Consider the following 72,089-nt stretch of genomic DNA (forward strand, 5'->3'; position numbering starts at 1 on the left):
TTATTGCTCTTCCGATTAGATGTTCTATCCATTTTTTTTTTGATGTGGTGTATTAAAGTATCCTACTTTTAATACAGAAGCATTAGTTTCTTCCTTCAAATCAGGCAGTGTCTGATTCATATATTTGGGGGTTCTGTTGTTAGCTGCATATATATTCATAATTGCTACATCTTCTTGTTGAATTGTCCCCTTTATCCGTATATATTGACCATCTTAGTCCTTCATAACAGCTTTTCACTTAAGTCGATTTTATCTGATACCACAAAGTATATTATTGGATACCCCTGAATTCTTTTGGTTACTACCTACATGTTATTTTCCATCCCTTACTTGTAATCTACTTGTAACTTTGAATATAAGGTTTCATTGAGTCTTTGTCAGATATCATATAATTAGGTCATGCTTTATTATTCATTCTGTCAGTTTCTACCTTTTGACTGAAGAGTTTAATCCATTTACATGTAAAGTCACTGCTGATATTATAAGGTTTCCATATGCCATTTTCCTGTTTAGCCTTTCTGTCTGATACCTTTTTTATCCATCAATTCCTCAGGTAATGCCTACTTTTATATTTATATGTTTTTTTGTGTGTGTTGTATCATATTGAGTGCCTTCTTTTTTTCTATCTGTATACATTTTACACTATGTAACATGTGGTTAAAATTTAACTACACACACACACACACATATATATATCAGTAATATTTGGTTTGATACCAACTGTGCTTCAATAGCAAACACATATACTCTTACAAACTTCCATTCCCTCACCTTTATTTTTATATTTTTTGCCACTTATATCTTTCTACATTATATGTCCAAATCCATAGATTTATCATTAGTTTTTATGTGTTTACATTTTTGCAACCATGTGAAGTATGAAGTGGGGTTACATACCAAACAATACACCACAATAATACTGGTATTTATATTTACCCAAATGGTTACCTTTTCCACAGCTTGAATTTCATTATGTCACTTTGAATCACAGTTTTGTGTCTTTTCCTTTCAGTCTGAAGAATTTCTTTTATCATTGTCGTAGGGTAGACCTGGCAATGTTTTTATCTCTCCTTCAGTTTTTGAAAGAAAGTCTTGCCAGTTAGAAAGTTCTTGGCTGGCACTTATTTTCTTTTAGCATTTTCAGTATTTCAACTGACTGCCTTCTTGCCTCCATGTTGTCTGATGAGAAATGGGCACTATATCTAATTGGGACTCCTATTTATGTAACACATTGCTTTTCTCTTGCAGCTTTCAGAACTCTCAACTTGTCCTTTGCATTCAAAAGTGTAATCAATGTGTGATAGGAGTATTTTTCATATTTATTCTGTTTGGTGTTCTGCCCATTGGGCATATTCACTCTTTAGCTAAGCTTGGGGCCTTTTCTGTCATTATCACTTTGAATATTTCTTTGGTCCCTTACTCTCCTCCTATTACTTCTGGGATTCCCATAATGTGTATATTGGTATGCCTAATGGTAGTCCAGAGGTGTCTTAGGCTATTTTCACTTCTTAAAATTCTTTTTTCTTTTTATGTCCCAGCCTGACTTATTTCAAGTGTCTTGTATACAACTTCACTGATTTGTTCTTCTTCTAGCTCCAGCTGCTCTTGAAATCCTCTTGGACACTTTTCATTTCAGCTATTGTGGCTTTTAGCTCCAGCATTTCTGTTAGTTTCCCTTCTTAAAATTTATTTTTCTTTACTAAGATTGTCATATCACTAATTCTTGGTTTTCTGATATCCTTTACTTCTTTCTCTGTATTTTCCTTCATCTCCCTGAGCTATTTTAAGATCATATTATTAAAAGCTTCTTTTCAGTATGTCCACTTTCTGGTCTTCTTTGTTGTGATTTTTGGATTTATATCCTTTTCCTATAGATTAATCTTTTTCTCCTATTTCTTTGCTTTTCAGGTAATTTTTGTTGCATTTTAATACTGTATATTTTAGTATTTTAAAATGTTAGCTCTGGGATTTATTTCCTGAGATATTTATTTCTTGATTTTGTAATCACCTGGTGATAAGACAGAGATTTTCTTGAGCTTCATCCCTCCTATATAGAATGTCTGCTCATGGTGATGCACATGTGCAGGATTTTCTCTGTCTTTCTGAGCCCCTGTCTTTTGCTTGGCAGTTGATTTGGAGATCCCCTTTTTCACTAATTAGGCTGTTCTTCTGTTTCCCAGCATTCAGATTTCCTTTTTCTAGGCATTTGAAACCTGCAAGTCTTACCCAAGACTCTCTAGACCTTTAGTTTCTCACATTCTTTTTCTTGTGTCAAACTGCTTTTGCCTGGATGGCAGATTCTGGGCGTATGATGATCCTGGAGAGGACTTTTCCAAAACACTCTTTCCTACCCAAAGCAGGGCCAGAGGCCCACAAAAGTGTGCAGACCAGACACACAGTGCCCTGAAGAAGGAACAGGAAGGATGCCAAGTGCTTCTTGCATGGGTTTGCCCCAAAGCTAAGATTTCTTGGTTGGCCCAGCAACTGCTGCCCTTCCACTAACTGTTCCCCACAGTCCTGAGGAAGTTCAGCTTTCTTAGGTCTCCACCGCTGTCACCACTGTCTATTGTGGTTTAAACAATGGTTGCCTTCAGAGTCAGGCCCCCACAGTATGAAGTCACTAATCAAATGTTTGATCAGCATTGACCATTACCACACCTGGTCTTTTGGAAGAGGATTTTATGTCCCTTTCTGTAACCAGTAATAACCAGATGATGGACACCATGGTGTCCTGCATGAGAGTGAGGGATGGGCACCAGAAGCCACTTCTAAGAGAAAGCAAGTTACTGTTCTTTCCATAATTTATCAGCTTCTTCCTCCCGCTTCCCTTTATGTTGTACACTGTGCTTCTGTCTTCAGGAGCTTGAAACAGTTGTTTCAGACAGTTCTTGCCTGTGAAATAGTAGTTTTGATAGAAAGACTGAGTCTTGGAACTCCGTACTCTGTCATCTTCCCACACTCTCTCCCACACTTGGTTTTGTGAGAATACTATTTATCCATTCATGCTATTTATAGATCAAAATAATTGTAAAAGTTTTGCTAATCTTTTCCTTTATTAATGCTTATAGTTCTTTGTAAAGATAAAATTAATCAATGCATTAGTCAGGATAAGTTATGTAACAAATGAATCCTGAACTCTGCATGACCTAATTTTATCTTTTGTCAGGAAAATCAAATAAGGGTTGGGTGAACCTCTATAGCAATTGTCCTCTGGGTAATCCATTTTGCTTCCTTGTGTAATCTTACCATCCAAATGTGTGTCTTCCAGGCTTGGTGCAGGGAAAGAAAGAGCTGGATAATAGCATAGTTTCCTAAATTATTCAGCCTAAGTGAGACATGCATAATGTCTGCTAGCTTATATTTTGGTCCTGCTTAAATACTCTCTATGGTCACTTATTAGAGGATGATAAACAAGAAGCATGTATTACTAAATAAGGGCCAACACTCAATCTGGAAAGTAACACCAAGCGTCCATGAGGATTTACTGCTGTTCTTAAAATGCCTTTTTCTTGATTATGTACTTACCCAGTTACTGAAGTTCTTTTTTCTAGAACTCTGACAAAGAAGGTTCTTCTAGTTTATGCTAGTTGTTCAATATTCTGTGGGGACAATGACATGACACCATTTCATTTCTCTTTGTTGGATGGCCAGATGTGTTTCTAGGTTTAACTTTTCAGGGAACTTCCAAACTCTTTTCTTCAGTAGCTTCACCATTTTACATTCCTACCAGCATGTACAATGTTTGTAATTTCTCCAAATCCATGCCAACATTTGCTACTTTCCAATTGTCTTAAAATGTAACAATTTAATGGGTGTGAAGTGGGATCCTATGTCAGTTTTGACTTTCATTTCCCCATGACTAGAGAATTTGAAGCCCTTGTAATGTGCTGCAACCACTAGTGTTCCCAAGCCTTTACTGTCAATATTGTTCAGAGCCATGTACTGAGAGGTGTGCTGCATTGGGTCTTTTATATGGATCCCAGAAAATTATGTTCTTAAATTGAACCTATTGTAAACCTTTGATTAGATTAAATCCATTAAGGTCCATTTGATTAGGTTGATCCAGGAGGGCAGAGCCCATGATGTATCTTAATCCTCTTACTGGAGTCCTTTATAAATGGAAGAATAAAAGCTATAGGCAGTAAAATGTCAGTTATAAAGAGAAGTCTCCAGCTGTGAAAGTACATGAGAGACATGAAAAGCCACAGAGGGAGGAACCCAAACCAGAAGCAACAAGGCCCAGAGGAGAGGGCAGAGATGAGCCAACTCTGCTGTACGCCTAATGGCTCACAGGTAAGCTCAGGGGCAAATTGAGCCTGCAGGAGAAGACAGAGACCATCAGAGGTGTCATTGTGTCTTTCCACATGGCAGGAGTCCAGGATTGCCAGCAGCCAACCTTCAATGAGACAACATCTTTGATGATGTCTTGATTTGGACATTTTCACAGCCTCAGAATTGTAAGTTTTTAACCTAAAGAATTACAATTGTAAAATCCAACCCACGGATTTTCTGGTATTTTACTAACAGCAACTTTTAGCAAACTAAAACTGTAGGGACTATCCATCTCTGACTTCTTGTCCAAGGTGGGAGGTAAGTTTATGTTGTGGAGCTAATGCGGAAGAGTAGGCTAAGTCTGGTCAAGAAACCTAGGGATGGACCTCAGGGACTGTCAGAAACACAGCTAGTGGTCATTTCCCCAGCTTCACTTATACCCTCCAAACCCTCCACCATCCCCCCACCTTTCTATTGTGCCTATATGCCTCAATATGTGTTCATTTCACAGCCAGAGGGGAAGTTAGGCTTATTGGAATGACTTTGCTATACTTTAAACCCAGAAGCCAGGAGCAAGCAGCCCTAGTTGCTTGCCAGCACAACAATTCTGCAGAAAGATTGCCTGGGACATGCCTTATGCTCTGTGGTAGGCTCCCTTCCCTGGGGTACATAAATACCTAATTCTTGATTGCATGGGCATCATTCATCTCAGATGCAAACCTGTTGTGTTGAGCTGCCAATCACTGACCCTTATCTGAGCTGTTGACATCCCTAGAGAACTGGCTATATGGAATATCAATGTCTTCCCATGCTCTTTTGGACCATTTGTACTTTGTTAGTAATAAAGCAGTCATTTCCTGAAAACTCATCATGCAAGAGCGGATGGTCCCATGAGATTCCATATAGCAACTTGCATGTATGTCATTTGACCTTTTAATATTTGGCATTCCAAACTTGGTGATGTGAACCAGAAATAACAAATTGAACTTTAAGAGCATTTATTTGGCAACTTAGAATTATATCAGGGAACACAGTTTCAGATAGCTACCTAAATTTTGTCCCAAGTTGGAACTCTCAGGCAATAGTTTAAAAAGGAAAAAGGAAGAATCAAAAGGAAAAGTTTATTGGGCAGGGGTCTTAGAAATAGGTTTCTTTTCTTTGAAAGGGAATAGTTCTAGTAGCCGCTTCAATTTTGCTTGCAATAATGTATATTGTGGCATCAACTCCATTTTGAGTCTCTTAACCTTAGTTATACTGTATTTCTTTCACATTTCCCCATTTAAACAAGATCTTTCTCAGAAAGTATTGCTGATCACTACTTACATCTTGGTTATCCCATGGTATCTTTGAGGATCATCTATGAGAAATGTCCCAATTTGAGGGGGAAGTTCTAGATCTACAGAGCTTTGTGACTAAGAGCAGAGAGAATCTGAGTAACAAGAGAGCTGTCCATAGGAGCGTTCTTAGGCATCAGTAAGTTTTATGGAATTATAGACAGTTTAAAGGAAAAGCAAAAGGAATTTCTTCCAAAAGTAATTTTTTTTAAAAAAAGTAAGTATAAAAACAGCAATTTTTACAATAAATTCATAATCATTAATCAGTGAGCTGACAGATGAGGGAGTATTCTTGAGGGGGAGAAACAAAAATAAAATAAATAAAAAGCAAACTTAAAAAAAAAAAAACTATCCAAGGATTACATTCAACTTAAAACATAAAAGACAAGTAATGACTATTGTTAACATATTACTTCCATAAAGTTAGATTACTTAATGAGAGTTTATTATAAAATAATGCCATTGAGAAGGAAATTCGGTTGTTTTTGTGGCATGTAACATTTTTAAGAATAATTGAAATTATGTTTGATGACAGTATTCTGTTTTCTAATACAAGGCCAATCAGTAAAATGATACTTTATGGACAATGAAGGGATGGACAAATCTTTGGAAAATCATAAACAAATCTTTGGAAAGTCATATAATTTTTGGAATATATTAATAATATATTATTTATACAAGTTCAACTAACAAAGAATTTTTAAAATTTGATGTTTCCTATGTAATTTATAATATAAAATTTATATTATTTTAGCACCTTCTTTTTTTACATGGCTAAAGAGTAAATTTTTTATGGCTCTCCAGGTACCTTCTTAAGAACTCCAATGATAGTTTGAAATTAAAAAAAAAAAATTATTTAGCATTTAATTAAAAAAGGTCAAATATTAAAAGTTGTCCAAATGTTGAGTGCTTGGTTAAATAGGATCACAGGTAATAGTGAAATAATATCTACCCGTCATTTTAAATTAAATAATAATAAAATATTTTAATAGTAAATACAGGACATAACATGATTGTAAAACCTTTTATTTAAATTAAATACATGGGGGGGATCGGGCAAGATGGTGGCTGAGTGAGCTTACCTGATAATATCTCCTGCAAAGAAGCAGCTGGGCAGCGTTGGAGGTTCTTCGGGACCAGGCTGTTTCAGGATTTTTGCAGGACGGGAGGTGTCTGGACGCTGATTTGGTGGGAAGGTGCTGCAGGGAACACCTCACATTTGCTGGGTTTCCTCATCCTCCACTGCCTCACTTCTGTGTGAATAGATTTTGGCTATCTACACTATCCCCTTTCCCCTACATCTTGATATCCTCCATCATCTACTGTCTCTCCTATATTCCACCTCCCTTTCTTTGATCCACAAAGTGTCTAACTCTTAATTTCTAATACCTTTGTTTTGGATTCTGTCTGTTATCCACTCTTGAAACTACTGCCTTTCTTTTCTCTTTCCCCTCTCTCACGAAAACAATAGCTTTTTAATTCATACTATATTCCTCCCATATTCAGTCGACTACCTCATTATAGGTAATCTACCTGCTGCTATAACTCTACACAACTTACATGAATCTAACATCCATCCTCCCAGATCTCATATTGTTGCTCTGTTAACATGTATCACCAATACTACTTTACACTTTTTCCTTGCTTACACAATTGCCTTTCCCCGGCCCTAATACTTTCCTTTAAAGTGAACTCAACCAGCAATAAGAAATTAAAATAAGAAGAACAAAGTGACAAAGAGAAGATATAACACTTATGCAAAAACAAGAGCTAATTAATCTCCAAGACTAGACAAAGAAGATAAGGAACTGATTAAACCCATCAAGATAAAATGATGACCAGACAGCAACAAAAATCTACAAACCAAACCAGTAATCAGGAAAACATGGCTGAATCCAATGAACAAACTAAAAATCAGGAAGGGGAGCAGAACTTTGCACAAGTAATGAAAGATCTCAGAACATTTATCACCAACAAATTTAATGAAGTAAAGGAAGAGGTTAACAACATGAGAAACACTTGGAGGGGAACTTGCAGACATACGCAAAAAGACAACAGATATGATGGGAATGAACACCACAGTTCAAGAAATCAAAAATACACTTGCAGGAAATATAGCAGACTAGAAGAGGCAGAGCAGAGAATTAGTGATGAGGAAGACAGTACATCAAAAAACAAACAGATAGTAGAATTGGTCAATAAAAAGATAGAAAAAATCCAGCTAGGACTTAGGGACCTGAATGATAATGCAAAACGCTCAAACATACGTATTATAGGCATCCCAGAAGGAGAAGAGAAGGGAAAGGGGTCAGAAGGAGTGTTGCAGGAAATAATGGCTGAGAACTTCCCAATTCTACTAAAAGAGACAGATGTACATATCCAAGAAGCACAGCACACCCCACTCATCATAAACCCCACCAGGCCCACCCCAAGACATATACTTGTCAAATTATCCAACGCTCAAGACAAAGAGAAAACTCTAAAAGCAGCAAGAGAAAAGAAAATCATCACATACAAGGGAAGCTCCATAAGATTAAGTACTGATTTCTCATCTGAAACCATGGAGGCAAGAAGGAAGTGGTATGATATAGTCAAGGTACTAAAGGAAAAAAAATTTCCAACCAAGAATACTCTACCCAGCTAAGCTAGCATTCAAAAATGATGGAGAGTTCAAAATATTCACAGATAAACAGAAACTGAAAGAGTATGCCAACAAGAAACCTCCCCTTCAAGAAATTCTAAAGGGAGTTCTGCAGGAAGAAAGGAAAAAACAAGACAGGCAGAGTTGGAGGAGAGTGTAGGAGTAACAAAAAAGACAAAAAGAGAAGGAAAAAAAAAAGCAAACAAAATATGACAAACACAAGTCGAATAAAAATATGGCTAACACAAATAATTCCTTGAAAGTAATGACTCTGAATGTCAATGGATTAAACTCACCTATCAAAAGATTCAGACTGGGACATTGGATAAGGAAATATGACCCATCTATATGCTGTCTACAAGAGACACATCTTAGACCTAGAGACTCATGGAGGTTGAAAGTGAATGGCTGGAAAACAATCATACAAGCAAACAATAACCAAAAAAAGGCAGGAGTAGCTATATTAATATCAGACAAAATAGACTTTAAATACAAAACAATTGTGAGAGACAAAGAAGGATACTACATTTTAGTGAAAGGGACAATCTGTCAAGAAGATCAAACAATCATAAATATTTATGCCCCTAACAAGGGAGCCTCTAAATACATGAGGAAAATGCTGGAAAAACTAAGTGAAAGAATAGATGCATCTACAATTATAGTGGGGGATTTTAATACACCACTATCAACTCTGGACAGAACATCTCAAAAGAGAATCACTAAAGAAACAAAACATTTGAACAGTATATTAGAGGAGCTGGATCTAATAGACATATACAGATCATTACACCCAAACACAGCAGGATATACATTTTTCTCAAGCACACATGGATCATTCTCCAAGATAGACCATATGCTAGGCCACAAAGAAAGACTTAATGAATTCAGAAAGACCGAAATCATACAAAATAATATCTCTGACCACAGTGGAGTGAAGCTGGAAATTTGCAAGGGACAGAGGCCCAGATTTCACACCACGATTTGGAAATTAAACAGCACACTCTTAGAAAAACAGTGGGTCAAAGAGGAAATCTCAAAAGAAATCAATGACTACCTAGAAACAAATGATAATGATAACACAACATACCAAAATTTATGGGATGTGGCAAAAGCAGTACTGAGAGGGAAATTTATAGCCATAAATTCATATATCAAAAAAGAAGAAAGAGTGAAAATTGAAGAACTAACTGCACATTTGAAGGAATTAGAAAAAAAAAACAACAAAATAATCCAACAGGATAAGAAGGAAGGAAATAACAAAGATAAGAGCAGAACTAAATGAAATAGAAAATAAGAAAGCACTTGAAAAGATAAACAAGACCAAGAGCTAGTTTTCTGAGAAGATCAACAAAATTGACAAACCTTTAGCGAGACTAACAAAGAAAAAGAGAGAGAAGATGCAAATACACAAAATAAGAAATGAGAAAGGCGGTATCACCACTGACCCCTCAGAAATAAAGATATAAGAGGATACTTTGAAAAACTATATTCCAACAAAAATGACAATTCAGAGGAAATGGACAAATTCCTAGAAACACATAAGCAGCCCATATTGACAAAAGAAGAAATTGATGATCTTAACAAACCAATCACTAGTAAAGAGATAGAATCAGTCATTAAAAACCTCCCAACTAAGAAGAGCCCAGGGCCAGACAGCTTCACAGCTGAATTCTACAAAACATTCCAGAAAGAACTAACACTAATCCTGCTGAAACTATTCCAAAAAATTGAAACAGAAGGAACATTGCCTAACTCCTTCTATGATGCCAACATTACCCTAGTACCAAAGCCAAACAGAGACACCACAAGAAAGGAAAATTACAGACGAATTTCTCTAATGAACCTAGACGCAAAAGTACTTAACAAAATACTTGCTAATCGTATTCAACAACACATTAAACGAATTATACACCATGACCAAGTGGGATTTATTCCAGGTATGCAAGGATGGTTCAACATAAGAAAATCAATCAATGTAATACAACATATAAACAGATTGAAGGAAAAAAATCACATGATTATATCTACAGATGCAGAAAAGGCATTTGACAAAATACAGCACCCTTTATTGATAAAAACACTCCAAAAGATTGGAATACAAGGAAATTTTTTGAACATGATAAAGGGTATATATGAAAAACCTACAGCCAACATTGTTTACAATGGAGAAATCCTAGACTCCTTCCCTCTAAACTCAGGAACAAGACAAGGATGCCCATTGTCTCCGCTCCTATTTAACATTGTCTTAGAAGTACTTGCTCGAGCACTGAGGCAAGACCAGATATAAAAGACATTCAGATTGGAAAGGAAGAAGTCAAAATTTCATTATTTGCAGATGACATGATCCTATACATAGAAAACCCTGAGACATCTACAACAAAGCTTCTAGAACTCATAAATGAGTTTAGTAAAGTCGCAGGTTATAAGATCAATGCACAAAAATCAGTAGCATTTCTGTACACCAATATTGAGCAAGATCAGGAGGAAATCAAGAAACAAATACCATTCACAATAGTAAATAAAAAATCAAATATTTAGGAATAAATTTAACTAAAGTTGTAAAGAACTTATACACCGAGAACTATACAAGACTGTTCAAGGAAATCAAAGAAGACCTACATAAATGGAAGAATATTCCTTGTTCATGGATAGGAAGACTATATATTATTAAGATGTCTATCCTACCAAAGCTGATCTACACATTCAATGCAATCCCAATAAAAATCAACACAGCCTCTTTAAGGAAGTAGAAAAACTAACTATGTAATTTATTTGGAAAGGAAAGAGGCCCCGAATAGCCAAAGACATATTGAAAAAGAAAAACGAAATTGGAGGAATCACACTACCTCACTTCAAAACATATTACAAAGCTACAGCAGTGAAAACAGCATGGTATTGGCATAAGGAGAGACACACAGACCAATTGGTCAGAATCGAATTGAAAGTTCAGATATAGAACCTCATGTATATAGCCATATAATATTCGATAAAGCCACCAAACCCTCTCAACTGGGAGAGAATGGCCTATTCAACAAATGGTGCCTGGAGAACTGGATATCCATATGTAGAAGAATGAAAGAGGATTACCATCTCACACCTTATACAAAGATCAACTCAAGATGGATCAAAGACCTAAATATAAGAGCCAAGACCATAAAGACTTTGGAAAGCAGTGTAGGGAAACATCTACAGGACCTTGTAATAGGAAATGGCTTCATGAATATCACACCAAAAGCACGAGCAGCAAAAGAAGAAATAGATAAATGGGACTTCCTCAAAATTAAAGCCTTCTGCACCTCAAAGGAGTTTGTCAAGAAAGTGAAAAGGGAGCCCACACAATGGAAGAAAATATTTGGCAACCATATATCTGATAAGAGACTTACAACTTGCATATATAAAGAACTCCTATATCTTGAAAATAAAAAGATAAACAATCCATTTGAAAAATGGGAAAAAGATTTAAACAGACACTTCTCCAAAAAAGAAATACAAATGGCTAAAAAGCACATGAAAAAATGCTTCAAATCTCTAGCTATCAGGGAAATGCAAATCAAAACTACAATGAGATACCATCTTACTCCCATAAGATTGGCAGCTATGAAAAAAACAGAAGAATACAAATGCTGGAGAGGATGTGAAGAAAGGGGAACACTCATCCACTGCTGGTGAGAATGCAGGAGGATCCAACCATTCTGGAGGACAGTTTGGTGGTTTCTCAAAAAACTAACCATAGATTTGCCATATGACCCAGCAATACCATTGCTGGGTATATACCCAGCAGAACTGAAAACAAGGACACAAACCAATATATGTACACCAATGTTCATAGCAGCATTGTTCACTATCGCCAAAAGTTGGAATCAACCCAAATGCCCATCAACAGATGAGTGGATCAATAAAATGTGGTATATACATACAATGGAATACTACTCAGCTGTAAGAACAAATACACTACAAACACACGTGATAACATGGATCAATCTTGAGAACCTTATGTTGAGTGAAGCAACCCAGGCATTGAAGGACAAATACTACATGGCCTCAATGATATGAAATACACAAGCTGCCTCAGAGAGATAGAGACTGGAAGATAGGCTTACAGGAAATCGGTGGGTGGAGGAAGGATGTGAGTCGACATCTGCAGGGGTGGAATCATTGATGAGCTGGCAGTAAGTATGAGCACAAAGAAGAGATAAAATGGGGGCAAGGGGATGTCTTTGGGTGGGGCTTAGCGGGTTTGAGGGGGGCTGGGGATGGGCAGATGGGTAATATTGCCCAAAAAATTGGGGGTGGGAGAGGCAACATATGAACATAGGAGAGTGTCAGGTGTTGGTCAACAATAAAATGCTGAGAAAATCATATCAAAATATAATTAGGAGGGTTACCTATTTAGGATGCTCAGAGAGGATGGTCTGATGCAGGACAGACTCCTGGGGAATGTCTGCATGCTCATTTTGCCAGGGTGGGTTGTACCATTGGGTAGAGACCCAAGTAGTTAGAGTTGGGGTGGACCCACATCCTGGGGAGGACTAATGCCATCAAATAGAGGGAACTGTATCTCTCAAGAGAAAGGGTGGCTCCCAGGGCATTAGGACACTTGAGCAAGTTAGGCCCTGAACACTGTTGCAAGTATCTCTGGATGTGGTTCCTCAGGAAATGGAGATTGGCTGTCGCTGTGGGCCCCAATGGGAGGGGAAAATGGATGTTGAATGGATGGAACCAAGGTAAATGTGGGGTAAGAGAGGAGTTTCGTGAAAGTACACAAGGATGGATATAAAACATGTAATATTACACCTAAAACATATAGGGTATGACAGACTAATAATGTAAACCAAAATGTAAAACATAGGATAACTAAAAATTTAGAAAACTGTATATCCTAAAGTATGGACCACAATGTAAGCACAGATGTCGCCTTGTGAAAGCTATTGTCTCAGAGTCTGTATATCAGTTTAAGTAAATATGATATGAATAAGTTATAAGATTATCACTGTGGAAGGGAAAAGGTTTTATGGTGGATGTGTGGGAGTACTGTATATTGTATATATGAATTACTGTGATCTAAGGCTCTTGTGAAGAGAAGCTCAATAATTAGGAAAAAAGAAAAGAAAAAGATAGGATGTAGAATTTTTCCAAATCAATACGTATTCTAGATCTAACCTTTAAACTCATCGCTATATTCTATTTTACTAGTAAGGGAACCTGACATAATATTGGGCTTCACTTTTCAGGAAGTTTTGGATCACAGAGTGGTTCAGCAATGGCAGTGGAGGAATACTGGTATGGGATGTTATTGACAGGCGATATATGGTTGACAGGGAGTTATACAGGGCATATGTCCAGGGTGCATGGTTATGTTTGGATCTACTCATAGTGGAAACAATTAAAAACAACAGCTGGGGGGATACTGGGTTCCTAGCCGGGGGTGCTCTGTCGTGGTCCCTAGGGAAGCAGCGGCAGTCCCCCAGGGACAACAGTAAGAACCAGGAAGGAATGAGAGTCCAACAGTGAGCCCCTGATACTAATGACTATGCTTGTGAGCCTATATGCCTGAAATAAGAACAAGGCCTAAAGCAGCACTGTGCCTGGGAGTTTCCTCCTGACAGCCTTCATGTTACTCAAATGTGGCCACTCTCACAGCCAAACTCAGCATGTAGATGCAGTGCATTGCCCCCAGCGTGGGACATGACACCCAGGGATGAGCCTTCCTGGCACCGAGGGATCACTACCAAATACCAGCTGATGCTGCAACTAGCAAATGGCCTTGAATTAAAGGTTCAACGCAGACCAGCAGAATATCCCTGTCTACATATAATAACAGGACTTTAAAATGCTGTTTGACCTAATGTAAGAGGGAAATGGAAAGGAGAAATGAGTTTATATGGCTATGAGTCTCTAAAAAAGAGTCTGTAGTTTGTCAGAAGGATTGCCCTTATGCACACCTGAGCAGAGTCTCGGAGACAGATAAAGTAGATACAACCCCAGGTATTGGTTCTTTTGAGGGCTAAAGAGACCCACGGGTACTATGGTCATGGCAGATGGGGTTCAATGCCATGTCAGTTGGCCCTTCTTTGGAGCTGGTGTTTCTGCGTGATGGAACTGGACTCAGATGGGATTTCTTTTCACAAGACTTTCATGCTACTTTACTGGCATTGTAGTTGGTGCTGGGGTTTAAGATATATCTAGGGGATTTGAATCTCTGGACTGACAATATGATGACCACGCCTTGAACCTCAACAGACTTCAACTCCTACACTCTGATTTATTGGACTTACCCCACTCAGCTAACATGGAGTTGAAGAATGTCAACCACCACACCATGGAGCCTAGAGTGCCTACAACTGAAAGCAGGAGGATTGCATCCAGTATCCATGTGGAATCTAAGTCCCCTCTTGACATAGAAGTGCAATGGACACAACCAATCCAATGTTCACAGAGAAAATGCGGTATTGGTGTGGGAAAAGTGGCCATGGTGGCTGCTGGGTGCGAGGAATGGGAGGAAGAGATGAGATGTGGAGGCGTTTTTGGGACTTGGAGTTGTCCTTGGTGGTGCTTCATGGACAATTACGGGACACTGTAGATCCCCCCAGGGCCCACTGGATGGAAGGTGGGAGAGTATGGGCTATGATGTGGACCATTGACCATGAGGTGCAGCGATGCCCAGAGAGGTACTTACCAAATGCAATGGATGTGTCATGATGATGGGAGAGAGTGTTGCTGTGGGGGGAGTGGGGGGTGGGGGCGGTGGGGTTGAATGGGACTTCATATTTTTTGAATGCAATATTTTTTAAAAAATGAATAAAAAAAATAAAGTACATGATTATGTTAGCATAAAGTATAAGAAGTCATTTTGAAAAAATATAAACTCTTTTCTTTATATGCATTGATTATTTTGATTAAAAAATTATAATTTTTTACTAAGAACAGACTAATAGGCCAAGAAAAGTTTTGTTCTTTAACAAGAGAAAATCAAAATTTACTTTCACGTCAATATACTTTTTGATATTAAGGCTTTTAAAAATTTTATAGATAGACCCATAATATTTTTCCCAACTTTGACCACAAGAAATATAATTATTTTTCTTTGAACCATTTACAAATTCCCATATTTATTTTGGTTTTATGCTACATTTCCCTTCTTCATTCTGTAATAACCAGCTGTAACAGTTTGAAGCTTTTTGTGGATCTTGGAAACAATCAGGTCCTTAGAGCTAATCCATTCCTGTGCATGGAAACCTATTGCAGGTGGGAATTCTTGAATAAATTACTTCTGTTAAGGGCCTTTGATTAGATTGCTTGACTCAGGGTGGGTCTTAATCCACTTACTGGAGTCCTTCATAAATGGAGTACTAAAAGCAGCTGATACAAGGAAAAAAGAGGGCAGAGACACAGAGAGGCTCCAGAAGTTGGTAAGCCCAGAAGAGAGAAAAGCCACAGGCCTGGAGGAAAAAGGACAGATGAGCAGATAGATGTCTTGCTTGCCATGTTCTTGATTGCCCACAGCTACAGCTTGGTGAGACAGCATCTCTTGATGATGCCTTGATTTGGATACTTTCAAAGACTCAGAATTGTAAGCTTTTAATCTAATAAATTCCCATTATAAAAACCAAAACATTTCTGGTACATTGCTTCCAGCAGCCTTTAGCAAACTAAACCACCAGCCATTTCAATTTAGAACAAAATTACTATTTTTTCCCCTTAATAATACGCATCCTGTATACTTTACATACTTGATATCAAAATGGTTTTGGAAACTGCCTTCAAGCTGAAATTTTAAAAAATAAAATTAATATCAAAATAAAAATGGTCAGAATAATGGCTTGGTTTGGTTAAATGCAAATATATGTATTGGCTTATAGATTTTTGTACTTTCCATTGATAATTCAGAAGATGCAGTTGTTTTCTTTTAAATTTAAAATAGTAAATTAATATATAAAGTGCTTACAGCTTAAAACTTTCATCCATGAGTCAAGAAAAAAAAACAGAATTATAAAAAGACAATATATAGAGACATAAAACTCATTAGTGCATGTAAAAGCTGACTTCTTGGCTGCACTTTATATAATTTTTATTTTAAATATTAGTAGATATAGTATTAACTTATTTTATATGTTCAGGAAGAACATTTCTAAATATACCTATTTTTTTTCTTTAAAAATCCATAATTTTTTCCCACTGTTTCTGTTGCTTGCAGTATAGACAGTTAATTGTCCTTTCATTTTTTTTCCCTTGGATTTACACCTACTTGTATTGATTGTAAGTGACAATTGGGAACTCTTTAAAATTTTTTTATTCTACCCTTTTGGAGCTGATATAATTTTATTTGCCAATTTTAAATATTTAATCTGATCTAGAATTCTTTTAAAATATTCAGTTAGTTAAAAAAGTTTATTTAAGCTTGTTTTTGTTATAACTAACTTTTCAAGATTAGGTTTAAGTCCACTGACAAATAGTAACACGTTGGCAAAAGATGAAAGATCTGAATTAAAAAGAAAGGTCTGAAACAATTATTTTTGTTTAATCCCAGATCAATTTATCTTTTATTCCTTGGTATGTTTGCAAGTTTGGATAACTGACTAATTTTTTGAAGAAAAGCTTTTGGTATGGCATTTAATTTATCATTAATACTTTGGAGGATCCTTACCTGCAGCATTTGTAGTGTCCCTTATACAAGGTCTCTGTAAGGATTGTTTATAAGAAATTTTGCAATTAGTTCTTCTTTCTGACTGATTTGTCATGTAAATTAAAGCATGCATTCTCTTGTCTCTTGGGGTTTCTTTGCAGGATTGGAATTTCCTTGATTATGGTTTTTAGTTTAGCATTAGTTGGAGGATTGTAATTTACAGAGACAATTCTGAGACACTTTTATTAGATTTCACATTAAAAGAGGCTAAGAAGGTTAGGACTGAAGACGTTTCTTGTCCTTTATTATAAAACGACAACTTGCAAGGCTAGGATAAATAGGAGGAGGACATGGAGGTGCAGGAAAAAATGAGGCATCTTAGAAAATTTAGAGGATTTGACAGTTTTTCCAGTTTGGTTATGTGTTTAGATAAATCTTTATTATGTTAATTTGGTATTTTTTTCTTTGAAGAGAGGAAATTTTGGAGTTTGTATTGCTTTTTTTTTTTTTTTTAGACAGCCAGGAAGTCATTTATTGGAAGGCACAGGACAGGTGAGGTCAGTGCTGGCAAAGCCCTCAGGAGTGCAGGGACCGCCAAGACTTGTCCAAGGGGCCATGACTGGGGATGGATTTCACCCCTCAGCCATCTGGGATGAGGTGCTTCTCAGCCACCATGTCTTCGAATTCATGAGCATTGAACTTGATGGAGCCCCACTTCTTGGAGATGTGGATTTTCTGGCGGCCGGGGAGTTTGAAATTTGCCCCCAGTCACAGGCTCCTTGTTCTGAAGCCTGGTGCAGATGGACATGATGACTTGGCAGATGTGGACCCAGGCCATGGTCCTCTGAGCCTTTCCAAAGGCATCTTGAATACCTATCTGGAGCCTAGATTGGGGATGGCATGATGTCACAGACAGGACTAGCAATAGGCAAGGGCTGTCTCCCAGGTGCCTTAGGGCAGCCCGTAAAAGCAACAGGCCATGTACACTACCAAGAAGGCTGCTGTCCGCAGCCACTGCACACCAGGACCCATGGGGAGAGGGGGCTGGTCAGCTTAATTGACTACAGAAGACTTTGTATTGCATTTTGAAACTTCCAAGCATTAATTTACAAAGGTAACCCATTCAGGTTGTTTGTCTTAATAACTCCTATTTTCTAATTATGTTCACAAATATATTAATTTTTTACTATCAAAACAGCTTTATTATAGACATTGCAATTTAGTATTGTTTCTACCAGGCCAGATTCAGTTCAGAGACAAGGATTTATATGAGATAGGATCATGATGTTTGAACACTAAACCAACTGTTATGCTGGTAGACTGTGAATCTTAGAATTTTTAAAGCATTAGAACACATTATTTCTGACTGAAAGCAATCCTAAAGCCTGAAAACCTGACAGGATTTGTTTTAGGGTTGGGTTAATGAGATGCTTTACAGAGTATTTTATGTGGTATGATTAATTAACTTGGTGGATAGCCTGTGCTTTTAGTGGTCTGACTCACAACCAAGATTCCCCTGTTGCATTAAATTATGTTCAGGGTGACAGGCAAGCAATTATTAATTTTGCCCATCTATGACCACTTAAATGATTACTTGATTGCTCTCAGTCAGGACAAAAGTTATGAGGATGAAATTGGTCACTGAATATGAACACAGGAGAGAGGCAAATATATTGTAAGATGGGAATAAAATTATCATATTTAAATACCAATGGGAGAAATCTAAAAGCTAAGGAGTGAGAGACTGAAAGAATGAAAGACAGAGAGAGAGAGGAATGAAAAGGAAGAATGAAGAAGAGGAGGTGGAAGAGAAAGAAAGGGAGGGAAAGGGAAGGGAGGGAAGGGGAGAGAATGGGAGAGAGAGGAAAAGAGAGGAGATACAAAAATATAGGAGACCGGGGAATATAATATACATGGACATCTTATGAAGAATAATTTCTCATCTTCATTTGGGTCTATGTATTTGAAGAAATCTGGATTCATTCCAGACTATAGAGGTGAATATGGATTAGTCTAAACTAATATGTTATTAGTTTACAGAGATTGATCAAGGGATAGGTAAGCGACACAATTCTAGCCAATTGCAAATGAGAAAATCTGAATATACATCTCTGTTATTAAAAATAGTCATGTTTCTATCTTCTGTTAACCTATCATCAAGACTCTAGTTCTATGTGTCTGCTAAATTTACTTAATTCATATCAGTGAGTTCACGTAATATTTGTCCTTCAGTGCCTGGCTTGCTTCACTGTGGCAATGCTCCAAAATGTGTTCATCAATTGCAATGAATGTACAATACTAATAAAGGATGTTGGTAATGTGGGAAAATGGGGGAAGTGTATGGAGCAGAGCACATGGGAATCCCCTATATGTTTATGTAATATTCATGTAATCTAAGTATAATTTAAAAATTAAATTAAATTTAAAAAAGGGAATCATGAAGAATACTTTGTGAACAATGCTCTCTGCAAGGGATGCTAGCATTGTCACTAGCAGAGACCACTGAGCTTTTGAATGGAGAACTTTTGGACTGTCACAGCTAATAAAGTATAAAACATTTAAAAGGGTCTTGCTATCTTGTTACTGGATTTTATTTGGAACTTATTTTATTACTGAAGGACATGATATTATTTTGAGAACCAATATACCCACATATCCTAGCATATCCACACCATCCCAGCAGGTAGGGAAATTAACAGAAAATTCCCTTATTAAATAAAAATAATAAATCATGAACATTTGAAAGGGGGGAAACATTGCACTGTGAAACAGGGGGCTGCAATTCATTTGGACCCACTTATAGACTCTTCTGAGGAGTTTCCAAACCCTTAGCTAAAGGAGCAACTCCACATGATCAGTTCTTGGAAGATGCCTAACCAGCAGCATAGTTTACAGATGGTAGCTCAGGAGCACAGAGCCAGCACTGAATCTGGAAAGTAAAAGCAGAGAAACCTGTGGTTTGAAGAGAGAAGTGATAATCCATTTAATGAACAGAATTAAAAGCAGCGTTCCACATGGTATCACAGGAAATGAATGATATAGTGTAGATTTTACACATTGGTAGCAGCTTGAGATTATTTTATGAATCCCCAAAAGGAAATATTATGTTTGTAAACTAAACTATTCCTCTGTATGTGATACCCTTTGATTGTACTAAATTCAGTTGAGTGGTCTTTGATCAGATGATTGACAAGATTGCTGTAGGGTTTTTTATTGGACTATGTCAGGAGGCCTGACTCATGTTGAGTTCCCAAACCCTTGCTGTGTCTGGTATGAATGGAAACTCACTCAGACAGACACAGGAAGAGAGAGCTCTGCCATTTTCAATCTTGCCATATGACAAGGCTCAGACAGCTGAGGACCTCCAGAGAGATGAGCCACTTGCCTGATAGCTTACATCTGAGCTTGGAAAGAGCACTGAAGAGCTAAGACTGATATAGGAGGTCCAGAAAGAAATAAGTCCTATACCAGAAGAGAAAGGACTATAGGATTGCTTAAGCACAAAGCCCCAAGGGGTTGGGCATATGTAGCATCTCAAGAGTAAAGGGCTAGCTCAGAGCAGAAACCTGGGCAGATACTGGTAACCATCTTGCTTCATCATGTGGCAACATCCAGGATCAACAGCAGCTGACTTTGGTGAAAAGCGTATCTGATGATGCCTTAGTTTGGGCTTTGCATGGACTTGGAACTGAAAGCATTTACCCCAAATAAATCCCTTTTATAAAAGCCAACAAATTTCTGGTACTTTGTATCAGCAGCCCTTTGGCAGACTGAAACACCATCCTTGAGCAGTAGCCAATATGGATGTTGGGAAGATAAAAAGAATCCTGAGTGAAGCATTTGGTGAAGGATCTGGGTCAATAATAATTCAAATGATAAGAAGAAGTAGCTGTTGATAAATGAATAATGTAAAAGAAGAAGGTAGTATTACTGTGGTGCCTCACAAGAAGATATAGTGGTTTGAAACTCTGCATACCCTAGAAAATTGTCCTTAAATTGAATCCATTCCTGTGGATGTGGACCCATTGCAAGTAGGACTTTCAATGAGGCTAATTCAGCTAAGGTGTGACCCACCTCATTCAGGATGTATCTAAATTCTCTTAGCAAAATCCTTTGTAAATGGAATGAGTATAGACAGGGAAAGAGAAAGCCACAGAAGCAAGAACCTGAAATCAACAAAACCTGGAAGAGAAAGGAGAGACCAGCAGATGCTGCCATGTGCTTTGCCATGTGGTAGAGGAGTCAAGGATCTTCAGCAGCTGGTCTTCTGGATGAACGCACCACCTTGAGGATGTCTTGATTTGGACATTTTCTTGGCCTCAAGTGTTTTGTATCATTATGATGTATCTTAATGGTTCAAAAACGCCTTGTGGGTAAAGACATTGAATAATTCTATTTTGTCTTTTGGTTTTCATTTTACAATCTACTCCCATTATAGAAGACCTATTTTGGGAGATAGCATGTGGGCAATAGTATCTCCTGGATGCAAAGAATTTCATTTGACAACAGAGACCCAAGTCACTGTCCAATTATTAATCTAGGGAATGACCTGTTGATAAAGGGACCCAGATACTGTATACATCAATTGTCTCCTTCATGCCTGACTTGTTATATTATTTATGCATATTTATCTTTTTTTTTTTCCTTTTGAGGGCAATCACAAAAGTATAGAATGTATGGAAAGAGAAACCAATCTCACTTTAGTATTGACTTGGTGGGCTCATATACTTAGCTCCAATGTCTGCTATGGGTACCTGTAGAAAGTTCTTTGGCACACTCAAAATAAGTACCTGTGTTGATAAACCTACATGACGTTATCCTGGGCAATTCAACATATTTGGGTCCAAAATATATACCTGAATTGCACGTGATCAACACATATTCAGAGACAGTATGTTTGGGGATGAATTATCACTGACCAAAATACCCTATAACAATCATTGTATTGTGAGCACAGCTCTAGAAGTTCAAGCATAATTTGCTTTTCTGAGGAGAGTCATAGTGAAGAAAAGGACTTATTGAACCATACTGGCCACACAGAAGGATATTTGTTTTTTTCAGGAGGAAGTGAAAGACAGCAAGCAGCCTAGAAAAGTATAATATTTGTAGAAAAATGGATAAAGCAATCTCAATCTCAATGATAGTTATAAATCATACCAGGAAACAAAGATGGGAAAGGCCATGCACATTAATCCAAGAGGAGCTGTGAAGTATGCTGCTTAAATGGGTTCATAGGTAGCTTAAAGGCACCAGCCTCTGATCTTGTCAGGAGAAGCACAGGAATGAATTTATGGGAATCTTTGGTCCTGTAATTTGAAGGAATACATGCAAAGATGGTGTAAATTGTTTAGGTCCTCTCTACTTGCCAAGGCTCCACCATCAACTAAAACTATATGTACCTGATAGTACAGTTGGTCAGAACTGGAAATATATTAAATTTGACTAGGAATTTACTGGTTGATGGAAGATGACCATTATTTAAAAGTAAGACTAATTAGGGGATCCAAGTCAGCAGGTCTTTCAGTATTAAACAGGGCATATGGCAAGGCCACTGTATTAGTCAGCCAAAGGGGTATTGATGAAAATATCAGAAATTGGTTGATTTTTATAAAGGGTATTTATTTGAGGGAGAAGCTTACAGTTACCTGGCTATAAAGCACAAGTTACTTCCCTCACCAAAGTCTTTTACCATGTGTTGGAGCAAGATGGTTGCTGACATCTGCCAGGGTTCAGACTTCCTGGTTCGGTTCCTCTCTTCCCAGGGCTTGCTTCTCTCTGGATTGAGTATTCCTGTCTTCCCTGGGTTGCATTTCTTTCTGTGCTCAGCTGCTGTGCTCACTCCACAAGGCTAGCTGCAGACTAGTAGGCAAACGGCTCTGTCTCTCTCCCTGGGGCTTCTGCCATGTGTAAGGAGCTGTTTCTATTCCTCTGTGTTCATCTCTTGTGTGTTCACTTCCTAGGCTCCAGCTCAAAACTCCAGCAGCAAAAACTGTTCCTTGTCATGCCTTTTTTTTAAAAGATCTATTTTTATTTTATTTATCCCCCTCTTTGCAGCTGCTTGCTGTCTGTCCTCTGTGTCCATTCACTGCACATTCTTCTGTGTCTGCTTGACTCCATTTGTTGCATCATCTTGCTGTGCCAGATCTCCATAGGCATGGGCCATCAACTCTCCATGGGCACAAGCCAGCTTGCCTTCACAAAGAGGCCCTGGGACATGAATCCAGGATCTCTTATATGGTAGATGGGAGCCCAATTGATTGAGCCACAATTGCTTCCCTGCCATGCCTTTTGATTCCCCACCCACCAAGGAGCACGCACTCAATGCCCTACTGACATGGCCCAATCAAAGCCCAATTAATAATTTAATCATTAATCATTCCCAGGTGCAGACCAGTTTACAAACATAATCCAATATCTATTTTTGGAATTCAAACGATATCAAACTGCTACAGCTACCGAGAAACTCAGATCCAGAATTAATTGAGACTTGACCCTTGATTTATGATCCAATTCATGAGAATATTTGATAGATAGGTAAAGGCCAGTCTTGTTTGGAAGGACTAGGAAATAAGATCACAATTCTAAATAGATGATTTTGTAATAATCATAATGTATTTGACATAATACTGTTATAATTTATAGGATTAAGTTGGCTGATTTCAACAAAATATATAATACTGACATTGATTGACAGATGTATTTGGAAATTGAATTTAAACCTCCACATTATGATCATCCAATGAAATCAGAATGGACAAAGAAGGAGCAAGTGTTAGTTATCCATCAATTAATTGTTGCATTAAATCAATATATTCATATCTTCCATAAAGTTAAAATTACATTAGTCAGAGGAGACAAAAGAGTTTTAAAACTCATATATGATTAAGAACAAGTTTGTGCTGGAATATTTGGCAAACTGAAATTCTTCTTTAAAGCAATGTCTATATCTTATTTTATGGTACAAATTAATAGCATTTTTATAGTTATCTATTTGATTTTTATATTATATAAATGGTAAAATATGCAGGAGAAAGATGATCATTAGTGATTTAAAATTAGAAAGGCTTGACCATGGTTGGAGGGTGGTCTATATAGGATACAGTTATTTTACAACTTAAGGGGAAAACTCTATCCTTATCTCTGGGCAACCCTGGTTTTGACCCTAGGCCAGGAAAAAAATAGGTGGAGATTGGATGTTCCTTTAAAGACCAAATCTCGCTTGTAAACCCAAGGGTCAATTTTTTCACTGATGGTTTTTGTCTGACATAAGTGGCTTGACCAGAGGACAGAAATACCCCACTGGGAACATATGCCTTGAGCCCTCTTGTGATTAAGATTCATCATGCAGATCTTGGTGGTTTAACTAAAGATAAAGCTTGTCTGTATATAAATAAGAACCCCATAGTGGTTGTGCCCAGCTGTCTCTTAGCACTCTAGTGCTTGTCTGAACTCTGCTTCTCTTATTGCACAATTTCTTTTGCCTTAAAATAAAAGCCTTAACTGAGAATGCTCTTTGGAGGCTTGTGAGTCTTTTCAAATATCCAAATGATGAATTCTTTGCAAGTGATGGCTCCATTGAAATGATTTTTAAGATCAGTGGGTCACAATGAGGAGGTGAAAGAGACTGGAGTTACTCAACTTTATATCTTTATCACCTCACAAAATTTTCTTTTGCATTGCCTGATCCAGTGAGAACAGAAATGGGATTAAATTTACACACACCAAAGGAAGGTGTAACTGAAGCCTAAAACTCAATATCCATGCAATTAAATTTGACAATATGTATTCCCAAGACATTTTACTGTGGGCCGTACATTTACCTCATGTAGTCCATTTAAGGATAATCATTAATGTGGTCTACATACCAAATGACAAGGACAATCCTGAGATTTTTCCCATCAAATCATAGGATGTTTGTCTGAATGTGTACCCAGATATATGTTAACAAGATTGCTCTTTTATATGTTCCTGTGGGTACATAGTATGTTTAAGATGGAATATCCAAAGTTGGGTATAAAGTTATGGTCAAAAGTAGTAATAAAGGGAAACAGTGGATATTGCAGCAAAAAGAAAGGCACTCTTATGTGGGTGATCATAACAAGAAGAAAGGTAATCATGCTTTTTTCCATTAACAATTTATAATAAGTTGCAATACTTTTATCCCTCTCTTTCTCAGATATGGTACTGATTAAAGGCTCACTCTGAAAATAACCTGCAGACCTGTTTACCCCAGAAAAGGGAAGTTGTATCCCTGATGATTTCCAAGTTCAGCCTGGCTTATTTAGAGAAAGGTGATGACTCAGTTTACAGATAGACAAGTATAGTGTCATTTAGTTTTGGAGTTTATAGACTATGAGTTATTTTACAATCTGCTTATTTTTTTTTGGATGCCTTGTGATAACTACTAGAAAAACCATATAGGACATATAATGTTGAGAAACAAAGTGTCTCTGTTCCCACAAATCAGTATGATATGCTGCTATGCTGTCTGTATAATAGGAAATAGTCAATTACTAACTGCCAAGTATATCAGAGCTCCATTTGCTGTGTAGAATATGCCTTATGTAAAAGTAGAGAGAATGCAATTAAGGAAGTTAGAAATGGAACCAAGAGATAATCATGAGATAGATGAAATTGGGTATGATTTAGTACCCCAATATTACTAAAATTTCCCCTCTGGAGCTATAAAAATGGCATTTATGGGAAGCCTTATGGCATACTCAGATGGGGCTGTATTTAGGATACAACATGATCAATTGCCATGCTCATGGGACAAACATTATTTTTGGATGAAAACTTTTCTTCACATTTCACTAACCTTGGAGATACAACCACAACAAAATATCTTGTGGCTTAATCAGCACTGATTCTACTTTGCCAGACATTCTGCATAGATTTTAGTTAGTAATCATGGGGTACTAAGATGATCCAACATGATAATCCAGGAGGCTTATCCAGATGAAAAAACTTGTTCACCCAAACAAGAGTACTAGAGGAGACAGCAAGAATATTTACTCAAGTAGCATCAAACAACTATCTTACCCTGGAGTTCATAATTGTTGTTGGTACCTTCTAATATACTATTGTATAATTTTCTTCTTTATTGCATTACACTTTAGGCAAAGGGGATAGAAAAGGAATCTTGAAAACTCTGTGGCTTATCTCTTGCAATTTTATTTTCTGTACAGGCAAAATCCACAGAGGAATTGAGGATCATGTAAGGCATTTGTCATGGGCCTTCTTAAATACAAGTATTCTGAATATAGACATATGGAGGTTTGAGGATATGGATATTTGGTATGAGAAATGTTTTGGTCACAATTGAGAATACGTGATCTCCAATTCAGAATGAATTATTTACTGTTACATATCAATATGTATTCCATATATATATGTATTTGTGTGTGTGTGTGTGTGTGTATGTATATCATGAGCTATAGGCTAGCTGTGGTGTAATTTGGGTTAATTTAGTCTTACAAAGATAAAAATGAAACATCAAGTTCGGCAGGACACTTGCATCGGATCATCTGGATCCTCTTCTTTTATCCAGATTTGTTCTCTTAGTTAGAATTGCCCTGGAGTGACCACATCTCAAATGACTACCAATATAATTGGAATGAAATTGGTCTGTGATTTTTATTCAAATTTGAATGTGCAGATTTTCTGCTTAGATTACTCAGATAGCGTAAATTCTTCGTTTGGTACCAGTTATATTTTTTCCCATTAGCTACAGCTCTAATCTACTCAATAAAGGTATTTTGAAAGTGAGGTGTTCGGTGGATTTTTTTGATGGAAAGATCCTCCACGTATGATTCTGCTTCCAAATATCAAGTGCAAAGTTGCTTTATAGCTGTACCTGAAATAATTTAATATCCTTCTTGGCTTTAGGCAGAGAAAATAATTTGTCTGGGCGGAGCCCAATTTACTATGTTGTTTGTGCTTCTTGGCTTGTACAGATCAAGAGCATAAATTTTGGGATGACTCCTGCTTTAATGGCTCTTTTTCATACAAACCCATTGATTTCTGGATGATCCTTATCTCCTACAAAAATTCCTCTACCCTGACATCAGCAGTTGTGATTACAAAACTCATTTTTGACAAAATTCTAATGATAAAATTTTTAATGAATTTTTTGTTCTTGGGCAATTGGTTACATAAGCTATTCCTGAAGATTTGCAGATTTTTTTAATAGAATATATTATGCTGTGGATTTTCCAAACACTGTTAAAATTTCATGTCAATTAACCAAAATTCATTGAATATTAACTTGTATATGCAAGTAATTTTCTAATTGGATAGGACTTAAATCGCCATTTAAAATAAAGGAACCATTCAAGATTTTCAATAACAAGGTGATAATATTTACTTAATTCACATATTCTGACTGTAAGACCATTCCTTCTGAAATAGACACAAATGTTCTTAAAATGTGACTAGCATTTATTTTATTTTATTTCCCTGAATTGATATGTATCACTCTTTGGCTCCAGAGCTTTTTCATTGCATTTTTCACCTCTGCATTTCTGAGTGTGTAAATTAATGGGTTTAACATGGGTGTTATCATAGTGTAAAACACAGCCACCCCTTTATCAATGGGAAAAGTGCCCATGGGCCGAAGGTATATAAATATACAGGGTACAAAAAGTAAGATGACTACAGTAATATGTGAGGCACAGGTGGAGAGAGCCTTCCACCGTCCTTCAGAGCTGTGAGTTCTGAGGTTGCAAAGGATGAGGACATAGGAGGTCATAAGAATAGAAAAAACAAGCAGACACATGAACCCACTGTTGGCAGCAACAAAGAGTCCTAGGATGTGAGTATCAGTGCAGGAGAGCTTCAGCAGAGGGTAAAAATCACAGAAAAAATGGTCAATGACATTGGGGCCACAGAATTGTAGCCACATCATAAAAAGGATTTGAATTAGGGCATGAAGAAATCCTCCAGCCCAGCACACCGCAACCAGGAGGCCACACACCTGCCGGTTCATTGTGATCATGTAGTGCAGGGGCCTGCAGATGGCCACGTAGCGATCATAGGCCATCACTGTGAGCAATATGACCTCAACTCCACCGATGACATGCTCCACAAAGAGCTGAGTCATGCATCCATGGAAGGAGATAGTTTTCTTTGCAGTGAGTAAGTCAAATATCAATTTGGGGGCTGTGATAGATGAGAAGGTGCCATCTAGTAAGGACAAGAGAGAAAGAAAAAAATACATGGGTGATCGCAGAGTTGGACTGGTGGCAATAGTCACTACAATGAGTAGGTTACCGGCAATAGTAAGAAGGTAGATGAACGTAAACATGACAAACAAGAGTTTCTGCATGTCTGGGTTCTGTGTCAGGCCAAGCAAGATGAATTCTGTCACGTTATTCATTGCTCTGTGAATCCAGTTTTTCATTTCAGTAATTGATTTATCTGCAAATGGCACAAGGATTGTAATGGCATTAGATAAATTTTGATTAAGAGAGTAAATGCATCTTTTAGATAAAATGATTTCTGTGTAATTGATGGAAATGCAGAATAGTTACATCCTAAATTTAATATTGGGAAAATTTTGAGTCCCATACTGTATCCATAGGCCCCTTCTACACACAAACACAAATGTCGTTTTATGACGGTTGCCATGCAAGGCACCTTTACTGAAATAATATATGACTGAATCCTCTTCCAGTCAGTGTCATAATATGTTCTCCCATGCAAACTAGGAATAAAAAGGCACCTGTATCACAGAATAAAAATTAACAAAAGTAATTCCTCGAATGATACTACACAGTAAATGCTAAGTTACACCAAGGAGTATAGTTAATAGTACAATTATAAAAATGTGCTATCATCTATTATAACAAATATTGCACACCAGCAGGAGCTGTTAATAACAGGGTGCTATATGAGAATCCTGTATTTTGGGCATGATTGTTCTGTAAACTCACAATGCTCATACAGGAAAAAAATGTCCTATGAAGAGTAGAGGTTTGAATTTGTGAGATTCTATTCTCTTGTGTCTCTTCTCTAGTCACTCATGCTGCTGAGGCTAAATTGAAGAGTTTGGTTTACTTTATATTTTAAACTTGTTTCAGAATGTCTATAAAACATCTGGTGAGTTCAACTTGAAATTAGGGATGATGTGGTCATATTTCCAAAACAACTAAACTAAGTGAATATTTCAAGCTGCAGTAAGATATATCCTGGCAGATTTGTGAGCTTATGTGAAGCTTCACATAAACTCACAATACCCCGGCCAGGTAACAGGGAGGTGAAGGAGGTCAATCACCACACCAGGGAGCCAAGAGTGCCTGCAACTGCAAACAGGAGAATTGCATCCATCATCCATGTGGAATCTAAGTCCCCCCTCCATATAGAGTCTCCAAAAAAGAGTCAGGAGGTCATCAGAGGGATAATGCTTATGCACGCCTCAGCAGGATCCCAGAGACAGCCAAAGAAGATAGAAGCCCAGGTACTGGTTCTCCTGAGGACTACAGAGACCCAAAGGTTCTACAGTCATGGCAGATGGCTCTGGAGTTCAGTGCCATGTCAGTTGGCCCTACTTTGGAGTTTGTGTTCCTGAGTGTGATGGAGTTGGACTCAGATATGACCTTTCTACACATGCCTCTTCTGTTACTTTTACCAGACTTGGGGTTGGTTTATACTCAGGAGACCTGAATCTCTGGACTGTCCATGTGACCTTCAGGCCCTGAGCCTCAGCAGACTTGCAACTCCTTCCGTTTGGTTATTGATCTTACCCTGGCCAGGGTGAAGGTCAACCACCACACCAAGGAGTCAAGAATGCCTAAAACTGCAAGCAGGAGATTTGCATCCATCATCCATGTGGAATCTAAGCCCCCTCTTGATATAGAGGGGGAGTGGACATAACCATCCCAGGGTCCACAGGATGGAGCAATAGAGTATGGATTAGACTGGACTTACTGATATTCTACTATGGAACTATTGTGATTAGTAATGGAAGAAATTGTAGCATTGATGTGGAGAAAGTGGCCACAGTAGCTGCTGAGGGTAGGGAGAGGGAAGAAAAGTATGATATGGGAGCATTTTCAGGAATTGGACTTGTCCTGGGTGGTACTGCAGGAACAGATGCTGGACATTGTATGTCCTGCCATGGCACACTGGGTGGACTGGGAGAGAATGTAAATTACAATATAAACCATTATCCATGTGGTGCAGCAGTGCTCTAAAATGTATTCACCAAATGCAATGAATATTCCACGATGAGGAAAGATGTTATTGATGTGGGAGGAGTAAGGTGAAGGGGGTGGGGAGTATTGGGGGCATCATATTTTTTAATGTAACATTTAAAAAAAATAAAGAGAGAAAAAAAATTCTATGAGAATATCATAAACTCTTTATCAACCTCCTCTGGAAAAAGAATATCAAGGAGAGGATAAAACAGGCAGCATGATGCAATGAAATATTCCTTAAATATATTTGAAACTCTGGAATTCACTATTTGGGGAAGTTCTATCATATGTTAATTTCAGGTACTTTTGCAAATAAAAACTGAATTTAAGGAAATTATGAAACTTTCTCTGAATCTATTAAAAACGACAGGAACTTCTTAAGCAAGAAAACAAAAGCACCACAATTTAGTGGACATTTGTCTTATTTAGAATAGATAGACTATATTTTTGTGTTTTGTTTTTGCTGACTACTAATCTTATTGAGCCTAATATATATAATATATATATGTGTGTGTGTGTGTGTGTGTGTATATATGTATATATATATATATATGGAAAAAGAACAAAGGACAGAGAAGAATTGATGAATATTTTAACCTATGTCAAAATTTGTGACCTAAAGCTAAAAAGTATAGCTTTCCTCACACTTCCAAATTACTGGTAAAAGAGCAAAGGGAGTAACCACACACAATAATTTTACCCTTGAACTATTTCCTTGTATTAACATGAATTGAGCAAACAAATGAACTGAGAAACAAAATAAATGATCTAAGTATTCAATTCAAGAATCTAGAAAAACAGCCAGTAATATTAAGAACAGTTTGAACCAGAAATCAGTGCAACAGGCAAACAATATTAGACAATAAATAACTTCAAATGTATATTGATTTACAAAATACTAATAAAATGGATAAGCACAGATATGCTCAATAAGAAGCAAGTATGGCCAAATACTCAAAAAACTCTAATTTTAAATGTATTAAAAGAATATTAGGTATAGTTTAGTGGAGGCAACAAAAGTTTTTTCAATAACTGGTGTTTTTTCAGAAAAAATTAAGTCTTTTCCTCCAGCCAGCCTGAAAATGTAAATAAAATAAAAAAGGGAATCATGTGCATTAAAATATTAAAAATAAACCATAAGTTAATCAAAAATTTTAAAAAAACCATAGAGATTGATATGAAGTTGACCTCTCAGTGGAGTAGAACACCAATGGAGTTAAGCAAAAAAAAAAAAAAAAATAGCATAAAAAGACAAATATGGTAGTTTCAACTACATGAAGTCATGTAATACACTGGAAAAATAATTGCAACAAATGTCACAGACAATTATTATTATAACAGAAAAAATTGCTTTGAAAAATAATGAAAGGACTTTATACAAAATGACAAAATTCATGAGAAGGTAATTCTCAGGAAAAAATTAGACATCTAAAAGTGTGACATTTCATTTGACATCAATATATGCAATTTAAAAATAATTCATTTTAGTTGACAAATTAGCAAACATTAATGAGAGCTATATTATGCAGTGTTGGTGAGTTGTGTTGGTATAAATGTTTCAGGATTCCTTATTCTTAGAATCTACATAGTACAAAAGAAAATGGCTAAAGTTATGTATACAGTTGTGTTTCATATTTTTAAGTAACAGGGGAAAAGTATTAAGACAACCCAAACATCTACAGAAGGGTGTACATTTAAATGCATTGTGATGGTGGTTATGAAGTATTAGATGGATATTAAAGTGATTTGTAAGAAAGAGCTTTCAATGTAACACTTAGTAGAAAAGGTATGATATATAATCACATATATATATTCTGATCTTAAGTCTAAAAAGACATATATTTCTATGAATATATGTGTTCATATATTTGTAGAAACACACATAAAGAATATACACTAAAGAATAATAGTCCTTATCTGATATGTGGGCTTAAGGAGGATTGTTGTTTTCTTCATTTATTAATTTTTCTGATCTGATTTTTCTGTAAAGAGAATATATTAACTTTGTAATCAGTAAGATTATTTAATAAAATAATTCTTATTTGCTTGTCTCATATTTGAGTCCATAATGTCACAAGTGAATGCTATTCAAAGTACACTTAGTATGCCAGTCATTATTGATAAAGCACAGTGAGAGTAGAAACATATGTATAAATATAACTTACCTATAAATTGAACATATCATCTGGAGAGAAAAATACTAATTAAGAAGTCACTGGTTGTATCTATCTCTCTGAATATATTTGGAGAAGAAATAAGTTTATTCCATATTTGTAGAGAACACTTTCTATGGAGTTAGCAATCACTGACCCATCACTAACTGCTGCTTTGTACGTTCAGTCAGATTTGCTTTAAGTACAGTGCTTCTTTACCTCAATTAATGGCTTGAAAATGATTACTAAGGGAAACTTCCTAAGTAAATCTTAGTTTGTGGGGCATGGATATATTTGCTCTCTAGGTTGACACCAACTGGCAAATGTGGCCACAAGCATCCCAGCTTAGAAAAGAATTTCTTGATCCAGAACTTCCAAAACTTTAGGCTTCAAAAAACTTGATGAGGAGAAACATAAACATTGAAGAACAACACTTCCCATGCCTCCCTGCTGCACATTTGCTTGTCTTGTTTTCTTGGTGACTAGAAAAAGCATATTAAGTCTGTTGATTCTTGTTATAACATATTTAAAGGCCTGAAAATAGCAAACTACGTTAATGCAGAATAATTGAGGATTACAAGTAACATGAACTCAGCAGCAAATGACAGCTGTCCTGGAGTAGCAGTTCTCTGATGTCAGCTCTTGTAAGCCTTTTCTTATAGAAACCCTGTGCTGAGACTGGAGATAACTGCTTTGGTCTCTCAATGTCTGGGTGCAAATTGGATGTCAATTTAGAAATAATCAGGATCTGTAATCTGTGGCTCTTTATGTGGTTTTACAGGCTCAGTAATCCCCAAAGGCTGTCCTTATTAACATTTTCATGTATGATTGAAGGTATATATTTAAAAGGATATTGCACAAGCACAAGAAGGAGTTAGAGATGTTCTGAATTTTCTGTTCCCAGAAGGTTAGAATTAGCAGCTTCATCCAAGTTGGCAGCCAAACAAGTTTACCATGTCCTCTCTTGTGGCTATGGCATCAGTGACCATCGGAGGTAGGCAGAGAGCCACTGGAGTTAGGAAAGCATCGTCTTATGCCTGCGGTCTGGAAATCATCCTAGAGCCTGGGAAGTAGGGCATAGATTAATTTAGTCATAGAAGAAAGGATACAAGGTTTATCAGAGTATATAAAGCAATTCTATTACCCTCGCAAAACTTATATGGCGGATTAAAGAAAATAAAATGTGAAAACACCTAGGCCATTAAAACTTCCATTCCAACGTTGATGCCCTGAGGATAGATACATGCAGGCTAGAGAACCTGCTCTCTAATACTAAAATTCTGACATGCTTATGAGGAAGAACTTGGAATACAATCAACTGCACCTCCTAGGGCTGGCTCTTCTGCTTACTACTATGCAAACTTGGCAAGGTTCTCAGCTTCTTTATGCCTCGTTTTCACAATTGTACAAAGAGAATGAGAAGGAAACTATCTCAGCAATTAGTGTGAGGTTATAGGAGATCATGCATGTAATGCATCTGTTACAATGTCCACCCTTTGTTGTCTGTTGTCATCTTTTGAATAGACACAAAGAGCTCACGACATAACAGTGACTAGGCCTGGCAAAAATTTTCTCAACTCCTACATGTAGCTTGTCTTCATTTCTCTTGTGGATGGCAGGATTGCGGATAAATGCTGAAATTAACAGAAGAGAAAGGCCAAGTTTATAAATAGTCAATAATTATTATTAACAAGAAAAATAATTGTGAAATCTTTCTAGGGATGTTTAATCTCCACTCTCAAATATCTAACAGGGAAGTTGAGATTTCCAGATAAGATGTAGGAGATAAATAAAATGTGAATATCATTAGAACTAATATGTAATTAGCACTTTCATATATCAATGAATTTTCTAAGTATGGTGTCTCATCTGAGTCTCATATAATCACCATGATGAAGTTCTTGTTATATATTATATAACAATTAGGTCTATATAACATATTATTCATTGTTAAAACAAAAATAAACACCATCTAAATATCCTGGTGATAATGATTGACTGAAAAAACTTGGAAGACCAGATTCCAAAGATTTTCTCAGTTGAATGCATGGATATAAAAATTTCATTTCACATGATTAGTTAAGAGTTAGTATAACATAAAAGATATGGAGGAATAGAGCAGCCTTTCTTCTGCCCCAGAAATCGAAATTCATACACACTTAGACTGAAGGTCTTTGTTTATAAGAAAAAGTTATTGAAAAAAATCACTGCCAGCTAAGCTCCCCTTGTAAAACACATCTAGTGGATGAAGACAATAAACTCTGTAGGAAGGAGAGCTCCACTTCCATTTCCTCTCACTCAGCCTCAATGAGGACTTGGTTGCAGTCTTGCCAAGGATCATTTGTGTTGGTGTAATTCACTTGACATTTTGGGTTCAGGTAGTCCCTGAACTTAACAAGATGATATTGAATATGGATAGGCATCCTCCCCATCCACAGAAAGATCCACCATTAGGAAACTTCTTTAAGCAAGGAATGAGTGTTCTTGAGGATACAGTGAAAAACACTTATTCATTTATTTAAGGCATGGATTTTATTAACCAGATTACTTGGTCAGAGTTGTCCAAACAAGGGAATATCAGTAGAGACAGTATCAAAATATCCTCTAGTGAGAATTACTAGCATTGGCACAAAACAACTCCAACAACTTTAACTCTAATAACTCTAATAACTCTGTCATCCCTAACTCTATATTGAACTCCAACTCTAACTCTCGTTGTCATAGAGAGAAGAAGGTTACTGGATTTTGTATTCCCATCCATTGTTTTAATTCTGGAGCAAAATCCTTATTAAACCTTAACAGGAGTCATAAATATTTTGAGGGGGCTCTGGTTGTGGGAGTTAGAAGTAAAATTTCTAAGAAGACTAAAAGGAGCTGTATGTTGATCAAATTATTACACATTAAATTTTAATTGTAGCCCATGCACATATATTTTTCTCACGGGCAGGTAGGCATAAAGGTGAAGAGGGTTTTTAGATATCATATGGATGAGGAGGCTTGAGATTGAAGTAATGATTCTCTGATGGCCCCTATTTTCCTGACAGGTAGAAGGCATGAGATGAGAGGAGAATTTATGGGAGAAGAGTTGTAGGAAATAGGTGCAAAATTGAAATCTATGCTAAGAAGAATGTATAGAAGAGGAAACCATCAAGAACAGCCAGAAAATTTGCTCAGGAACATTCAAGGAGGTGTTCACATTGGAGTTCATAATTATTGTTGATACACCTGGAGGATGATTGTATAGTTTTCTAAAGCATTACCTTATGTCTTTGGCCAAGGAAGAAGAATCTGACATATAAATTTATAATTTAAATATTTCAGTTGCTGAAATGTGTTACACCAAAAAGAGAGAAGTACTAAGTTGACTTTGTTTTGTAAAGATTGCTATTTATTTATCCATTCTACACTATTTCGGAATCAGGACAAGTGCTGACTATTAATCTGTGTCTAAAATATATTTATCTATAGTATAAAGTTCATTGATTATGTGCTCAATAAAAGGGACAGTCCCTGGTCAGGCCAGTTGAAGTCCCACCATGGGAGAGGGTACTCTGCAGAGGGGTTGTTTTCAATCAGGACTCTGGTTTCGGCTGCTGATTTGGGGCTGCTTCCCAGCCATGAGCTACATGTTGGTGATATTGTATGTAAGACTGTTCTATTTTTCTGTCATTTTGCGACTCTATTCAATATTGATTTATTCTTCTGACCTGTTATGTTATTATTGTTTCTTGCTCTAATTGTCAGGATAGACTTATTAAACTATATATGCACATATATATTTATATTGCATCCAATTGGGACTCTGACCAGAGGTGAGTCAGGTATGTTGGTGTGTCCTTCAGTTTGGAAAGCATGGTGATGTATGTATGCATATCATGAGGGAATGGGATATAGCAGTTGTACCTCTGTGTATAGAAAATCCTTCACTTATTTGGTATTCTTTCAATTAACAAAGGTTCGCTAATTGTATAGATGTATTTTTACATTTATATATAATTTAAAATATATATATATATATATATATATATATATATATATATATTTTTTTTTTTTATTATATCCAATCAGGACTCTGGCTGGAGGTGTGCCAGGTATGTCAATGTGTCCCCCAGTTTGGTGAGCTTATATCTATAGTATATATATTGTAAATGATTATGATGCAGCAGTTGGACCCCTGTTTGTAGACAATCCTTTACTTATTTTATATTTGCCCAATTAGTAACAGAAGTTCAATAAAATAAATAAAAATTTAAAAAAAGACATGGTTTTTAAAGACAATTCAGTGATATTGCAGGGGCAGATGCAGGACATTATATATCCTGAATATAACATTATAGCATTATAACCCACTGAATGGACTTGGAGAGGGTGTAAACTACGATGTGAACTTTGGTCCACTCTCAGTGGCAATGCCCCAGGAAGCGTTTATCAATTGCAATGAATGTGCCACACTAATGAAGGATGTTGTTTATGAGGGAGGGTGTGGGAGGTGTGGGGAGTGTGGCATATGGCAATCCCTATATTTTTCATGTAACATTTATGTAATCTAAGTATCTTTTAAAGAATAAAGGAAAAATATTATTAAAAAAATAATGTGGACTTTTTATTGTGAGAGATAAGGATCAACCAGAGTTTGTGCTCCTGAGAGTGAAAGAGTTGGACTCAATTATGGCTTCCCTACACATGGCTCATCTGTCCCTTCTATTTGAACCTATAGTCAGTGCTGGAGTTTGTAGATGTACATCGAAGAAACTGGAATCTTTGGGCTGTCCATATGCCCGATGGACCTGGAACCTCAGCGGCGTTGCAACACCTATTCTCCAGTTCATTGGACTCACCCAAGGCAACTAACACCATAACTTTAGCAGTTGAAATTAGAAACATGAATTTTCAACAAAATAGTCATGCATTATCCCTTTTTGTTTAAGTATTTTAAGTATTTATACAATATCTACCTAGATATATGCAAAGAATTGTTTTACTGACTAAATAAAGCGATGGATTTTCCAAACATTTAACAGTTTTATGTCAATTAGAATGTCTCTTTTATTAATAGTTTGTAAATGTAAAGCAAGTTTCTGTTGGGAAGATACTTTGTCATTATTTAATCAAATATTAATATTTTATGAATTAGGGAACATTAAGGATTCCAAATAAGTAATGATAGAATATACTTAAACCTAAAAATTTATTCAAAAACCATCATCATTTGCATTAGACACATTTTATAACATGAATACATTTTCTTTCATCTTATTTATTCATATTAATTATTACCCAAGATCACTCTTTGGCTACAGAACTTCCTCATGGCATTTTTCACCTCTGCATTTCTGAGGTATAGACTAAAGTTTTTAACATGGGTGTTACTCTAGTATAAAACACATCCACTACTTTATCAGTGGAGAAGGTGACCATGGACTGAATGTACATAAATATAGAGGGCACAAGGAATAAGATCACCAGAGTGAAATGGGCGGCATAGGTTAAGAGAGCCTTCTGCTGTCCTTCAGAGCCATGAGTACTGAGGGAGCAAAAAATAGACATAGGAGGTGAAAGAAATAGACAAACCAGCATACAGCCACTGTTGGCAACAACAGGACTTCAAAGATGTGCTATGTCAGTGCAGGAGGGTTTCAGAGAGCATAAAGATCACAGATAAAATGGTCATTGACATTGGGGCCACAGAAGGGTAACCAGACCATAAAAAGGATTTGAATCAGGGCATGAAGAAAACCCCAGGCCAGGACACGACCACCAGAAAACCACACATTTAGTTCATTCTAACCATGTAGTTCAGGGGCCTGCAGATGGCCACATAGCAGTCATAGGTCATCACCATGAGCAGGATGATCTCAACTCCTCCAAGGAAATGTTCCACAAAGAAGTGAATCATACACCTACTGAAGGAGATAGTTTTCTTCTTATAGAGTATAACAAACATCATTTTGGAGGTCATATAAGATAATGAACAGATATTTATGAAAGATAAGAAAATCAGAAAAAAATATATGGGGCATCTTAGGGCTGGTCTGGTGGTGATTATCACTGCAATAAGTAGGTAGCCTCCCACAGTGATTAAATAAAGAGTGTAAACATGATCAATAAGAGTTTTTGCATGTTTGGGTCCTGTGTCAGGCCGAGCTGAATGAATTTCATCAGATTGTTCCTTACTCATGCATCTAATTTGCCATTTGGATAAAAAATTTATTTGCAAATAGCACAGGGTTTGCAATGGTGACAGATAAATTTTGATCAAGAAATTAATACAGCTGATAGAAACTCCCAAGCAGATAAATTCCAGCCTTAAAGTTGGGTCATATTAATAATTATATATTATATTAATAGCCCTTTTTAAAACACATACACAAACACACAGAACATGAGTTTTGTTCTTTTTTTTTTTGACTGTTGTAATGTCAAGGACATCTCCTGTAACTTTACATGGATGGATCTTTCCAATCACTGCCATTGTATTTTCTGCCATAGAAAAAACAGGATTAAAAAAAAAAAAAACCTTACAGGAGGAGACTAGACTTGAACTATCTATACCTAATACCCTGTGTTTCTCTTTCATCATGCAAGCTGATAAGGCTAAGCTGCAGAATTGGTTATCCTCAGAAATTTTAGCTTTTTAAAGGGTGAATAGAAAGCATCGAGTAATATCAAAGTGAAATTAGAGATGATGTAGTGATTGCAAAATCTACAGAAAAGAGAGAATATTTGAGGTTGCATTAAGACACACCTTTGGTTACATCTGTGAGTTTATGCTACATTGAAACAGAACTGCATAAGAATATAACCTCCTCTTTAGAGAAAACCTCTGCAGGAATGATATCTTGTGGAAAGTAAAAGGCAATGCGGGAGTGGATGTGGCTCAGTGGCAAAGTGCTGACTTCTCACATATGAATCCCAGCCTCAGATTAAACCTTTTTCCCCAGTACCTCAAAAAAAAAAAAAAAAAAAAGAGAGAGAGAGAGAGACAACGTGATGCATTGTATATAACCCTAAATTATAAGAAACTCCTGAATCTATTATTGTGGAACTCCAGTCATACTTACATTCTGCACGTCAACACTCATTTTGAGGAAGATTATGAAATGCTCCCTGAATATGTTCTGGAAAAATAATTTGAGGCAACAAAGGCACGATAATTTATTGGACAAGAGCATATTCTTTAGAATAGACAGGCTGTTTTTGTATTCTGTTTTCAGCCATGTGAAGTTTGTATGAACTTTTGTGTCACTGAGCCTTAAATTTTTCATATATAATATAGGTATAATAGCAAAGGGCATAGAAGAATTGAAGAACATCATTATACTTTTGTCAAAGTTTGTATCCTATGATAACAAAATAGTTTTCTACATTCTTCCAAATTATGTACTAAAAAACAAAAATTATATTATGCAAATTAATACATTTGATTATTTGCTCACTATACTATCAAAAGGAAGAATAAATGAAACAAGCAAGATTGTAAATCAACTAAGTAACTCACCTCAAAAAGTGATAGGAAAACTGCCAATTATATTAGAATAAAGTTGGAATGCAGAAATTGATATATCAGAAAATAGCAAAAATATACTTGATAAATAAATTTGATAACTTATTGGTAGTTAAAAATACTATGCAAGAAGATGAACACAAAGAAGCTGAATAAGAAACAAGTATGGTCAAATCCTAAAATGATATCAATTTAAAGAATACTGAAAAGAATATTAAGACTATAGTACTGGGAGCAATAAAACTTTTTAATAACTAATTGGCATTTGCCAAAGCAGAGTAAGTCCTTTCTTCATAATATCACACACAAAAAATGGGACAAAAATAAGAAAAATTTTTAAAAGTATTGCATGTTTTAAAACCCTTAAAGGCATAAATCTGTTTAAAAAATTTTTAAAAATGATATATCTGATATCCATGTGGGGAAGAGATTGTTAAACAACAGTATATAAAACATAAGACAGTATGTAGTTTCAAATACAAAAAGACATAAACGGCAGTTGAAAATAATTGCAAAAAGTATTACAACAACTATTTCTATAAAGATAGCATTTACAAAAATAGAGTTTATTCTAACCATTTACAAGGCAAATCTAATGAAAATGTAGTTTCAGGGGAAAATATGAGATATCAAGAATCTTCTATTTCTTAAAATTAAAGAAAGTATCATTAAAAATATGAAATGTTTTTAACTGGCAAATTAGCAAGGATATATAAGAGCTATATTATCCACTGCTTTTAAGTGTGTGTTGGTTTAAAATAATCTGCCAATAAATTTCCTCTACATAATAAAAGCTTCATAATTGTTCATGTCCCTAGGTATGCTATTCCTTACTCTAGGTAAAAAACTGGGCAAAAATTATACAAAGAGTTAGCGTTTCACAATATTTTTTATAATAGTGAAAAAGTGGGAAAAATTCAAATTTCTACTTAGAGGGAACTATTAAATGAATTAGTATATGCAATTATAAATATGGGGCAGAAGTTAAAGTGTTTTTTAAGAAGAATTAATGATGTGGAAAGTACTTTCAATAAAATACTGAATGGAAAATGTAAATTATAAAATGCCATATATTAGGCTATTAATTGTGTAAAATGACATATGTATTAGAAAAATATTTAAATAGAGTATACTAAGATAATAGTGCCAACTAAATTATGCTTTTGGGGCAAATTTTATGGATGTCTTTCACAAATTTTTGAGTATTTTTCTATATAGAGAATATATTGCTTTTATTATGAATTAAATGATTTAACAAAAGAAGTTTTATTTTCTTATCTTAGATCTGTGCCCTTACATCTCAATTGACTGCTTTTCTAAATTAAGGGGTATTCTGACCCTTATTCATAAAAGTCTGAGGGAGTAGAAACACATGTTTACATGTAACTTACCTATAAAGTGAACCCTAGTGTCTTCTAGAGATAAAAATAACACCAATGTATATGAGGTGCAGAGGTGCCCAAAGATGTACTTACCAAATCCAATGGATGTGTCATGATGATGGGAACGAGTGTTGTTGGGGGGGCGGAGAGGGGGGGTGGGGGGGTGGGGTTGAATGGGACCTCACATATATATTTTTAATGTAATATTATTACAAAGTCAATAAAAAATAAAAAAATTAAAAAAAAAAAAAATAACAATAAAGTCCCACTGGCTGTACCGACCTCTCTGAATGCATTTGGAGATGTAGCAGGCATTTTATTTTCAGTGAACATGTTGTCTGGACTTAACAACCACTGATCCATTATTAACTACTGCTCTGCAGTTCATTCATTTTCACCTTAATGATAGTATTTTTTTATTCATTTGGTGACTTGAAAATATTGCTAAGAGAGACTTTCCAAATAAATCTGAGTTCAAGTGCTGAGTTTATTTTTGCCCTTTGCCATCCTGTGAATGTGGGACACAAGCATACCAGCTCAGATATGAATTTCTTTAGTCAGAACTCCCAAATCCCTAGGCTTCAAAATAAATTGGTGGGGCAACCTTATCATTGGAGGCCATTTCTCTTAGGTATTCTACCTATACTTTTTTTTTTTCTTCTTTTTTTTTTTATTGACTTTGTAATAATATTACATTAAAAATATATATATGAGGTCCCATTCAACCCCACCCCCCCACCCCACCTCTCCCCCCCCCCCCCCAGCAACACTCGTTCCCATCATCATGACACATACATTGCATTTGGTAAGTACATCTTTGGGCACCTCTGCACCTCATGGTCAATGGTCCACATCATGGCCCATACTCTCCCCCATTCCATCCAGTGGGCCCTGTGAGGATTTACAATGTCTGGTGATTGCCCCTGAAGCACCATCCAGGGCAGCTCCATGTCCCAAAGACGCCTCCACCTCTCATCTCTTCCTGCCTTTCCCCATACCCATCAGCCACCATGTCCACTTTTCCCAATCCAATGCCACCTCTTCTATGTGGACATTGGATTAGTTATGTCCATTGCACCTCTATGTCAAGAGGAGGCTCAGATTCCACATGGATGCTGGATGCAATCCTCCCACTTTCAGTTGTAATCACTCTAGGCTCCATGGTGTGGTGGTTGTCCTTCTTCAACTCCATCTTAGCTGAGTGTGGTAAGTCCAATAAATCAGACTGTAGGTGCTGGAGTCTGTTGAGGCTCAGGACCTGGCTATCACATTGCCAGACTAGAGAGTCAAATCCCCTAAATATATCTTAAACCCCAACACTAACTGCACCTCCAGCACATTAGCATGAAAGTCTTATGAAGAGGGATCCCATCTGAGTCCAGATTCATCACACATAAACACCAGTTCCAAAGAGGGGCCATCTGACCTGGTAGTTAACCCCATCAGCCATGACCATAACTCCCATGGGTCTCTTTAGCCCTCAAAGGAACCAATATCTGGGGGTTGTATCTGCTTTATCTGTCTCTCAGACCCTGCTCAGTTGTGCATAAGGGCAATCCTTCTGACAGCCTCCAGACTCTTTTTTAGAGACTCGTAGCCATATAAACTCATTTCTCCTTTCCATTTCCCCCTTACATTAGGTCAAACAGCATTTTAAAGTCATGTTATTTTATGTAGACAGGGATATTCTGCTGATCCACATTGAACCTTCCGTATAAGGTCATTTTCCAGTTGCATCATCAGTTGGTAGTTGATAGTGGTCCCTCGGTGCCAGGGAGGCTCATCCCCGGGTGTCATGTCCCACACTGGGGGGAAGGCATTGCATTTACATGCTGAGTTTGGCTTCGAGACTTCTACCTATACTTTTGTCATTCTTGGATTCTTGGTGACAAGGTGACTTATACTATTCAAGTCACCTGATCAAAACTAACCTGATTTAGAACCCTGAATATAGTAAACTATGTAAAGCAGAAAAATTAGTGATTGCAGGTACCATGCTTAGCACTAAAGTAAAGTTATCCACAAGTAGTAGGTCCTTAAATTCAGTGCTTTACACCTTTTTCTTAGAAACCCAATGTTCATCCTGGAGATAGCTCCTTTGACCACTGTGTCTGGATCCAAATACTTCGGAAACTTAGAACCAAACAATATCTGTAATCTGTGATTGGTTATGTCATGTGATCTTGAGGCTCATATATCCAGTGTCTGTCCTTATCAGTACTTCCTTGCACGATTATAGGGGATATTTAAATGAGTATTGCTTAAGTCAAGGAGTTAAGGATGCTCTGAACTTCCAGCCCCTGGAGGATTAGAATTAGACTTCAGCCAAATGGCAGCACAACTAGTTCATCCTGCTGCCTCTTGTGACTGTGGCATCTTTGGCAAGAAGGGTAAGGGTGGAAGGGGAGAGAGAGCTGGGGTGAGTTAACAGTCTCTCTATGGCTGTGATTAGGAAGTGACCTTAGAGTCTAGGAGGTAAGGCATAGAAAGTTTTAGTGATGGAAGTAAAGCTACAGGAAATTTATCATCCTGGGAGGTTCTGGAGTGGGTAAGACATCAGTCATGAACCAGTATACGAACAAGAAATCCAGTAATCAAAGCCACAGTAGGGCAAAATTTCTGACAAAGGAGGTGATGGTGAATGACAGACTAGTTACAGTGCAGATCTGGGACACAGCAGGACAGGAATGGTTCCTATAAAGGAGCAGACTGCCGCTTTCTGGTATTTGATGTGACTGCCACCAATACATTCAAAACCCTTGATAACTGGAGGGATGAGTTTCTCATCCAGGCCAGTCCCCGGGATCCTGAAATTTTCTCCTTTGTTGTTTTGGGAAACAAGATTGATGACGAAAACAGACAAATCACCACAAAGTGAGCAGCAGCCTAGTGCTACAGAAAAAAAAAACTCCCTACTTAAAAACCAGTGCCAAGGAGGCCAACAACATGGAGCTGGCATCCCATGCTTCCAGAGACTGTTGTGCTGAACAGTCAATTCCCTGAGCCCATCAAATTGGACAAGAATGACTTGACAAGAATGACCAGGCCAAGACCCAGCAGAAAACTATGGTTGCTGACAGGCAACCAATCAAAACTGTATAAATTAATGTAGGGAATTCTCAGATTATGTGTTTAAGACCTGTAATTCAGGTGTGTAAGATGGAAGGTTGAACCATGTCTGGATTGCAGAGTGTTAGCAACCCAGAATTTGGAAATTCAGCTAGAAGCAGCATTCTGTACAGTAGACACAAGAATTATGTACACCGTTTATCAAAGACTTAAGAGCCAAAAAGCTTCTCATCACTCTGGGAGGGAAACTGTCTAGTTCCCTTCAGTGTCTAAATTTTTCCAAGAAGTCAATTTGCATAATACAGTGGTGTGTGCATTGGATAAATAGCTTATGTTTCAGAAATTAAAGATCTTATTTCTCTTTTTTTCCCTGCTCCACACTTCAACATTCCCTGTTAGATCAATATCCTATCCAGAGAGAGAAAGGAAATCCTAACTGGTCTGTCCTGGTGATTTTATCTTTGTTTTAGAAGATGCACATTTCATAGTTACCATATCCTTAGGTTAGCAAAACTTTTTCTCCTTTTCCCCACCGAACTGCCCAGTACAGTATTGTCCACCATTAATTCTTTGGTATGGAACCTGGCAGTTCTGCTTCCTGCCTAGGATTTGTCCCTGCTTTGGTAGCTCACTTAACAGAGCTCTTCCTTTTACCAAATGTCTACCTTCTGGGTTATGGACTGAATTCTTCTGAAAGAAATGACCATGTTACCAATAAAATTTAACCAGAACAGAGATTTTTAAAAAACATATTAGCTAAACAAACCCATGCCAAATATTAAAAAGGTAAATCATGCTTATGACCACGAGCTTTGGTGTACAATAAACTGCAACTCTGGGACTGATTTATTCATTTATTATCTATGCAACCATGGGCATGTTTCTCAGCTTCTTTATGCCTCTTTTCTGGTATGTGCAAAGGGCATGAAAAGGAACTATTCTTATAGGAGGGTTATTTGAGATGATGTATATAATGTTCAAATGGTATCTGGCATGGAGGAAGTTCTTTATTGCTTTTTGTCATCTTGTGTACAGGACAAGAGAGCTCATGCTGTAAATGACCCAGGTTCTGGCAAGAAATGTCTCAACACATGTATGGAGCTTGTATTCTTTTATCATACTAATGTTAGGATTTTGGTCAAATGTAGATAATTGGAAAGAAAAATGGCTAAGTTATAAAGTACTCAACATACTTTCACAAATCCTTACAAGTCTCATATCTTTTATGTATGTTTGATATCTTCACTAAAATATCTGACAGTGAAATCGAGAATTCCTGAAAAGATTATAGGAGATAAAGGGAATGTGAATGCCATGAGAACTAATAAATATCATGTATCAGTCATTCTACTAAGTTTAGTAAGTCATCTGCATTTAATATAATCATTTCATTTCATAGCAATGACAACCTGGCTTAGGATAAAAGCTAATAATTAGCATTGATGAGATTTAAGCACAAAGTGACCTGATTTTTATTCCAAAGCTCTGTTCATGATGTCATTGTACTTCATCAGACAAGGGTGTTCTGAGCTGTCATATCCTTTGGATGTTGTGGGACAGAAAGTGCTGACTCAGACCAGCTCAGGATTGTTTAGGATCTTTGGTTTCACCGTCAGGAGGAGGCAGGTCTTACTCCTCAGACAGATCCCATTTGCATCTGCTTGACCAGGAAAAAGAGGGTGGAGAAAAGAACTTCTTCTAACTTCCTTTCTTTCCCATACTAGTTTGATATTGTTTATGAATTCCAAAAATATTGCTATGAAATGAAATGACAACCTGGCTTAGGATAAAAGCTAATAATTAGCATTGATGAGATTTAAGCCTTTGTGGGCGGGGACTCAGAGAACACAAAAAGGCAGAGGAGACAGCTGGAGTTTTGATCCTGAGCCTGGGAAGTAAGCACACAGAGATGCAGATACTTGAGGAAACAGAGAAGACGCCATTAGAAATTGCAGAGGCCCTGGGAAGAGAGACAAGCTGTTCAACTGACAGTTTATAGCCAGCCTTGTGGAGAGAGCAGAGAAGTTAAGCCCAGAGAGGAATGAATGAGTCCTGGGAGAGAGACAAGATGTATCCCAGCTTACAGCTGATATTGGAAGAAGCTGGGGCCATGGAGCATGAAGAGAAGAAGAATAATTCTTGGCATACAGGCCCAACCCTTTCAGAGCAAGGAGTTGGTGACTTGGCCTTCCCTAATTTTGGGGGAATGTGCTCCACCCTCTCAATTCCCAGTGCTGGCCAAACTCTCCCTGAACATCAGGTGGGAACATCCACCCTCTTCAACTGCTAGGGCAAACTCGCCTTCTCTGTACACATGGGTGGAATTCCTCTCTTGACCCGAGGAGATGTCTTAATTCCAGATCTCAGCTTCTATGGTTTTCCTCTTAAAGTTGTTTTCCCTTCCATATATCCCATTGATATCCCTTTTCACCCAGCATAACAGTGGTTTTGTTCATACAACTCTCTCAAAAAGCTTATTGTTTTAGCATGGAAGATGCAGGGATCCAAGCCATCAGATGGTAAGACTTTCCATAAGTCTTTCATAGATAACTGTATGTTCAATCCTGATTTACAAGTTCCAAGTTTAGTTAAGTCCTCAAATGGGGCACTATCAACTGGGGGCTTGATTTCTAGAGGTTCGGAATTTCTGGAATCAGTTTCTGTTTTCATTGTGCTGAACAATTCAATTTTCAATTTATTTTTTTTGTCTAGCATTTTACTATAAGCTGCAAGGAGAAACCAAGCTCCATTCTCCAAGTTTACTTTGGAAAGTTCTTTGGCTAAATGTCCAGGCTTGCCATTTTCAAATTCTTCCTTTCATAAAACATTAGAAGTTAATCTTGCTAAGTTCTCTGCAACTTTAAAACACAGATTGCCTTTCCTCCAGTTCCCAATAATAGTTTCATCATTTACTTCCAAGTCCTCTCAAAAAGTTTCTTTAGAGTCCCTATTACTATCAACAGTTTCTTCAAAGAACTATAAGTCTTTTCCACCAAGCATTTCACATTTCCTCAAAAAAATACCCCTTACCCATTTATAAAACCATTCTAGCATTTTGGTAATTGCAAAAGCACACCCTCACTCTCCGTTACCAAATTCTGTATTAGTCAGCCAAAGGGGTGCTGATGCAAAGTACCAGAAATATGTTGGCTTTCATAAAGGATAAATATTTGGGGTAGAAGCCTATAGTTACCAGGCTCCCTTGCTACAACATGTGGCAACAGACTTCGATGAGGAAAGTAACTTCTGCTTTATGGTCTGGTAACTGTAAGCTTCTACCCCAAATAAATATCCTTTGTAAAAACCAACCAATTTCTGGTACTTTGCATCAGCACCCCTTTGGCTATAAATTATCAGGTGAACAGCTTGTCTCTCTTCCCAGGGCCTCTGCAATTTCTAATGGAGTCTTCTCTGTTTCCTCAAGTATCTGCATCTCTGTGTGCTTTATGTTCTGGTAACTGTAAGCTTCTACCCCAAATAAATACCCTTTATAAAAACCAACCAATTTCTGGTACTTTGCATCAGCACCCCTTTGGCTGACCTAAATACTCACTACCTTTGGCCCCCATCTTATTGACCTCCCTAAGGACATTGCAGTAACTTTGATTTTAGAATTTCTTAATGGCTGAGGAGTAGAAAGGAAGCCTATGCTGAAACTTAGATATAGGAACATGAACATTTCCTACATGACTGGGTCATACTAGCATCCTAGATTATTTATACCCAAAAGACATGAGCTGCATTTATTCCTCAATTCTTCTACTACTAATTGTATGATTCTATGAATGTCACTTAACTTAGCTGAGCCAGTAAAACAGCCTTAAAGAAATAAGGTTATTGGGAAAAATACCCAAAATCAGCTTGTGAAACCATTATGCATGGGTAATGCATGGAAAATATTTTCTGATTTAAATTGAAGGAAATGTTTGCATGGCAGACATACTCATTAATATAGAGCTTTGGGTATCATTTAATGAATCCTGGCTAACCTTATAATATTTGGGAAATTATGCAACAACTCTATGTCTCTCTTTCCTTTTCAGCAAAGTAGAAGTTTGCAAAAATACAGTTGTATACAGGAAGAAGACAAGCATGAATTCATTTTCATTGTGGGAACCAATGCAAGCAATGAAGTGGAAGAGAATCTTGTGAAAGAACAAATTTTAAAGAAATTTGTGAAGCTATAATTCTATACACAGCAAAAAGTTATTTTAAAACAAACCCAGTCAAAGATGTTTTCATGCATACAGAAGCTAAAAGAATTTATCAGCTTTCAGACTGCCATTACAAAAAGTAATAAAGGAAGTCCTTCAGGTAGAAGGAAAGTGGTACAGTTCCTGTCCTTAAGAAAATGCTGATGAGTCGGGATAGGCATCCTCCCCACCCACAGAAATAACTCACCATTAGAAAGCTTCTTTGAGCAAAAACAATCCTTGAGGATCCAGCAAAACCCTTATTCACTTATGACTTTGGTCAACCTGATTTCTTGGCCAGAGTTCTGTCCCTAAAAGAGCATGTTAGCAGAGAAAGATTATACTAACCCCTATCAAGAAATTCCTAGCAATGACACAGAAGAGTTCTCACAATTCTTATTCTAACTGCAACTTCAAGTCCAATTCCAAGACCATCTCAAATTATAACTCCATCTCCAACTTTAACTGTGACTGTCAAGTGCACAAGTTCATAGTGGAGTTCATAAATGTTGGCACAACATAGTCTGTGATATACAATTTTCTTCATATTTCCTTATTTCTTACGTAATGGGAAAAACTGTGCTGTGTAAATATATGGGTTAATTCTTCAGCTTTTGTTTATGTTACACTGATGCAGAGAGGCTCTAATCATACTTATTTTTTTGTTTATTTCAGTTTTATGTCTTCCTTTTTAGTTTTATTTTTCTTTACTAGAAAATCTGTGGGTTTACAAAATAATCAAGAACAAAATACAGTATTGCCATATACCACCCATTTATTAGCACCTTACGTTAGTATTGAATGCTTGTCACAATTGATGATAGCACATTTTTATAACACATTTTATAGTCCACAGTTTAATTTAGGGTTCACTGTTTGTGCAGAGTATTTCCATGGGTTTTTTTAAATTTTTTTATTCTGTTATCATATATACAATCTAGTATTTCCCCTTTTAATCATATTCAGATATATGTTTCAGTGTTGTTAATTCTTTTCTCAACATTGTGCTACCATCATCAACATTCATTACCAAAACAATTCCATCATTACAAATAGGAGTCCCATTTATTTTAGGTCTTAATGTCCTACATGTATAAGGACATCCCCTTTTTACAACTGAATAATACTCCAGTGTACAAATATACCATATTATATTTATCTATTTATTTATTTATAGGTTGATGGACACAGATTGTTTCCATCTTTTGGCAACACAGTTTGAACAGTATGTGTATTACGTGCAAATCTCTTTTGAGTCCTTGCTTTCAGTTCTTTTGAGTATACTCTTAGTATTGGGATTTCTAATTTTATATATAGCTTTCCAAGGAACCACCAAATGGTCTTCCATCACACATGCACCATTTCACATTGCCACCAAGCATGAATGAGTATTCCTATTTCTCCACAACTTCTCCAAAATGTGATGTTTTATGTTTATTTTAATAGAAATCATTCTAATGAATGTGTAATGATATTTCATTGTGGTTCTGATTTGCACTTTCCTTATGACAAAAGATGTTAAGTATATTTTTATGTACTTCCTGGCTATTTGTATATCTTCTTTGAAGAGATGTCTATTCATTTGTTTTGCCCATTTTTAAATTTGATTGTTTTCTTTTTGTTCTTGAGCTTAAGGATTATTTTATATATTCTGGAAATTAACTTTTATCAGATATGCAGCTTCCAAATATTTTGGCACAATGTGTAGGTTGTTGTTATTCATGGTATCCTCTTGCTATTTTTATTTCAGTGGGATTTGTAATAAAGTCCCTCTTTAATTTCTGATTTATGTTGTTTTTATCCTCTTTTTTTTCTTTCATCAATCTAAATGGTTGTGAGTTTTTTTTAACTTTTCAAAGAACCAAATTTTGGTTTTGTGGTTCTATTGTTTTCTTTGTATGTTTGTTTTCTAGTCCATTTATCTCCACTCTAATTTTCTTCCCTTCTTTCTGCTTGTTTTGGCTTTAGTTTGCTCTTCTCTTCTAGCTCTTCTATATTTAAGGTTAGGTCTATGATATGAAGTCTTTTTCTTTTGTTTATTAAGCAGTTTTATTGAGATATATTCACATACTATATGATTTATTCAAAATGTATAATCAATAGATTGTAGTGTAATCACAATGTTGTATGTTTATGTCAAAAATTTTAGAACAGTTTCATTACTCCAAAAAGAAATACTCCACACTCCTTAGCATAATATAAGGATTTAGAGCTATAAATTTCCTTCTCAGCACTGCCTTTGTTAAATCCCATAAGTTTTGGTATGTTGTATTTTCATTTTCATTTGCCTCAAGATATTTCCTAATTTTGCTTGTGATTTCCTCTTTAACCCATTCGTTGTTTTTTTATTTTATTTTCCACAAATTTTTGAGATTTTCACTAATCCCTCTGTTATTGGTTTCTAGCTTCATTCTTTTGTGGTCAGACAATACACATTATATGAGTTAATATTTTAGATTTTATTGAAAATTTTCTTGTTACCTAACATATAGTCTCTCTTGGAGAATGATCCATGTGAACTCAAGAATGTTCAGTCTGATCTTGTTGGGTGAAGTGTTTTATATGTGTCTTTTAGGTGTAGCTGGTTTAGAGAATCATTCAAATCTTATATTTCCTTTTTGATCATCTGACTAGGTGTTCTATCTATCCATTACTGAAAGTGATGTATTAAAATATCCTACTTTTGGGAAGCGGATTTGGCTCAACTGTTCGAGCATCTGCCTACCACATGGAAGGTACAGGGTTCAAAACCAGGGCCTCCTGACCCATGTGATGAGCTGGCCCACACATGAAGCTGATGTGCGCAAGGAGTGCCGTGCCACACAGGGGTATCCCCCATGTAGGGGAGCCCCATGCAAGGAGTGCGCCCTGTAAGAAGAGCCACCCAGCACACACACACAAAAAAAGGGCAACCTGCCCAGGAGTGGCACTGTACACACAGAAAGCTGATGCAGCAACATGATGCAACAAAAAGAGACGTGGATTCACAGTGTCACTGACAAGAATACAAGTGGACACAGAAGAACACACAGCTAATGGACATAGAGAGAAGACACCTGCAGGGGTGGGGCGGGCAAGGGGAGAGTATTAAATAAAAAATAAATCTTTAAAAAAATAAAAATAAATAAAATATCCTACTTTTAATATGGAACCTTAACTTTCCCCCTTCAGATCTGTCAGTACTTGTTTCATATATTTTGGGATTATGCAGTTCTGTCACATATATATATATATATATATATATATGTATATGTATATAATTGTTGCATCTTCTGATGAAATTGTCCCCTTTAACTGTATGTATTTACAATTGTTGTCCCTCATAACATTATGGTACTTAAAGTCTCTTTTATCTGATATTAGTATATCTACCCCAGCACTCCTTTAGTTACTAAATGCATGGTATATATTTTTTTCACTTACAACTTACTTATACCTTTGAATTTAAGGTGAGTCTCTTACAGATAGTAAATAATTGCATCATTATCCATTCTTCCAATCTCTGACTTTTGACTGGAAAGTTAATCCATTTACATTTAAAGTCACTATTGCTATATAGAGTTATTGTTACCGTAAACATGACTATTTCCAATATATAAGGGCCTACTTGATCCAGTACCACAAAGGAGAAACATGGCTGTCAGTGAGAAGGTGATTATTCTGAGTGCACACGCAGGAACTGGGGAAACCTTCCCAAAACCAGTTCAAAGTGAAAATGGGATCTAGGGTTTTATAGACAAAAGAGAAAGGTAGGGAATAAGAAAAGCATGTGATGCCAGGGGTCTTGTGAGGAGTATATGTTCAATTTTTCAGTCCTGCATTTTCTCAAGTGCATTCAACTTTGTTTTGTTCTCAGCAGCTAATAAACATTGTTAGATATTGTTGCACAGGTGCAAGATCTTTATGTCTCCTTTCATTGCTGAACACTCAAGGATATCAAGCTTTTTGTCTCTGAGCAAAGTTATAGATTTCCTGGGCCATAAGTTGCTCCTGACATCATTCTGTCTGGTTTTGCTTGAGACATTATCTATTCCTGTGAGCAAAACTGAGAAATTCTGGTTAATATCCTTCAGGGAACTAAGTGCAAAGAGTAAACTTATAAAATTAGATTAATAGAAAACCAGCTCAATTAATTTTAGAATTTTCAGAGCTGCTTAAGTGAAGAAATTTTTAGTAAGCACATTTTCCGGCTATCACTATCTTCTTCCATTTTACTCTTTAATCTTTGTATGGTTTATACCTTTTGTTCCTCACTTCTTGTATTAATGCCTACATTTATATAGGCACATTGAGTGCCTTCTATTTTTCTCTGTATTTTGTCTCTATATTCCTTGTGGTTACCACAATTTTTTATTATTTTTATTATTTTTTTATTATTTAGCTTAATAAATATGTAACAGTCACATTTGGTTTGATAACAATTTAACTTCAATAACAAACACATAATTTTCCTATACCCCTTTTCCCCCCACTTTTATTTTTATACCTTTTACCACTTAAAACTTTCACATTATAAATTTATGAATTCATTCATTATTACTTTGTATGCATTTGTATTTTAACACCTGTAGGAAGTAAGAAGTTGAGTTACATACCAAAAAATACAGTGCCATAATACTGGCTTTTATATATACCGAATGGTTACATTTACCACAGGATTATTTCGTTATGCTACTTTGAACCACTGTCTTGTATCTTTTCCTTTCAGTTTGAAGAACTCTCTTTAGTGTTGCTGTAGGGCAGAAGTAGTGATGAATTTTTCCTCAGCTTTGTTTATTTGGGAATGTCTTTATCTTGCAGATGTTCACAATAGGATCACAACCACAGGAATGGACTAATATAAGAATATAATTTAAAAGACAAAAACTACCACACTTAGGTTGTGCAACAGAGTAGCATTAGTTTTTTGATGCCTTTAGCTCTCATGACTTTGTCTCATTTCTTCAAAACCATTCATTTCTGGTATTCCTCTGTCAACATATATATTCTTTCCTGGTTTCAGCAGTTGGGATTAAAAGAATGAATTTTCAACAAAACATGTACCCAGCATACCATTAGCTTTATTATTTTTAATAAATAATGTTCTATGGGCTATATAAAGCATACTTGAAGTTTTGCAAAGAATTATTCTATTGAACATAGAAAGCCGAAGTCCAAATGTTGTGACAATTTTATGTCAATTAGCATTATTCCTTTGATCATTCACTGGTAAATGTTCAGAAGTTTCTGATAGGAAGATTTAATTATTTCATCAAATACTGATATTTTGTGAAAGAGAAAACTTCAAAGGTTCCAGATACAAAGGGATGAAATATACTTAAAATCACACATTCTTATTATAAGACCATTATCTTTGTATTAGCCAAATTTGATGTTAAAATAAGAATATATATATTTTTATATTATCTATTGGTATTAATTGTTACCATAGATCACCCTTTGGCACCAGAGCTCCTGAAGGCATTTCATTTTTTACCTCTTCTTTCTGAAGGTGTATATTAAAGGGTTTAACATGGGTGTTACCATAGCATGAAATATAACCATGCTTTATTAAGGGGAAGGTGGTCATGGGTGAAAGATATAGAGATATACAGAGTTCAAAGAACAAGATGAACACAGTATTGTGGAGGAGAGAGACGAGAAACCCTTATGCTTTTCATAGCTGTGAATGCTGAGGGAACAAAGATTAGGACATAGGAAGTGACAAGTATTGGAAAAGTGGGTTTACCCACAGTTGGGGACAACCATGATTCTAAATATGTGGGTGTTGTGACTACTGAATCATTATACAGATTCTTGTTTTTCCTAATATAGAATATATAAAAATTAATACCTGAAATTACTGAAACTCCCCAAACTAATCTCACCCTTTGTTCATCGTAACTATTGTGACGGTTACTCTACACTGCTCTCACCTTTGTTTAGACTTGCTATTGTAAAGGTAATCACCTACCTTCTCCTGTTAGAATCCATAAACCCTAAATTCCACAGACTGAAAGAGACAGATTTTAGGCCAATAGGCCATCTGAGCTCCTTGCTTTGCCACTTAGAAATAAACTCTTGTACTCTTTGAAATGCTGATGTATCAGGAATTGGTCATTGGAACATATTGGCAGAAAAGAAACACTTTTGCTCACTAACAATTTGGTGGCTCTGGTATGATTATGGTTCCTTTAGCAATACGGAATCCAATTGCCTGAGGTTCTGAAACACCAACAAGACAGGTAAGCATTATAATTGAGACTTTTGCAGCTGCTAGAGCCTGTAGTCTAGAAACTCAGCAATCAGATTTTTCCTACCACCCTTGCACTCCAGGTTTCTTGGCACCTTAAGGTTTCAAAGAGAGAAACAGTTTCCACTGCCAGATTGGTACATCTGACTAAGTAAGTGGATCACCAAGGTAGAATTAGAGTAAGAAGCTCATTCAGAGGTCCAAGTCCCCTGGACCTGTGTTTTGAGGCCCTGGGTCCCACTTTCAGTACCATCCCCCTTGCTCTGAACTCCACATCTTTCTAGTTTCTGAGCACAATTCTGTCTAGGGTTTGAGACCCTGATCTGAATCTGTCTGCTTAGTATACTCCTGAAATATAAGTAATCTATCAATTGATAGTGAGTAAAATTAAGTGTTTAATGTCTGATTGTCAATTGGTGGGTTACTTTAATGTAGTAGGTGTTGTGTCTGTTCAATTGTCAATTGGTAAATTATTTTAATATAGGAAATATTGTGTCTCTGTAAATTGTTAATTTGGTGTGTTACCGCATTTGTATTGTTCAAGTATTCCTAATCAGTTAACAATTACTAAAACTCTTGAAAATGTGAAATTCTAATTCTAGTAGTACTTTGGGCTGTGGAATAATTTAATGGTGAGCTTATGAAAAAACAGGAAGTGGTTGGTTTCTATAGCAGAGCTTGGCTTCAATATGATTTGGAATCAGGAGTGAAATGGCCAGAGTACAGTTTCATTGAAAAGAACACTTTATTACAATTAAGTGTGTCCTGCAGAGGAAAGGAGAAATGGGATGAGATAAATATATTCAACCCTTTGTCTTTCTCAAAAGCCAATCTTAGTGAAGAAACATAAATCTGTAAAGAATAGCAAAGAAAAATGTCCTCCCTGATTTAAATCCAGAGGGCCCAACAAAGCCTGTATTAACTCTTTTATTTCTCTCTTTTTTTTTAATGTTACATTAAAAAAATATGAGGTCCCCATATACTCCCCATCCCCTTCACCTCACTCCTCCCACATCAACAACCTCTTTCACCATCATGGGACATTCATTGCATTTGGTGAATACATTTTGGAGCACTGCTGCACCACATGGATAACGGTTTACATTGTAGTTTACACTCTCCCCCAGTCTACCCAGTGTGCCATGGCAGGACATACAATGTCCAGCACCTGTCCCTGCAGTACCACCCAGGACAAGTCCTGAAAATGCCCCCACATCATATCTCTTCTTCCCTTTCCTGACCCTCAGCAGCTACTGTGGCCACTTTCTCCACATCAGTGTTACAATTTCTTCCATTGCTAGTCACAATAGTTGAATATCAGTAAGTCCACTCTAATCCATACTCTATTCCTCCATCCTGTGGACCCTGGGATGGTTATGTCCACTCCACCTCTATATTGAGAGGGGGCTTAGATTCCACATGGATGATGGGTGCAATTCTCCTGCTTGCAGTTGTGGGCCCTCTTGGCTCCCTGGTGTGGTGTAATATCAGGTGTATTAACTCTTTCACCTGCTCCACCTTCATCCAATATCCAAGGAGCCATTAGATTAGGGAAGGAGAAAGCTCTCCTACTTCCACCTCCTCCTCTGTATCTGCCTTTACCGAAGCAAAAAAACCTGAGATAAAATGATCTTCCCCTCCCCCTGCCATACACAATTCAGCCAGGACTGCTCTTTATATGTAAAAATAGATAAACAGGGAGCCCCCAAAGAATTATTAGGTGCACATATTCCATTCCCCATGTAAGAATTATATAACTGGGAAATTAATACACCACTCTATAGAGAGGACCCAGAGAAATAGAAGGTGTAATTGCTTCCATTTTTAATTGGGGTAGTAGCCAAGCCTTACTAAATACTTTAATAATAGGAGGTGAATGGAGAATGGTAATTGAAAGAGCAGTGCAACCCAAAGTATGTATAAATAGAAGTGTCTCCAGAACAATTTGTACATTGCAAAACCACACTGCTCTTTGCTAAGACAAATAAGCTAATCAACCCTGTCCCAGAGGAAATCTTTAAAGCTATAAAAACCAAAGATGTGAGCTGGTGAAAAACCAAGAAACAAGACAAACCAGAAAAGAATGAAAAACTATGATACAAATTAGTGAGTTTTTATATTTCTGTGTGTCTGTTTTTTATGTGTCTAACTTTGTTCATTTCTGTTTGTCCAATGAATATATTCATATGTTTAAATGGTAATACCAAATTAACAAAAGAAAATTCTTAAGAGAGTCCAATCTAATTACTTATTTATTATTTATTCTATTCGGATATGTTCTTATTAGGTTTTTACAGTAATGATAAAATAAGTTAGCATTATGTTTATTAGATCTTTATAAAATAAGGAATGTAAATTTGTGTTTAGTGAAATAAAGTTATTATTTTGAAAAACACTATTTTAAAAATAAGTTGTTTTGTAGGATGTGAAGGCAGTTCAATGATTTTTTGGTAACTTGAATTATACAGTTACGTAAAGTATGTCAAGTATGCTTTCTTAAAGAAGAGAGAGTAGTTTTACCCTAAGGTGAAATGGCAGGATTTTTAAAGACAAGGATGCCCACTTTCACCACTCTTATTTGACACTGTGTTTGAAGTACTTGCTCAAGCAAGTACTTTCTTGTTTTCTTAAACAAGAAAAAGACATTAAGGGCATCCAAATTTGAATAGAAGAATTAAAAATTTCACTATTTGCAGATGACATGATCCTACACATAGAAACACCTGATAAATCTACAACAGGGCTTCTACAACTTTTATAAATGAGTTCGGTAAAGTGGCAGGTTATAAAATCAATGCGTAAAAATAGGTAGCATTTCTGTGCACCAATAATGATTCCCATGTGTGAGCCTTGCTGGCATTGAGGGATTACTACCAAACACCAACTAGCAATGCAATCAGAAAAAAATCTTGACCAAAGGGGGGAAAGGTGAAGACAAATGAGTTTGTATGGCTCATTTCAAACTGAGTTGGGAGATCATTCCAGAAATTATGCTAATGCACATCTCAGCAGGATTTCATTGGCTGCAAAAGTAAATATTGCCTCACAGAACAGGGCTCCTGAGGCTCTGGAGACATCCAGACACTATACACAGGGCAGAGAGTTCAGGAGTTGGCACCCTGCCAGTGGGAACTACTTTGGAATTTATGTTCCCCATTGTGACAGAGTTTGACTCAGTTGTGGTTGCCCTACAAATGGTTCTTCTGCCCCTTCCATTTGAATTTATAGTTAGTATTAGAGTTGATATGTGTATGTCCAAGAGACTTAAATCTTTGGTCCATCTATGTGCCAGTTGTGCCCCGAATTTCAGCAGAGTTGCAACAACTCCAGTTCATTGGACTCACCTAGGAACACTAACAAGGTGATGATGATGGACAATTCCCATCCCATGGAACAGAGAGAGTCTGCAAGTGCAAGCATGGAGCAGATAGTCCCATTCATCTGCCCCATGAAATCTAAGCTCCCTCTCAGAGTTAGAGATGGAATCACCATCCTAGAATCCTCAGGATTGGGGAATGAATGATGAACAAGAGTAGACTTATTGGTATTCTATTACAGACTTACTGCAGTTTCAGCAATAGAAGAACTTATATCGATGACATAGAGGCATTGGCCACTGGAGGTTCTGAAGGGAGGGAGAGGGAAAAACAGGTGTAATATGGGAGCATTTTTGGGACTAGGGAATTTTCCTGAATGACGTTGCAATGACAGATACAGGCCATTATGTATTTTGTCATAACTTACAAAATAGTGCAGGAAAGAGTGAAAACTACGATGTGAACTATAATCCACACTTGCTGGCTATGTCCCAAAAAGTGTTCATCAACACTAATGAAGGATGTTATTAATGTGGGAAAACATGGGAAAGGTGGGGAGCAAAGCATATGGGAATCTCCTATATTTTTTATGTAACATTTATGTAATATAAGTAACTTTAAAACAATTTTAAAGATGTATTTTAAAAAAACACAAGCTGACCAAAAAGCTAATAAAACTTAACCTTGTCAAAGCAAAGAAGAAAAAAAGAAAACAACCCAAACATCTAATAGTATTACTGTCAAGGTAGTACTTACATAGATCTTTATTTTTTTTAGGTTTATATATGTCATATTTTGTTTTTATTTTCTCTTTATTCTTTTCATTATACTTAATCATTTTATGGTTAAGAGATCTCAAAGTGAGTCAGGAGATTATTCTAGAGGTTAATTTTTGCATGTCTCAAGATGATCTCACTGACAGCCACAGTTAACAGTGCCTCAAGCAGAGGTGCTTATTACCTTTACCTCTCAAGTAGAATGGAAACTCCATGAAAGTAGAAGAATTGCCACTTTGTTTTGCTGTTGCATCTGCAGCACATAAAACAAAGCTTGGAACATCTTAAAGGCTTAATAGGAATTTTCTGAATTAATGGCCATCATCTCCATTTAAAACTTAGGAAAAACTGCATGTATTAAAGTATTCTTATTAACTGGAATGCATCTGAAATTGATGGCATTCTGATCTTCGTGATATTGAAAAGGATAATTTTAGTTCAGTTTTTTATATCACCCCATGTTCTAGTATCTGAAGACAGAACTCATCTCTGCCTCATTTCATTAGAAAGGATTTATTATATGCATTTACGTAGCTTAAAGAATCTTTGGAAGGACTGGAGTCACAGTCTCTCTTTATCCATCAGAAATCACATGCAGACACACCCCTGCACACGTCTGGCCTTTAAGGTTGCTGCTGCTGCTAACAGGGCCTTGATGCCACTGGCTAAACAGGAAAGTTATTACCTCTGCTCCTGACTTCAGAACCACTTCGGTTCTGTGAGTCCTCATCAGCATCCAGCCTCATATAACTAATTTCCAGTGCAAAGACTTGTACAGAAGCACCTTTGACAGAAGCCAAGTAACTTATCTGCATTCTAGTGGCAAGGAAGGCAGGAAAAGTAGTTCTTTGGATTTTCTGTTGAGAAAGGGGATTCATACACGGGAAACCAAAAATATGTACCAAGCGTATTGAAAAGATTTTTGGCGCAACCACACATCACTAATGTTCATTTCAGTTGAGGATGTGATCTCATACATTGGATTCTGTTTTGTTGTATTCATATTTACTCTTCCAAAATTTAAGGGGGTCCCTGTCTTTATTTGCCCCATACATAGGAAACAGAGCAGACACAAAACACAAAGAGGAAATTAGAAAGCAGGAAAATGATCTTTGTTGATACCATAGACAATTATATACATATATTCATTGAAATTTGACCTCTTGTGCAAGGTATTGTGTTTAGTGCCAAAGTAGAAAGATAAATGATTAGTAAGTTTTAATCATCTTGCAGTAGTGGGCAATATTCTGTGTAACATATGATCTGGTGACAATCTCACATCCACCTCAATTTTCACATATTTCATTAGAAGGTCAATTTCCCAATTAAAATTGGTTGTCTAAATTTATTGACTCTTATTCTAAGAATATATTAAATAAAATTCTAACTCCTTACCATAGTGTTTACTACCCTCCAGCATTTGGTTCCTGTTCCTCTCTTCAACCTCAGTTTATTTTATTCTGTCCCTTTCCTATAAACCTTCTGCCACACTTTTCAGTGTCTGAAATTATCAAGCCATTTTCAAAGTTGGGTCCCTCCACATGTAACAGCACTTGCCAAGGAAGCAATATCTCATCAATGAATATTAGCTTACACATCACCTTTAGAAAAGGCCTTCTTGCTGAAGAAGTCACAGACATGCTCAGCAACATCTCCCAGACCTTTTCTAGCCCCTTCTTTTCTCCTCTTGCTGTATGCTTGAATGTGCTTGATATGTTCTCATTTTTGTTTGTATGCATCCGGGGGTTCAGTATCCTTCCATTTTTGTTTGTTTACATGCAGATATTTGGTATATTCCCATTATGTAGGAGACCACAGCAGCCTGGGGGAGATGTTATGTCTCAACCAGCCCCCACTGTTTGCTAGGAAACAAGGTTGCTTGATGAATGCTTTCTGCTCATTGGCAAGGTCCCCTCATCCTGGTAGGTATAAAAAACAACACTGGCAGCACACATCCCTCATCTCCAACAGGAAGGGAGGTCTGCAGATTTGCAGACCCAATCCTGAGCAGTCTGCTTCTCTGGGGACCAGCCATGGTGGGATCTCTTCCCCTGATCTTTTTGGACCCTTTGTGCTGTGTAAGAAATAAAGTGGTAACTTGTTAAAAAGTGTCTGTGTGCCTGAGCCTGTCTGTCCATGATGAACCATACAGCAACTTCTCCCCAACTGTGTCCTTCCCCATATAGCAGCATTTCCTATAATTTAGAGCTCAGCTTAAATGTGACCTTTAAGAAAGGCCTTTTCTGACTACGTCATCTACAGAATTCCTACTCTTATTTTCTCTTCCTTTCTTAATTACTGTCTTAAAAGCACTTATCACAGACTATGATTACTTTATTAATCAGTTCCCTGATTTATTACCTGACTCTATTATAGGATTATAAGGTAAATCCTGGAAAGTCCCTTTTCTTGTGTTTTTTTTTTTTTTGGTTGTTGTTGTTGTTCTGTTTTAGTATTTCATTCCTAGCTCATAACATAGTACCTGATACAAAACTGTTCTTTAATAAAATTTTTAAAATAATAAATGACAATTAATAACTACACCTAAATTGGAAAGAAAATTTCTAACATACATAACAAGACTTCAAGGAAAAATAAATTGTGTATTAAATAAAAGGAAAGAAAATGTTTCAATGGCAAAGGAAAGAAATAGGTATAAATTATCACCTTTGTTGATACAAAGTGACTAGTTTGATATTTTATTTTAGACTGGCAAATATCCCACAATAATTTTGTGGCTCCTTTATTCTCCATATTACATTTTCCTGACACAAATGATGTGATTATTGGAGTAGAACTTTGCATATAGAAATGGTCTTTCTCACTTTGTGGAAAATCCCAGCAAATTTAATAAAATAAGAAAGTGTCTTGGACACACTCCATTTGCAAAGGTCAAGGTAAATATTCGTCTTTGAAGGAATATAAATGTCTCCTGACCTTTGGCCTTATCAGGAAAAATTGATAACCTTTTAAGTGCTGACGTAACTATTTCAGGGGATGCTTTACAGGCTTAAAATATGATATAAAGAAGGTATAAGAATGCCCTCTCAAAATCTCAAGTTTAGCTAATTTGGTAGGAACAACACAGTAACTGAGATGGGCAAAAAATCTGAATGGTAGTTTTTCTTTTCTGAAGTTCCTAGAAAAGAACTTGGAAAAAAAATTTTTCCTAGAAAATTGCTAGCTGCTATACGTAGATAATGTGCATCTTTGGTAAATCATTCTAACAGTGGGAAAGTTTTGTTTTTCTGTTTAGATCATAGAATTCCTTTAAAATAGATCTTCAATGCAAACAGTTTTCTGACCTATTAAGAAAAGTCAGTAAGGAAATTGACATACATATCAGCTAGTAAATAAGAGCAACAGCTACCATGAAGAAATTCATTTTTCTTTAGGGTACATTTCCTTGGGTCCAGAAGTCACTTTGAGTCTTTTCCACCCTTCCCTTTCCTTCAAAGTGTTTAACACAACTATAGGTAAAGAACTAAAAAACTTTTTGATAAGGTCATTAATAACAGCATTCAAGCTAGTTAGTGCTATCACTACAATGGAAATGTTTTGTTACCACTACGACTGGAAAGGTATACTGCATGTGTAGCTGTGAGATCAATGAATAGTAAGCAATGACTTAATGAATTAAAGTCCTAATGTATTACGCTGAATTTAATGACCTTTGCATCTTTATTATTTTTCTCTAAAGATTTATTTATTTTTCTGCTTTCTGTATCCATTCATTCACTCTGTGTTTTTCTGTGTCTGCTTTTATTCTTATTAGGCAGCTCCAGGAACCAATCCTGGGACCATCCAGAGTGGGAGAGAGGTGATCATTCTCTTGCACCATTTCAGCTGCCTGATCTGCTGCATCTCTTATCTCCTCTGTGTCTCTTTTTGTTGCATCGTCTTGCTGCACCAGCTATCCACATGGGCCAGCACTCCTGTGCAGGGCGGCACTCCTGCATGGGGCAGTACTCTGTGCCATGCAGAACTCCACGTGGGCCAGCTTGCCTTCACCAAGAGGCACTAGGCATCAAACTGTAGACCTCCTGTATGGTAGATGGGATCCCAATTGCTTGAGCCATATCCGGTTCCCCAAAACATTTTTTAGTATGTAAACTTCTACTTTACAAAAGAAAACAATCTAATCATAGTAATATGCAAATCATGCAAAATGGTATTGATTGAAAAACAAATCCCCAGTATACCCTTCTTAAAAGTTCCCCAGTGGTCCTCCCTATAGGCAACCGCTATTCTCTGTTTCTTAAGATCCTTCAAGTACTAATCTTTGCAAAGACAAGCATATTTATATATTGTGTAAGCATTTGTGCTTGTGTCTTTGTGTTGGTTACTTTGCATTTTACTGTTTAAGATCATGATGATGGTTCCATACCATTCCACATAGATCTAACATATTCACAGTTATTTTCTTATTGTATAATACTCCTTCATTAAGATGAACTAAAATTAGTGGATCCAGTTCTCTTCATGTTGTTTCTAATTTTATCTATGACAAGTCATTCCGGAATAAACATAGGTCTTTAAAAATATGTGCCATGGGAAGCGGAGTTGGCCCAATGAATTGGGCATCTGCCTACCATATGGGAGGTCCAAGGTTCAAACCCAGGGCCTCCTGACCTGTATGATGAGCTGGCCCATGCGCAGTGCTGATGCACGTAAGGAGTGCTGTGCCACACAGGGGTGTCCCCCACGTAGGGGAACCCCACACACAAGGAGTGTGCCCCGTAAGAAGAGCTGCCCGGCACAAAAAAAGTGCAGCCTGCACAGGAATGGCGCCTCACACACATAGAGCTGTCGCAGCAAGATGACCCAACAAAAATGCAACACAGATTCTGGGTGCTGCTGACAAGAATACAAAGGGAACACAAAAGAACACACAGTGAATGGACACAGAGAGCAGACAAATGGGGTGGGGTAGGTTGAGAAAGGGAGAGAAATAAATAAAAAATAAATCTTAAAAAATGTATGTTTAAGAGTCCCCAGAAATGAAACCATTGGGTCAAATAATACATGCATGTAAAATATTTTTGCCAAAATTCCATCTTTGAGGTTGTACCAACTACATTCTTACCCATAGTCTGAGAATAATTGGTTGACCACATTTTCAAAATCCATTGTTTGCTTTATGGTATCTGGTAATATGATAGTTATGGAAATAGCATTTCAGTAAGATACCTTAATTGAAATTCTTTAAATATAATTAAAATTCTTTAAATATAATTGAGATTAAGCACTTTTCACATTTTTAAATTATTTTTATTTCTTTACCTGTTAATAGTCTAATATTGTTTTTACCTCTTTTCCTTGATTATTGAATTTTTCCATACTTATTTTTGTGAATAACGTATGTACTAAGGTAATATTTCTTTTATGATTATATATATGATTGTTATTTTAACATCTTATGATTATTTTGACTTTTTTATTCTATCCAGATTTTTTCTATATTTGACATGTGTTATATTAACATGGTCAGATGATTCAGTATTTTTTTAGGAGGTACCCAGGGTTGAACCCAGGACCTCATACATGGGAAGCAGGTGCTCAATCATGAACTACATCCTTTCTTCAATGAGAGTTGGTTTTTTCATTTGTTTTTGGAAGGTAACAGGGATCAAATCCGAGGCATCATGCATGAGAAGCAGGTTTCAACCACTTGAGCTACATCTGCTCCCCATTCAGTAGTTTTTTTTAATAGCTTGCTTAGAAAGACTTTCCTGGCTTCACACTTACCAAAATATTCTTCCACATTTTTAACACTTAATTTTAAAAATTTATTTTGGTTTTAAATTTCATATTTTAAATTTTTGATCCAGTTTGTAATTTATTTTGAAATAAGCAGTTAAATAGAGAATAATTTTAGTAGTTTTTCCTGATGTTTGAAATTTAAAAGTTGTTATTACTTACTTTTTACGATTTCTGAAATTAGAACTCTAATGTATTTTAAACTCCCACATGTTTGGGTAGATTTCAATATTCTATTCTATTTCATTGCTCTCTTTATACTTTTTTTCTTTTTTCTTTTTGGTTTTTCACATTTGCTTGTTTTTTTTTAGCAAAATTTTAATTGTCTTTCTTAAAAAGATATATATATCTCAAAAAAATGTTACATTAAAAAATATAAGAGGTTCCCATATACCCCATGCACACCCCCACTCCTCCAACATCAACAACCGCTTTGATCATTGTGGGACATTCGTTGCATTTGGTGAATACATTTTGGAGCACTGCGGCACCAAATGGATAATAGTTTACATTGTAGCTTGTGCTCTCCCCCAGTACATCCAGTGGGTTATGGCAGGATATAAAATGTCCAGCATCTGTCCCTGCAATATCATTTAGGACAACTCCAAGTCTGGAAAATTACCCCACATTACATTTCTTCTTCTCTCTCCCTGCCCTCAGCAACTACCGTGACCACTGTCTCCACATCAATGACACAACTTCTTCCATTACTAGTCACAATAGTTCTATAGTAGAATATCAGTAAGTCCATTCTAATCCACATTTTATTTCTCCATCCTGTGGACCCTGGGATGATGATGTCCGCTCCACCTCAGTATAGAGTGTGTGCTTAGATCACACATGAATGATGGAAGCAATTGTCCTGCTTACAGTTGTAGGCACTCTCAGTTCCCTGTGGTGGTTAACTGTCTTCACCTCCCTGTTAGCTGACCTGGGTAGGTCCAATGAACCTGAGAGTAAGAGTCCCAATTCTGCTGAGGCTCAGGGCCCAACTGGCACACGGGTAGTCCAGAGATTCAAGCCTCCTGAGTATACACAAACCCTAGGGCCAACCATAGGTTTAATAAAAGTCACTCTTTATTCTCATGTCATTTAACACAGGATGCAATTGCATTTTATCTATAATACTATTTGATATCTGATAAACTAAATATTCCCTCATTACTATTCTGTTTTAGAATTAGGCCTCTTCCTGCATATTTATTTTTCACATTAAATTTAAAATAAGCTAGTCTAGGCACAAAACAAACTCCACTTAGTGATTGCAATGAAATTGATTTAAGGTTAATTTAGGAAGAGTTCATATTTTTAGAGAATTGAGAATTCTATTCATGAACAAGAAAGTTCTCTTTTATTCAATTAATGAAGTCCTCTTTTATATTTATACCCTTAGGAGTGCATTGCAATTTATTCATATAGATTTAGCACTTTTCTCAGTAAATTTAGTGTTTTGAATTTTGTTGTTGCTCTTGCTACTGTAAATATATTTTCTATTATATTTTCAAAGATCTGTATATGGAAAGTAGGGAATCTATAAGCTTAAAAGTTTTAAATAAGATAACATTTACACTATAAAAACTAATCCTGGAGGTGAATGTGGCTCAGGTGATTGGGTGCTCATCTACCATATGGGAAGACCCCAGTTCCTAGGGCTCCTGGTGAAGGCAAGCCAGTCCCCACCACCATGGAAAGCTGACAGCAGTATTGACACAGTGAGCTGATGACCTGCGCCAATGCAGTGAGCTGATGGCCCCACCTCAGTGTATAGCTGATTGCAGACAGTGAATGCAAACAACAAGATGGGGGAAGAATAAATAAATAAAACTTTAAAAAATAAATCTCTTAATTTATTTTTTAATTATACAGTTTTGTGATTTTTGCAAATACATAATTTGTATAACCATCACCACAATCCTGATACAGACTGATTTATTACCTGAAAATATTCCCATGCCTTTTGTAGTCAACTGCTCCCCTATATCAAGGCCTTTTCTACCCTTTATCACTTTTTATCCCTATATTTTGCCTTTTTCAAAATGAAATATAAATTGAATTTATTAGTCCTTTAAGCCTTGATCTTTTCATTTTGCATAACATACTTGAAGTTTGTCCATGTTGTAGTGTGAATCAGCAGCTCATTCTTTTTCAATGCTTAGCAGTGCTCCAATTTATGGATGTATTACATTTGCTTATCCATTTTTCCAACTGAGAGGTATTTAGGTTGTTTCTAACAGAAATTTTGCAGAAGGGCTATCTTTAAAAACAAAACATGAAGTAACAATGTTCCAAAGCTAATGAAGAGACGATGTTTATTTTGTGCAGGATTTATAATTAGGTTGATTGCAATGGCTTAGAAATGAACAGAGTTAAGGGTAGTGCAACAGTGTAAGTATAATTAATAGAGCTGAGGTATATCTGTGAACAAGGTTGAAAGGGAAAGCATTGCATTGTATATGTTGCTAGAAGGAAAACCAGAGGATAAAATGTGGAATTGTATAATACAGTGAACCCTGTGGTGGCTGAGGATTGGGTTTAATAATACAAATATAAGAATGTTCTCTCAGAACCTATAACAAAAATTTGTCACTTATACAGGTGTTGAAAGGGGGGTAGTATATGGTGGGAAAATGCACCTAAAGTAAAATATGAACGATAGTTACAAATCAATAGTTTAACATACTTGCCTCAATTGTAATACAGTAAGCATACCAAAGTTAACTGTCAAAAATAGAGGGCGGAAGATTATGGGTTATGGGAACATTGTATATTTTATTGCTAAAAAAATGTTATATGCCACAGAAACAACCAAACAACCAAATCTCCTAGTCTGTTATACTGTTTTATTTTGAGGCTTCTCTGAAAATATATGTGAAGAACTTTGCATGAAAACCAAGGCATGTATATAATTTATGTTTTACCTATCAATAAACATAATCCTGATTAGAAGGTAAAGATGGGACATGGTCAGGTGTCCGATAGACAGGGTCTTTTATACATCTTAAAACTTTTATAGCTAGATACTTCTATAGGATATAAAGGTATTCTGATTGCCATACATATGTTTTCTTTATAGATAGAAGCCCACACAGTAGGTAACAAAATATTAAACTTTTCTCCTGGGGAAGTCCTGCCACTTTCTTAAATAAGATGGTAGAAAGCTCTGGATTATATAAGCCTTGCCTAATAAGAGAAAACAGGACAATAAGTCAAGCCCTTGATCTTAAAGCTTACAGTTATGAATCTTATTCCTGGAATAATGAAATGAAGCCAAAGAATAATGAATGCCTAAGAGTTGCCATCTGAAAACCTGTTACTCAAATGTGTCCTCTCTCTAAGCCAAGCTCTGCAAAGAAACTTACATTACCTTCCCCCTGATGTGAGACATGGCTCCCAGGGATAACCCTCCATGGTACCAAGGGAATATCAACACAGTTAATCAGCAATGCATTTGGAAAAAGAACTTGACCAAAAGTGGAAAATACTAAATAAAATGCACTCTTTATGGCTAACATGTTTCAAAGTGAGTTGGGAGTCATTTTGGAGGTTAGGTTTATGCAGATCCCAGCCAGAATTCATAAATTGCATAGTAAACAAAGCCTCAAACAACAGTGCTCTTCTGACACTTGAGAGGGCCCTTGGAACATCCTGACACCATAGACAAGCCAGACAACCTAATAAGATGAACACTGCCTCAGTAGGCCCTAAATGGAAATATATGTAAATCTATTTCTCCAATATAACAAAGGCATAGTCATTTATAAATTCCCTAAACTCAATTCTCCTCCTTTTATCTGAACCTATAATTTTCAATTTTTTTGTTAAGTATTGCTCTCAGACACTGAAAGTCTTTGGATTGTTCCTATGCTGGTTGAGCCCTGAAACTTAGCATATATGCTATATTAGTCAGCCAAAGGGGTGCTGATGCAAAATACCAGAAATCTGCTGGGCATTATAAAGAGTATTTATTTGGGTAGGAGCTTACAGATACCAGGCCACAAAGCAGAATTTACTTCCCTCACCAAAGTCTATTTGGAGCAAAATGGCTGACCACATCTGTGAGGGTTCAGACTTCCTGGGTTCCTACATTCCTGGCACTTGCTTTTCTCTGGGTTCAAGGTCCCTTACTTCCTGGGGCTGACTTCGCTTTCCTCTGCAAGCTTACTTCCTGGAGCTCCAGCTCAACTCTTCAGCATCAAACTCCAACATTAAAACTTCAACATCAGAAACCCTTGCATCAAAAGCTCCAACTCTGTCCTTTGCCATGCCTTTTATCTGTGAGTTTCCACCCACCAAGGGGTGGGGACCGGGTGGAGACACCATGCCCTAATGGTAACTCAGTCATGCCCAGGTACAGATTAGATTACAAACATAATCCAATATTTCTTTTTGGAATTCATCAATTATGTCAAACTGCTACATATGCTATCAACACCTACTCCATAGTTCTTCAGGCCTGCCCTGAATAACCAACAAAACCATCGTCATGAACCAGCCCCACCCCAAAAACAAGGATAATTTTCAACTTCAAGCAAAATAATTCCATTCCTTTACCCATAATATCTACTTACCTTCTCAGCCTGAAGCAGCCAGAGCAGACATCATCCCAAACCACTCAAGACTGAGGAATGAACAAAAATGGGGGTAATATAGCCATTTAACAAGCAAATCTATTGCTATATGTAGTTGTTAATTAAATAACTTGTAATATTGGTACAAGTAATATATTTTAAGTTTAAAAAATATTATATCAGCAGAAAACTCAAAGAACAACATGTAATAAAGGAAGTCCTTCAAGTACAGGAAAGTAGTACTAGATGGACATATGGATCTATGAAAGGGAATGTAGATTACCAAAAATAATACCTACAAGTATAAATATATAAGATCTCTCACATATTACGTAAATTTATATTTTCACTGTTGAAACTTAAATAAACAACACCAATATAATCTGACAGAATGTCAATTTAATGATTACCTTGGAGAAATAAGAAGATAGATTTCCAGCACCTCTCATAATCTGAGTGAGTGATTTAGAAGGGATGAATAGGATATTTTCAAATGAGTATCTGGGAGTCAGAATATCAGAATCTATTTGAGGGAATAGAACATGCTTGTCTTATACCATAAGAAGGAGAATCTTGCAGACTTAGAGTTAGAAACAATGCTTATATAAGAAGGCACTGAGAAAATCCTTCTTAGTCCTGCTTCCTTGTAAAAGACAGCTAGAGGATGAAGAGGAAGAACTCTGCAACAAGGAGGGCCCCACTGCTATTTCCTCTCCATCAACTTCTGATGTTGAGCTGGATGCAAATTTGCTAGGTTGGTACAATTCCATTGGCACTTTGATTTCAGGTTTATTCTGTACCTAAATAGATGATGAGTGCTAGGGATGACATCCTCTACACCCATTGAGGATTTCTTTCAGGCAAAGGCAATAGCCCTTGGGGATCCAGTGAAACACTATTCATGTCTGTAGGACATGGCTTCCATCAGTCTAGTTGCTTGGCTGGAGTCAGTCCCTGTAAGAGAATGTCAGAGAGACAGGGTAGGACTGATCCCTGGTGTGAATTTCCTGGAATGACAGGGAATAATCCCAGCACATTGACCATTAATTTCACACTGACAAGAAGGGAACTAAATTTTATTATTACTTGTCATGTGGGTTTTTTTCCTTCTAGAACCAAAACGTCAGTAGGTTTTTCTACCAGGATGCATGGACAGTTTTGGGATGCATTATAATGAGAGTTAGAACTAATATTACTCAGAAGACAGGTAGTGGTTTTATGAAGAACAAATGTGGCATAGGAAAATTAAATCAGAGGCTTTATACTTGTTTTCATCATTTGTTCAGGAAGGCATAAAGATGACAAGTTTTCTAGGTATAATCATTAATGAAGATGCTTGACATTGAGATAGTTCCTATTTACTTGACAAGTACATATTATAGGCTTCTTCTGAGTTGAGAAGAACATCTGTGAGATAAAGATAATAGGAATTTGGTACAAATTGGAACTTGTGCTAAGAAGAATGTATCATGTAGTGCAGGGGCTTGAGTTGGCCACAGAGCAGTCATAGGCCATCACCGTGAGTAGGAGGGTCTCAACTCCCCCAAGGAAATGCATTGCAAAAACCTGAGTAATGCACCCACCAAAGTAGATAGTTTTCTTCTCAGTGACTAAGTCAAATATCATTTTTGGTGCTGTAATAGAAGAGATGACACCATCTTGAAAGGACAAGAAAGTCAGAAAAAAATTACATAGGTGAGGCCAGTGCTGGGCTGGTGCCAATTGTTACTATGATGAATATGTTGCCTGCCATTGTGAGAGAGTAGATGATTGTAAACACACCAAACAAGAGTTTCTGCACATCTGGGTTCTGTGTCAGATGAAGCAGGATGAATTCTGTCACATTGTTCACTTTTTCCATGGTCCAGTTTTGTATTTGGATAATAGATCCATTTGCAAATAATACAAGGATTTCAATTATGGTAGATCAATTTTTATCAAGAAAATAATGTATCTGTCAGGTAATTTGTTTCTTTTAACATTGATGGTAACCCAAAGAGACAAACCCTAAACTTAAAGTACAGCTACATTTTTTAAAATCATGTATAGTATTGACTATGTAGCCCTCTTTTTCACGTACACACATACAAGCATAAGCACTCCTATGGCTGTTTTCATGCAAGGCACATTTCCTGCAATCATATATGGCTGTATTCCTTCCCAATTAATGCTACAGTATTTTCTCACATTGAAAAGAGGAATAAAGAGGGCATTTAACGACAAACAAAGTCTTGAATAAATGAGGGTCTGCCTCCCTGTGTTTCTTTTCTCGTCATTCAGGCTGTTGATCTAAGCTGCAGATTTTTCTTAGCCTTATTAGATTTAACTTCTTTCAAGAAGGCTATAAGTTTGAGTTCTGTTTGAAATTAGAGATCATGTATTTACATTTCAGATTCACCTGAACTCAGTGAATAATTGAGCCTGCAAAAAGATACACAGTGGCATTTAGATTTGTGAGCTCATTTTTCACCAAAACAGAATTGTGTGAGAATATTGTAGATTCTTTATTAAATGCCTCTGCAAGAAGTTACATAAAGAAGATTAAACAGACAGTTTGATGCCATGCAATATTCCTCAAATTTATTTGGAACTTTAAAATTGACTTTTGCAGAGCTTCTGTCATAATAAATTTCATTGGTCTTTTGCAATGCAACACTCCATTTAAGGAAGATTAAGAAACATTTTCTGGACCTGTTCAGAAAACAGATATTTTAATATGAGAACATAAAAACACCATAATTGATTGGTCAGAGCATGTTCTTAAGGATAGACAGAATATATTTATATTTTGTTTACACTGATAAGTTGCTGTGTGAGGATATGTATGTACCATAGTCTTATTAAGACCAATATTTTCATACATAACGTGGAAAAAATAACAAAGAGCATATAGGAACTGAAGACTATCATTATGCTTTATGTCATCGTTTGTATCCTAAAGGCAAAAATATAGTTTCCTATATATTTCCAAATGATTATTTAAAGATCACAAATGAGAAATGCAAAGCACGTAATCTAAACCTTATGCTTGAAACAATTCCTTTTTATCATTTGAAGAGAAAAATAAAT

At 36.5% G+C, this 72,089-nt stretch overlaps 1 protein-coding gene, 1 non-coding gene and 1 pseudogene across 2 annotated transcripts; 1 reads left to right on the forward strand and 2 right to left on the reverse strand.

The window, feature by feature from the left end:
- Positions 1-17,803: 17,803 nt before the first annotated feature.
- Positions 17,804-17,937, reverse strand: LOC111763912 (small nucleolar RNA SNORA70). Its single transcript, XR_002796641.1, has one exon. It is a non-coding gene; the product is annotated as a small nucleolar RNA SNORA70 (small nucleolar RNA).
- Positions 17,938-27,320: 9,383 nt separating this feature from the next.
- Positions 27,321-28,247, reverse strand: LOC101437167 (olfactory receptor 4C5-like). Its single transcript, XM_004447423.4, has one exon. It carries the CDS (start codon positions 28,245-28,247, stop codon positions 27,321-27,323), a length of 927 nt encoding a protein of 308 aa, XP_004447480.3.
- Positions 28,248-30,096: 1,849 nt separating this feature from the next.
- LOC101437596 (ras-related protein Rab-7a pseudogene) lies at positions 30,097-44,217 on the forward strand (annotated as a pseudogene).
- Positions 44,218-72,089: the final 27,872 nt, after the last annotated feature.

Source organism: Dasypus novemcinctus, chromosome 10, assembly GCF_030445035.2.
Source record: "Dasypus novemcinctus isolate mDasNov1 chromosome 10, mDasNov1.1.hap2, whole genome shotgun sequence".
Lineage (NCBI taxonomy): Eukaryota > Metazoa > Chordata > Mammalia > Cingulata > Dasypodidae > Dasypus > Dasypus novemcinctus.

Excerpts from the sequence above, each read along its gene's own strand:
- LOC101437167 (XM_004447423.4), bottom strand. The coding sequence starts at position 28,247 with ATGAATAACGTGACAGAATTCATCTTGCTTGGCCTGACACAGAACCCA.